We start from the raw sequence: 72,089 nt of genomic DNA, 5'->3' as shown, positions 1-72,089 counted from the left end.
TTAGCCAGCTACAGAAGCTTTGAGGAAACGAGTTCCTGGGCTGGGTCTCCATCAAAGCAGTGTCTGTGCAACATGAACAGGTTTTCCGTGCTATTTGTCCATTTTATTCCATAGTGATTAAACACATTAATTTAGGAATAGGAAATTAGAGCAACATAAGGTGCAAAACAGGGTCTCATAAACAGGGTTTGTTTAAATGAGACAAGTGCTGCTGAGAGAGGTCCGAACAAGAATGAACAGATAGATGATGAGTAACACTTTTGGATGGGACCTGAGGAGTTAGATCCCTCTTTATTTCACTGACAACTGCAAACATCTGTTTGCTTTCTCAAATAATTTTTCTTAACTCCTGAGTTTTTCTGTATTAGTGTAACCTGTTCATGTAGGCCTACTTTTTTTTTTTAATTTGAGAACTGAATAATAAAGAAAGGAAGAGAAACTGAAGAGGGTTTCCTTGTCATTTCCATATCAGATAGCCTATACCACAAATGAAACACAAGAGGGTAGGAGGTAACAAAGTGAAGCTGGTCTCCTCCAGACAAGCACATATACCTGTGGGCAAGTGGATGATGAGCTGTCTGTTTACAGTTGATTGGCTGTATACACTTTGAGGCCTCAGGGCACTTGAGATTGCCATGTAGGCTACAATTCCTTTGAAGGAATAGACCACATCATGTTTTGGCCCATTTACTTAACACGTGCACTCAATATAAACCTGAAAACATAAATCAAACTTGAATCTCCACTTTGGTCTGTCAGTGTTGGCAGTGATTTGCAGTTTCTGGTCAAGTATTCACATTTGCAGCTCATCTGACTGACTTCTCTTTATAACCTCATCAGAAGAAAAAAAAACATTAGCAGATGCTATAATCTGTCATGCTTTCTTTTTGTAAGATTATCAAAATCAACAATGAAAGAAGCAGTTCAATCTAACAACCATGGTCTTTGTCAAAAAACAAACTAAAAACAAAAAAAAACTGTTCAGTGGGGTTTCAGAGAGTTTTTCCTCAGTCGATGTGGGGGTCTAAGGGCAGCCGTGTGTTGTCATGATGCCATGTAAGCCCTTTGAGACTGTATGGGCTACAAATAAAAATGCCTTGCCTTGTTTTTTGTCTCAGTTTAATCTGCATGTGATCCTTTCCATTCCTGACACAACTAATGTGATGTCAGGGAGAAGGTGTTTCTGACTGTGGTGGAATTAGTGGTGTGACAGCCCTCCCATGTTACAACCGCACCGGTCTCCCCTACTGAAGTGACACAGTTCTGTTTTGACCAATAATAGGCTACCGACGAGTCTTTAAGGAAATCTGCTGCTGATTTTAAACAAAGTCAGGAGAAAAGTTGTAATTATTAAGTTTATCTGTCAGCTGCTTTAATGTTTTAGCCAGGAAGTGAGAAAGATAATGCGGAAGATAATAAACCCTGTAGTTGTGTAAGTGAGTGCGCCGGCGCGCGCACGCGCGTGTGCAAACCGCGTTGAAGCGCGAGCGGCGCCTCCAGCAGCAGAGAGGGGTTCCCCTCACAGCAGTAGGCTGACAGAGGCTTTCAAAGCGTGAAAAGGCTCGGACACCAACGAGGAAGTGGCACCAAGGAGCGACTCAACAGATGAACACGAAGTGCGTCTGAACTTCCAGAAAGTGAAATGACCGGATTGAGGAGCTGAACAAGTGGAAGAAGCGCTCCGCTCCGCTGTCTCTCTCTCTCTCTCTCTCTCTCTCTCTCTCTCTCTCTCTCTCTCTCTCTCTCTCTCTCTCTCTCTCTCCCCCTCTCTCTCTCTCTCTCTCTCTCACGCCGGGCGCTCCCACGACGGGCTGTTCATTTCGGGTCTCCGATGCCTAAAGAGTGCAGGAGAAGGACCTCCAAGGACTTCGGGCTCCCCGGGATAAACGAGGGGTCCCGCCTAGAGCGACGATCCGCCGGGAAGTCAGCCCAGATTTGCGATGAGCTCCTCCACAAAGCGGCTCAGATCGCCCCGTCGTCCGCACCAGCAGCAGCAGCGCCGGCTGTGATGGATGCGCGCCGGGTCCCGCAGGTGACCATCACCCCGGAGGGAGGCGGCTGCTCCCGGGAGATGCGACAGGAGGACTGGGATGACGCGGGGGTCGGTCCCCTGCGCAGGAAACTGTCCAACTCCTCCATCTCTTCCACGGGCTCCTCTGCTGTGGAGTCCGAGGACGATTTACTCAGTGACAACGAGAGCAGAAGCAAAGGCATCATAACTTTGGAGCACCTGGTGGACACTGGAGAGGTGAGTGAACTGCAGACACACAGATGTTTTGAAACGGTCTGTTGAAGTGCGTCCAAGGATTGAGTTCTCCATTATTCTCCAGTTCCACAATGTGATAAACAATTCAAACCACTCTGCCATACTGTGAGCCTACAGTAATACTGTATGCACAGTAATGTCTGATTAAATTAGCTACAGTAATAATAATAATAATAATAAAAACATCTGCTTGTATGGAACATTTCAAATTGCAACTTGACCTCCTGTTTGTCTTTGCAAATCCACATCCTTTGTAATTACTCAGTTACAGTAAACAGCTGATGTTTTGAAAAGAAGAAACAGTGAAGCATAGCAGCACATTTAAACAGCAGTCAGCAAACTACTTCCTCACAGAGGACCTCTGGGATATGTCTGACTGCAGAGAAGAGACAATTATAGAGTGATAACAGTGTTTGTTCACTGTTTGCTCATTTGACTGTTTAGTTCCACGTCTTAAAAGTGAGCTCTGCAGCAAAGATTTCCTGTGGGAAATCAGTCATTTATATGAGAGTTACCTTAGTATCTGCTCTCCTCTTGTGTGTGTGCAGTTTTGAGATCTGTGAAATTTCAGCTGTCAGATGTACCGGTCAGAGTCACGCTATGTTTCCTTTGTTATTTGAGATCATGTACAAAGAAAGACTAAACATCCTTGAGAGCCTGACCGGAGAGGAAAATCTTCAGGAAATGTAATTTTCCCTCACTGAAATCATATCATCCCACTTCATGTTTAATGGCTTATAAAAACCAGCCACATCACTTTAATGACACCAGCAAGTGTATGAAATGAAACCAGCATGAAGATGCTGCTGAAAACCAGATAACCTTTGTTGTGTGGTGAGCTGGACCGTTACTGTCAGAGCTTCTGTTACACATCATGTTGTTCATTAGTGAAAATTATCTCTGAGGCCACATGGTAGTTACTGTACATACAGGAGATGATCATTTAGCTGCTTTTACAATTTAATCTGTCAAAAACACAGCCTCTCTTATTCTCGGTGGCATCTTATGATAATTCTTTCACAGTTTTTTTGCACATTGATAGGAGTAAAAAGGTATGCATGTGTTAGACGTGTTAAATGTCAACAAGTAATTACATTTCATGTTTTTCCACTGTTCTGACCTTTAACACTGTGAGTCCCTCCTTCAGCACACAGACTGGTGTTGAGGGATCTTGTTGAGGCCTTTTCGTTCAATACACGCCGAGGGTGCTAATTTGTTTTCCTTTAACATTCTTGGCTACAGTTTGACTTGTGTCTCACGAGTCTCAGACATAGTGAACATGCTCGCACAAGCGTTAGTGTGGTGTCGTTTTAAACCTCACATGCATACATTCCAATATTTTTAGACTTTGATTTGAACTGAACAGTTTATATTTCTGCAACTGTGGATCTTTTACACAATCACCGTCCCTCCACACGAGTTGTAGGGAAGTTGAGTGTGATCATAGTGAGTCACATCAGTGTTCCAGCCTCTCGTCAACAACATAATCTGCTTTTTGTCTGAACTGTCACCACGTTTAACACCGGTTCAGACTTTCATTAGGTGTGTGTGTGTGTGTATTTGTGCACATGTCGCTGTGTGTGTGAGTGTGTGTGTGTGTGTTTATGCTGCTGCCACTTCTCTTTGCCTTACAAGGTCTGTAGCTGTCACTTTCTTTTAAACAGACTGAATACATTGCCTGTTAAGCCTGAAAGAGACAGTGCTGCTAAATATAAACGTTGTCCAATAAAGTCTCAATATGAAAGCTGGCCACGATATAACACCGCTCAATCTCGATGAACGACTCTTTTGGCCATTGAAATTTGTTTGTTGTTGTACCACCTTTGTAAACCATGACTTTTCTGCTTCTGCCCACACACAAACGCCCACACACACACACACACACACACACACACACACACACACACACACACACACACACACACACACACACACACACACACACACACACACACACACACACACACACACACACACACACACACACACACACACACACACACACACACACACAGACACGTAGTGCAGCACAGGCTGACACAACACGCCTTTGTAATAATGTTTTTTGTGGCCAGTCGCTAATTTCAGCCTTGACATTTGACATTTAGTAAAAAGCCACTTCAGGAAGTCGAAAAAAAAAAAATCGAGCATCACTACTTAGACTTTGCTAATTCACACTCAAATGCACGTGCTGGATTAATTCAGAGTCGGTGCACTGCAAAGAGCGTGTTAATGGAAGTACAACGGTGGAGATACCAGACGGAGAACAGACAGGCAGGTTCATCATTGCTATGAGATCAAGTGGATATGTCTTGCAGTGGTTTATTTTTCCACTAACAGCTTCACGTGAAAGGCCAATAATGACTGGCCTGAGTGAGTCACAGCGTCTCCGTTGTTCTGTTTAGTCCCTGGAAATACATTATTGGAAATAATGTTTTGTGGGTTAACAGAGTTAACGATGATCACTCATGGTGTTGACTTAGTGTGTCATACAGAACAGAGCCTGGTTTTTACGAAGCAAAGGGATGTCGGACGAATAAAACGTCAGACCAGTCCTTGCATCAGCTTTGTTTCAACTTTATTGTCCCTGCATGGTCTGTGTGTCTTTTTCTAAAGCAAGCGGCGGTGGAAATTAACTTAAGTACTGCACCTGTCTCTTTTGTTTCACTATTTATGTGCTAAATTTCTGAGAAAATGTAGTTGTATTTCTTACCTCCTACATATGACAGTTAAACTAACTTTTGTAAATTTATGGCAAAAAAACAAACAAATTCTTATGAATTCCAAAAACATAATTACTGTACAGGTTAAACCAGTCTTTCTTATCTTTTCCACATCAAATCCCCAAGAAGTAATATTATAGATTTAAAAATTCAGCATATTTATGTTTTTTCTTTTCTTCTTCATTCCTTGCCCATTAATAACGTCAGGTTTATCTTTGCATGTGTGATTCTATGAAGGCCTAGTCTCTATACACAGGGAGCCACTGGACAAAATGAGCAAAACTAGATCTGTTTCTACAGCAGGTAAAAGTACAGTACAGTACCTCGGGTGGTACCGTGGGTGTCGGTACAAACACACATACATAATAATATGTCATGTCATTTTACTGAGATTTTTAAAAGCAGGACTTGCAACAGATATTTTGTGTTGCTGTGTTGGTCCTTTTACTGAAATAAAGCTGCTGAAAACCGTGGGTATTAATCCAGCTTTTGAACCTTTCTTGCAACCCAGTTTACTGTAAGCAAATCTGTCATTTTAAGGTCTAACTTGAGAGTGAAACCCATATTATTCTAAGTGTTATCAGTAGGCCTACAAACAAACTCTTGTGGTTTCTGTCATCAAGGCCGGCAGGGACAGAGTAGATAGAAAAACATTAAGTTTCCAAGTCCGACTTTGTGTGGAATATAAATATTGTCCCCAGGGCTGCAGGGTCCTTATGTTTACATCAAAACTCAGGGTTCAGTTTCTATTCCCTCTCAGCCTGTGGATAGGACTCCTCTTTATCTCAGTCTAAAATGCAACCAATCAGTAACCTGCACTGTAAATCACCATATTATCTGCAAGTTTTAATTAACAAGTCAGCAGAGTTAAGACTAACAGCCACAAAGCAAATGTTTGTTTGTGTAAGTCCCAACACCTTTCAAAATGTGATATTGTCTGTAAACATTGGCGCGAAGTGAAGCATATCACTTGACATTTAAGAGAGGCTTGGCCGCCTGCTGCCGAGTTCTGCTATTCGTGAGGACTGTGAACACTCAAGCATGAGAAGTTTCACTGACAGGAGAGACCCTGTTTCATTTCCTCAATCAAAACACAGAATAAATGACCTCTTCAAGGTCTAAAGATAGGAGGAGTGTTCCAGTTTTCTCTCTCCAGCCCCTATGAGACAGTTTCTATGTTGTTGTTTTTTCCCCTTTAATGATATTGTATAGAAATATAAATTTAGTTAGAGAGTTAAAGTGTCGGGATTTGGTCAGTTTTCTTGGAGGGAGTGAAACAGGCAGTCTCCCAGAGGTGTGAAGCACTACTGTGTCTCTGTGAAATCTGCAAGCTGTCCATGTGATTTTCTATGTGTGTGTTTGTGTGTGTACTGAAAATGAAGGTGAAACTGAGGGTGGCAGGAGACGAGCTCTTAAACAAACATGAAGAAATAAACAGTTAATTATTTATTTTGAAACCAAAGCTGATAACAAATGAGTGGGAGTTGAGAGGGAGGTAATGTGGACTACTTGGTGTTTTTTCTAAAATATGACAGTTTGACCAAAGATGACAAATGCTGCACGCTTCACATAGTGTCAGCCTCTAAATCCTCCCTAAATATTAATTATTAAGAGCTGTCCTATATAATTAGAAGTTGTATAGTCATGCGTCTGATATTGCAGATTCTATAGGACATGTGAAACAAAGTAGTGAGACCATCGCCACAACAAGGTGGAGAAACTCAATAGAGATGCTGAGTGCATATATGAGTTTCCACAGAAATGGCATTTAACTGACCTAGATTGGAGGCTTTAACGCAGCGGAAAGCTAAAACCCTGGCATCAGATTTACTGCGTAGAATTGCTTACACGTTCAGATTTCTATACAGACATTATAAGGTGGACCAAGGTCAGAGACTTCACAGCACTTCCTCCTGTTATCAGGTCATTTCTGTGAGCAAGGACACACAGAAATACCTCAAAATTCGACGCAGATCTTCACGGTGATTCTCTTCTGTTCTGTTAAATTCACCTTTATGTGTTTCCTTGCGTGTCTTCTCCAGAGCAAGCCGTGGTGGAAGTTAAAGACGATCGTGCAGTGGCCCTTCAGGGCTACTCAGAGAAGGAAACTAAACTGGGTTCAGCTCGCTGGGCATAAAGGTATGACCTGTTCAGATTACATCACTGTCTGCCCACTCCATCATATTCAGTTTGTGACACTCTGACAGGGGAATCTAATGTGTTTTTCTCCTTGTCTTCACTCTCGGTATATAGTGTACAGGCGAATCATTGTGCTGTTATAGGCGCTTTGAGAAATAAGAAAAAAGGGGATGGACAGCAAATGGACAGATCTTCCCTCAGTAATTTGTCTCTATCTGATCTCAGGTAACTTCAAAGCAGCGGACGAGGGCACTATTCTGAAGAAATTCTCAGAAAACGAGATGCAGTGTTTTGAGAAGTTGAGGGATGACGCACTGCTCCCATTTGTTCCCGGTTACCATGGCGTCATGGAAAAAGATGGAGAATCATTCCTCCATATGACTGACCTGCTGGCTAACTTTGACCTTCCTAATGTCATGGATTGTAAAATGGGAGTGAGGTAAGGAAGTAAGGCATTTACTGCAATGTATTTTTACGCCATTTATTTATGGTTCATATTTATTTGTTTTCTTTGTAGCTTTTTCTACTGCATTAAGTTTCAATTTAAAAAGATAATTTCTATTCATGTGTTTACTCTTGACGTTTATTTTGGGTGCTGATGTTTTGTTGAAATGGATTAATGAGACTAGAACAGGCTGGTGACGGTGCGTGCTGCCTTACGCGTTTTTGCTCTACAAGGGAACACCTGTTGTAACTGCAGGCTATATGCTTGGCTTCCTGCCATAGCGGGCGGGGTGCCGCACTGTGTCGTGTGCACAAACACAAATACACAGGCACGTACACAAACACGAGCGCGCGCACACATGCATACACACATGATTGCACACATAAGTGTATCCATACACATATTCATGCATGCAGGGACATGCAGGTATGGACACCAAGCCCTCTGAGTGGGTTGTTTCCGGTTCAAACAAGTAAATGTTGGCGCACACTGAATCAAGCACAAACAGACACACACATGCCGACATGCACAAGCGAACAAATTATTATTATTATTTTTTTTACATGTACACATTGTCTGTGTGTGTCTGTATCTCTGAGGCTACATATACACACGCACACGTTTACACTGTCAGGGTGTCCCTGGAGACTCCCCTTTGTCAAAAACACTCTTAACCACAAAGTTGCTAAACCGCCAACTTGCACAAACACACACTCTCTCACATTTGCACACTGGAGTCTCCTCACAGCTTCCCTCTTCAGCACAGAGGAAGTGTAGCTCACAAACTGAAACTGAAATTCACATCTGTTTGCACATTATTGTGTCGTATTAAAACGGCGAGTGTGAATGTGCTGCTCTGTTTACCAGAAGCATTTGATACTCAGAGTAACTGCACAGTAAAGGAATTTAGGCCTTCGTCATCACTTCCGCATGGGAGAACATCATTACAAAGGTGCTGAGCAACAGAAAAAAAAAATAGTGTTATAGCTAAAAGATTTTCTTAACAAAGAATGATCCCAAAAAATACACAGAAAAAAAGAACAGTATGTATTCGTGAACAGTGTGTATGTATGCAATACAAACCCTAAAAGTAAATAAGCATTACCATGTATTTACATGCAGAGAACACTTTAAAAATGCCAGCAGTGTGTAAACACACAGTTCCTGCACCTGAAGGATTTATCCATCCTGCGGTTTCAGGACATACTTGGAGGAGGAGCTTGTTCGAGCACGAGAGCGGCCCAAACCGAGGGAGGACCTGTACAAGAAAATGGTGGAGGTGGACAGCGAAGGCCCCACTCCCCAGGAGCACACGCAGCAGGGCGTCACCAAGCCCCGCTACATGCAGTGGAGGGAGACCATGAGCTCCACCAACACCCTGGGCTTCAGGATAGAAGGGATCAAGGTATTACCAGCCGAAGCTGCCTTTATCCTTCAGCTTTCTGGCCTCTCCTACCAGCTTATGACTTTCTGCTCATTATAGATAATAGAAATGTATTTAGTCTTAAGTCTTTGTCTGGTTTTTCCACCTGTCTGTCACTGACCCCTGCCCAGGCTCTTCACCTGCTGTTTGCCTGCTCCTGCCTGCTGAGCTTTAATAAACATTAAAGGGATAGTTTGACATTTTGGCAAATTGGCCCATTGCCATAGTCCTATACGCTATGAGATAATAACCGAATGTTACGAGACAGAGTTATTTTCGAGGCAAATGCAGAGACTGCTTGGCGAAGGACTGCCCCCGATGGGAACACGCATCAGCAGTTTTGCATGAATTTGCCTTGAAAACAACTCGTAATGTAAAAATAAAGTCTCGTAATGTTCCGTTATTATCTCATAGCGTGGTTAATGTGCAGGTCACACCTTGTCCACGAGAGCGTTTTGGAGTTGTTGGATTGTGTATTTGATGAGTTTGATGAAGGAAACCAAGAAATCCCATTAGCCTCCGTAGCGTAGCTCTGAGCAGCTCGCGGCTCTGCTCCACCGTTCTAAAACCAGCTTGCACCGACAATTAAAGGTAACAAACCTACTGCTATGACTATAGGGATTATGGCAATGGGCTAATTTGCCAAAATGTCGAACTATCCCTTTAACTTTTTCTTTTACTTTTATCAGTGTCTCTGAACCTGATTCATTCTGCCTAAACCTGAGCCATGACAGTATGATTTGGACAGTATGGAGATTTCAGTTCACAAAGATCTTGCAGTTCATGCTTACACCATTTATTCACATGAGCAGCAGTTCACCTCACCAGCCAGTAGACTGAAGGAGTGCACCCACAAAGCAAGACTTAAACATACACAGCTCATCCTCACACCGCAGGGGCAAAAAGGGTGACTCTCCATTCAGGAATTTCCTCTTAGAGTTCAACATGAAGGTTGGCTCCAATCTCTATCTGTAAACTCCTTCCTCCATCGTCCAGCCTTCATCTTATTATGAGCATCCTGCCAGTGTGGAGAGATGTCGATCCGTCCTGTCACACCGTTATACCCTGCAATTCCTGCCTCTGCTAGATTATGTGTGCTTTTCGTGCCAAATCTTTACAGCATTTTTTTGCCTGTTTTCACCTGCCTGTTGTGGGATTGTGCCTTTGCCTGCTCCTTCTACCCCATTTATCTTCCCTGCCAGTTATCAACCGCTGCCCACGCCTTGACTTCACCTACTGTTTGCTCTTGCCTGCTTCTGCATGCTGAGTCTTAATTAAGGTGAACTGTTTTGAACTCTTACTGCCTGGTGTCTCTGAGTTTTCTGAGTTTACCTAAACCTGAGCCATGACACTAATTAGTTGTTTTCATAAGCAATTAGTTTTTATCTGGGCTCTTTTCTCTCTCTTTAGAAATGTGACGGTTCATGCAGAACTGACTTCAAGAAAACAAGATCGAAGCAGGATGTCATCCAGGTGTTCAGTGACTTTGTTGAAGGCAACTTTAGTATTATCGTAAGTGAAGACATTGAATACGCTGAAGATCTGCTCCACTGTGCACACAGAAATCTTGCCACAGGCATTACCTCAAAGACTCCAACACAGACAAACATGCAGGCTGAGTAAGCCCTCACATCTGTTTTCAGTGTTTGGACAAATATTACTTTTTTTTTTTTAAAGGTTGTGGTTCATCCAATGATAAATGAAATAAGCCTCAAAGTGTTTGACCTGTGAGAGCAAACCATAGTAATTCCATTCACACGGCACAAAGCAAATATTCACACTGTAATGCTGTTTGAGTTCTCTGCTCCGGAGGGGGCATCCCAAATATACTTTGTGTCTACACCAATGTTAATATTTTATAATACGCCCTTAACTGTTATTTTCTTCAAACACAGACATCTTACCTGAGCAGGCTGACAGAGATCCGGCAGGCCCTACAGACGTCAGAGTTCTTCAAGCGACACGAGGTGATGAGTGATCTAAAGATGAATGACAAAGAAAAAACAAACATACCTCACCTAAGTGAAGTGTTGCATCAGGAAGCTTAATTTAAACTCTGCATAAAGGACAGGGCAAAAATTATAATCACTCTATTTGTGTTGATCAGAAGTCTCTCTCTTTCATGAGATCTGACAGCTGAGAAGATCGTTGTGGTCACAGTGGTGCCTTATATTTTATACATAACACACCACATGGCCCTGCAAGATAACCTCAAGTACAAAGTCCTTTTGACTACTAACCAACTACAGTAGTTCAGCAGTTTATTCTTTCAGCTGAAATATGTAGACCTCTCTACTTACTCACTTAAAGCTAGTTTTCAGGCATTCTCAGTTATATTGCTTAGTCCTCAGTGTTATAGCCGATAATTATTTACTAAAATCAAATCATAATTGCTACTTTACAATCTACAAAATGCACCTAATCCACCCTAAACTCCAGGGAACTTCAGGATTAGCAGAGTGGGGTATCCGGCACAACTTTTGTTGTTGCAAAAAAAAAAAAAAAAAGTCATTAGACCGACACGTTTCAGCTTATAGCCTCCATCAGGGTCATCAAGCTACTTCAGAATTACCCTCATTTAAGCATTCACCACTCAATATTTATGTTTTCCCCTTGTCACCTCTTTATGGATTGATACATGATATGGAACAGCTTATACTAAATCCATCTCGTTTTTGTAGGTCATTGGGAGCTCTCTCCTCTTTATCCATGACCACACGGGCAATGCACAGGTTTGGATTATTGACTTTGGCAAGACCACGGCATTACCAGAGGGCCAGATGTTAAATCACAGCATTCCCTGGCAGGAGGGCAACCGGGAGGACGGTTACCTGTGGGGGCTGGAAAACCTCATCCACACATTGGAGTCTGTAAGCAACAATGGGACCAGTGAACAAACCTGTTGCTCACTTGCTGCACAAAATAGCCAGGCTCTAGAAGCAGATGGTCAGTGACCTTTGACTTGATGTGTGTTTGAAACTCAGACTGTTTTAATGGACACCCACAGAGTGACCCCAAAGGGACGGGGGGCTCATACTGTATACGTATGTTGATTCGCTTCGGGAGCTCAGTGAGCAATGTTAAAAAGAACACATTACTGTTTCAAGCAACACGTGACCATATTTGGCACTGAACTGTTTGGCACTTACACTGACAAAGGAAGACAGGATGGACACTGAACAGAGGAGAGCAGAGAATTTGTCACTAGTCCATGTAAAAGAACTGACACTAATTCAACTTCCTGCAAAGTGAACAGAAGTGAAAGTGTAGGCTTTCTGCATTTCAGTTTCAGGCGGGGATATTGTTGCATGCCAATCCCGATGAGATCAGGGAGAGTCAAGTCACAAACTCAGTCTCACTTCATACTGTACCATTGACTGTAACCATCAGCCTTGATGTTACAAACCTGAGTGTAATGTCAAAGCACAGTTCCTTTTCAGTATGAAACTCCGACTGGGTCACAGACCTTATAGTCGCATGACTACAACATTAAAACACATTCTCAGTATAGTACTGCATAAGTATCCAACTGTATTATCAGTGTCACTGTTTTGATAAACCATCATGTAGTGTGTAACAATTTATATCACATTCATTGATTTTATTGCTGTAATCAAACTTGTAAATATTTTCATTACTGGTGCGGTTGCACAACAACTGAGCACATTTTCATGGGTGTTGGTCTTGTCACTGCTCAGAATATGACACGTGAGAAGTGCTGTAAAAATGAATTGAATGAAAATCTGCATGGAATTAAAAGGGAATACATTTTTTTTTTAAATCTTACTAAAACACTAATTCAGCATACCTTGTATGTCTGTCACTGGGACAAAACAGAAGTGTCAGTGATCAGAGTCAGAAATGAGATAAATATATGTTGATTTATTTGGGGCACAGTTAGGTTAGATGAACGTGTGAAAGACAGTGTGTTGCATAGAATGTCTTTGCACTATTGGTTGAGGCATCACAACACCCTCAGCTACATAAAAAGTACAGAAAAAAGAATTTCAGTGAGTGTAAAATAAAATGCACTATGCCATAGAAAACGAATACCGAGCAAGACGAGGGTGTTTTTCTCTGTAAAAGTAATTCCACAGTAATCAATATTTGTAAGTTGCACAAATCTCCTGCTAAAAGGATTCTTTAGAAAACTATATGAGCCTTTTTGTAAGTTATTTTTCTTAAGATGTTATTTTCAGATGGACTGTTGAGCAACTTAGATCAACACTCACTAATATCAGCAAGCCTGAACATAAAAATACAGTAAGCCAATAGAACCCTTATGTATATAAATGTAACCTTTTTTTCATTCAAATAAACCATCAACATGTTTACGGTCAAAGTAAAGACACATATTGGAGTACAACTATTAAATCGATTAAATAAGAATAACCTGAAAAAGTAAATACCAGGATTTTCACAATTGAATCTTTGATTAATTGTGTAAGACATACCTGCAGCAGCAAGTTTGGTATTTCAAAGCTGAATACCTCCCCCTGCTGAGTAAACATAGGTACTACCAGCGCTGCATCAGTAGATGCAGTGTAGTGTATAATGGCAGTGATCAACTACAAGTTCAGATTCATCACATACAATAAATGAATAAAAATAGCAAATAAAGGCAAACAGCTACAAATGCAATACAGTAGGTTAGTCCAGTGTAAAGGGTGAGTACAAAAATAGCAAATATTTTCACAGCTGCGTGGTCATCATCAAAATCTAGGCTATATGTTTGTCTTCCAGGGAACATGGGAGACACAGGGGAAACAATCCAAAATATGCAAAGTTAAAATAAGATTTGTGTAGTTTGGGGGGGGGGGGGAGCAAAAACAAAGTTACACAACATCCGCTCAGAGATTTTAAGCCACAAAAAGGAAAAAAATATGGAAAATATAATTATTTGCTCTCTTGCAGAGAGTGAGGTGAGAAGATTGATGGCACTCCGATGGCTATACACAAAATATGAAACAACAACCAGTAGACAGTCAGCACAGTTCAGCACAAAGACTAAAAACACGGGAAGACAACTCGCCCGAATCCACCCAGAGTTAACCAAATATGCCAACCAGCATCTCTAAAACTCCCTAATTAACACATTATACCTTGTTTGTTTTGATCCATGGAAGAATCAAAAGACAAAAACCAGCAATTTGGGGTTAGAGAGTGACCACTTTATGTCTCTGTGCCTGGCTTTGAAATAGTCCCACTGACTACACTCGAAACTTGGCAGCTGCTGGTTAAAGCTTCGTATTTACAGTACAGACATGACAGTGGTTTTGATCTTCTATTGAACACAACCCATGAGACTAAATGAACAAGGTTAACAGACGTCAGCTGTCAGTGAGCACCAAGCCGATGTTACTCACATCAGCTAGGAAGGCGTCGGAGTGCTCGAACCAGGCCTCAGTCAAAAGCCAGGGAGAGAAAACGGAGCTATGTACAGACTATCCTTTAACAATTACAGGGCTTATGATCTTGTGAGTGGATGTTGTGTTGAAAGTTGTTGTTTTTTCTTCCACACTGCTGTTTCCAAGGTCGAGAATAAACCCTCAGGCACAAGATATACTCTTATCTTAAGGACACATTATTGCAGTACTTTTGGAGGACGTGTTTTCACATTATTTGGGGTAAAAGCAAATTAGAGTCACATAACAAGCACTACAAGCTGCTGATGTGCGCATGAAATTACAAATGAAACAAACTCCAAACCCCACACCAAAGAAGTTGTGATTAGCCTACAAAAGCCATTTCTGACGTAACGCCGAAATGAAAACTTGTCATAAAGCACATTCCTAGAGTTTTGCTTCCCGGTTAGCTCAGTATTTTTGGCGTGTCAGGGTCATAATGCACAATTAATACTACAAACTCCAATCTATTGTTAACAATTATGCAACACATGTTACTGCCAAAGCTGTCGTGAAATAAAACACACTCAAAAGACAAAAAAGTAGGTAAAAAGAGGAGTCCAACTACAGCAGTTATTTACGGCAGCCATCACCAACAGTGTGGACATTGGGAAAGTGCAGGGCTGCGTGTCATCCAGTGTTTCAGCTTCAGTGTTCAGCTACCAGTGTATCAGAAGCCAAGGAGAAAGTCCAGCACTGGCTCTCTGTATCACAGTGCAGAGGAGGGTTCGTGTGCATCTGAGTGTGTTTTTTCCAGCATTCCAGGAGCTCTAATGATTTGATGCGGTGGCTCTCAGACTGGTGGAGCCCTCATGGTCATGCTTTTTTGTTCCAGACATCCAGAGCTTGAAACTCAGCCTGTCAGACAAGGCGCTCATTGATATTTTCAATTTTCAATATCAATCCAAACCCCTGTCACAGTAGGCCATCTCTTAGATCGGAGTAACGCTGAGGTCTTCAGACAGAGAAAAGCCAGAGTCTCGGTCGCGTGTGGGTTTCTCAGCTTTGGTGTGTCTCCTCACGTCCTCGTGTCCGTAGCTGGCGTGGCGCTTCAGCAGCAGCTTAGGCATGCAGGATGAGGAGGTATGGAGGCCTAACGCCAGTCCCAGGGTTGTCCCTGAGGAGACGCTCGGGGCAGAGCTGGTGTTTGTTATGGCTTCTGAGCCCTTGGGCATAACCAGGGGCAGGCTCTCCGCCTCGTAGCTTTGCTCGTCGTAGGCGTAGTTGACGTTGCCACAGGGGAAATTCTGGAGCTTCGCCAGGTCCATGCCAGCTTTCGCGGTCCCACTCGCTGGGGTCTTGTGCGAGGACGTACTTGGAGTGGCTTGAGCCTGGCAGGAAGGGGATGGAGTCGTGGGAGGGCAGAGGCTGGAGGGGCTGAGGTGGGCGGTGGTGGCGCTTTCGCAGCCAGCCTCGTTGCTCTCTGAGGTTGGGTTGCAGGTCTGTGTGTTGGCGGTGGAGGATGTGGAGCTTGAAAGCGGCATGGACTGAGTGTGAGCCAGTGTCTTCTTCCCCCTGAAGTTTTCCAAAACCCAGGAGCCGTACGTGGGGTTCCACAGGTTCTTGGTCTTGTTCTTCAGCCTCTGGCTCCCTGAGGAGGAGCTGTTTCTGGAGCAAGGCCGGTGGTGCGGAGGCTCGGCGTGGAGCCAGTGGCCGCCCGCAGCTGCTGACAAACCAGGGGCGGGAACCGTCTCGGCCCAGGACGGCTCCAGCGCCTCGCGGCACGATGCCACTTCATGGTGGACAGGCTGGGTTCTCTGGAGGAGCAGTCGAGGTTTCGTGGGCTGTGGGGGGAGCGGGGTAGGACTTAGCCCGAGAGGTGAGAGCCCCAGCTGGGAGGAGGAATCCTGGGAAACAGGGTGAGACACCAGGAGTGGAGTAAGGCTGGTGGAGGTGTGATCAGAGGGACGGATTACTGTGCCACTATCGTCCTCCGTGTTGGGGCCATATTCCACAGGGAGGGGTGTGTTGATCACATCTGGGTCCTGATGAAAAGCAGTGAGATGGACAGATGATAAAAGTCAGTATTTAAATCAGAAGGAGGCAAAAGAAGACTGAAATAAGTATAAAAACATACTGTATTTGGACAATTATATTCTTGCAAAATTAACATGATATGATTCAACCTGAGTGCAGTAGTTAATTCTTTCCAGGATAGTTGAGAAGTTGGGTCGGTGCTCAGGACAGTGCTGCCAACACTGGGTCATGATCCGATAGCTGCACAGCAACACACAAACACACAGATATATTGTTTAATCTGTACAGTATGTCAGTCAAACTATATTGTAAATGTGATACTAATGGAGAAATGGTAACACAATAATAAATGTTCTTCTCTCCCACTGCTGGTTCATCATTTTGAAGAGAGAAAAGAAGCAGAGAAAACTTGTGTGTATGATAATAATGGTAACAGTGTTGCACAAAGAATGACGATCTTTAATAAATGTAGCCAATTAGAAAATTGTATGGAAATGAACATATGCTTTTCAGATTCAGAAGAGTATCATTCTGCTTTAGTGTCCTCTTATAAGCACATGGCATGTTTTTACTCACACATTCTGGTCTGTGTGATCTTTCAGTGTTGAAGTGCAGTTCAGGGCAAAAGGTCAAAGTACTCACACAGGCCCGGGGCAGCCCTTGGGAGGATCCATTCGTCCTCCACTGGTCACAAACTCCAGCACCTCTTGGTTGGTTTTACAGGGATATGGCATGTAGCCCAGAGAGAGGATCTCCCACAGCAGCACTCCAAACGACCTGCAGGGGGCGACACAGATCAACAACTGACTGGCCTGGATCATTCGAGGTGATGGAGAAGGAAGACTTCAAACCTTTCCCGCTCTCATGCTCCTCACACTGAGTACAACACTAAACACATAACAGAAGTAACACGAGATGTCAATTGTCCTCAGCGAGAGGCAAGTGTTGAATTAGGATAAATCAAAATCCATTACATTTGTTTTGAACATCAAATCTTCCTGTTGGTCTTCAGTGTGGTTTGTTCTCTACTTCTTCATCTTACTGACCAGCAGTTACAATTTGTTTTATTATGTCACAAAATCTCACAAAATCACTGTTCACTTCCACGAAACAGAAAACAAATGAAATCTTTAACTTTGTTGGTCTTGGATCATTCATTTTTTACGAATGTAAGTCAAAAAAATTATGTTGATAGAATAAAATATGACACACAACACTAACTTTGTTTGTCTCATATCAGTTCTATAACTATTTCATATTACTGTAGTGCTCTGTTTGACCCTCCCTGATGGTGAACAATGCAGTTTGTATTGTCTATTTATGCATTTCCCCACAGTTGTTCCCGGAGGTTGAGTTCTGGTAAGATGATGGAAAGCCAAACAATCTAGCGATTGTATTTCTGATTTGTTGCAGAAGAAATTCGTGATGGGAAATGATTCCTCTTCCAAACAGCTTTAAGCAAAAAGTGAACAATGTCCCTCTGCAGAACTTGGATATATATTTTTTTGTGGTTCACTTGCAGCTGATCCTGAGCATATCCCCCTCTCTCTGTTTAACTATGCCACCCACTGTCTCCACATTAAATTTCTGGTTCCAACTAAAAAAATTCAGATTTGTTCAGACTTTATCTTGAAACAAACCTTTGTTTGGCCTGTGTGAAATATTTTGCTTGTTTCATCATTGGAGAAGTGGTTTGGACACTGCTCAGCTGGCTCTGTGTTTTGAATAAAGACACTGTTGAAGCTGAAGATGCCCAGTTGATATACAGCTTTTTAAACCTTGAACTCTCAGTAGGTCTATCTGGTTTTACTTAGCTGTAAAATTACTCGGTTTGTGAAAATTGGTTTGTGGTAATTAGGAGATGCCATACTTTTCATCACCCAGCTCTCTCACGTCATTGGAAAAAAAGAGATAAAAATAGATATCAGTGCAAGCCTTCTCCGAATAGTTTGCAGTCAGGAAAATTTGCACTAGCGCGGTAGTGAACTTTGAATAATATGCTAATTACATTATGATATTCAGCAGTGATCAAAGACCTACAAATGTGTGTGATCTCTAAATCATGAACTCTTTAACAAGAGGTTTCAAACTGTGGTGCAAACTGCATCTGCATTTAAATTGAAAACAGTTTTTCTTTGTGAATTTACTTTGGAGCCTTTCTGTATATATATCACGTGTTTATACCATGTATCAGTCTTGCAGGTGAAGATTCCCTCCATAAAGGCCTCCGGAGGCATCCATTTGACTGGCAGCATGGCGCGGCCGCCTTTCCTGTAATAGCTGGCTCTAAGGAAACAAAAAGCAGTGCTATCAGATTTAGGAATGTCCATTTGTCATTGCTTTCGAAGGGAAGGTAAATATCACAAGGTCATGAACTCTGTAAGAACATTTTACAGACTGGCCCCAATAGTGGAAAATTAGATCACTTTTCAAGTGGTCCCCCATTTACCACATCAACCCAGTGCTGCCTGGACTCTGACTCCCATGAGACACATCATCGTAAAGCATCTGGTTTGCTTTGGACTTCAAAGGTGCAGCTCCTGTACACAAACCTGTAAATATCCCGTGCCATGCCGAAGTCTCCAATCTTAGCTACTCGGTCAGGTCCAGGACAGGTAAGCAGGCAGTTTCTAGCAGCAATGTCTCTGAAAAACACAGCAGCTGTTACAGAATGAAGCTGCACTCACACTTCAACTTATCTTTATTTAGAAACAAGATTGATTTGTATAGATTTACATTTACATACACACTGTGCACTGGCCACTATAGTGTACATTAAACATAATACTCATGCAATGACAACAGAGAATCTAGTAAATCCAAGCAAATATATACAGTATATCTAGGAAAAAAAAAGTCAACATATGATAATATCTAGTATGTGTTTTTTTTACATGTAGCTCTCTCAATTGCACAAGAGCGAGTGTAACCCTGATGCATTATATTTTTCTGTTGCTGATCCCCATGCTATTTAAATGGAGCTCTCAGCAGTAATATAATGACTGGGGCTGAATCTGAACCTGTGTATAAAGTGGTTCTCCTCCAGGTAGCGGCAGCCGCAGGCGATGTCTCTGGCCATTCGCAGCAGGTCCCGCATGGTGAGAGAGGAGGTCTGCCCCTGCGTGTGGCACACCTCAGTTTAGTGTACTCCACAAACACACATTCACATGCAGCAGCAGCACAGACAGGTGTAGTACAGACGTACAGCCCGTGGCCTGTTCAGTCTCAGAAAGCTCTTCATGTCTCCTCCGGTCATCAGCTCCAGCAGGATGAACCGTGGCAAGATGTTCAGACTGACTCCGATGCAGCGCACAATGTTGTCGTGGCCAAACTTGCTGTGGACAAACAGAAAACAGCACTTAGCACCACATTTGTGATGTGCTGTTGAGGATAGTGGGCATATTTTTATACTGGACACATGGGTAGTAGAAAAAGGGCATGGCAATACAAATAAAAGAGAGAAGCTCTGATCTTAGTAAAACTTTGAGTACTTTGTTCTGAAATATACAAACAACAAAGTTGACTTTCCAGCACAGCAATAGATGCTATAAATGGAATTTTATAATGTGTCTCTTCAAACCAATTCAGGCTGTAATTGTAGATTTGAAACTGCACAGGGACAGAACTGTCACCTGTCAAAAAACCTGAATGGGGGCATGCTTAGTTTCCCTAAATGCTTGAGCAGATTCTAAACTGAACAATTTTCCCTTGACAGGTTTTGTACATTTCTTTTTCAGAGTTGAGTTGAAACTTTTGAAAAAAAAAAAAAAAAAAAAAAAGCTGATGGGCCAAACAGTTGATGGTTGACTTGTTAACATTTTATTCTAATGTGTTGAATAACAGAATACAGATGTGAGGATCACAGCAAAACACAGATTTTACTGGATATGCCGTTTCTTCTTGCGGAGAGATGGTCTTTTAGAGACAGTCACAGACGTTTCATGTTGGCTCTTTTATTTATTATTAATTAACTCATACGTGACCTGAGTAATTTGTGTGATCTAATCTAAATTAGTAAAGTCCCTTTGATGTGGATTGATGACTGTCTGTCTCGAAACGTTATCTACAATAAAATATGGAGCTTGCTGTTACTTACCAATCAATATCACTCAGGTCTTAAAATATAACTTAATTAACTGAATCAGAATGTCTCTCTGCAGACACCATCGTCTATTTATTTTTTTAACAGATTGGCCTCTTGTGTAAGACAACAACCCGTAATTGTTATGCTTGTGGTTTGATTGCTGAGTGAGTAATCGGCCTCTGGCTGTTATCTCCCCTCACCCAGAGGAGCACGCTGAGCTAGAAAACAAAGGCAGCACATGCTGGTATGGTTTAAGGTGGCTGCATTGGCTGAATCATCGTGTGAACTAAATTATACAGCGAACAGTACGGTGTGCTGCTACAGTGTGCTGCACCTCATAATCAGCGCCTCCATTAGGAAATCCATTTCGTCTTGTTCAGAGCAGATTTCTGGAAGAGTCTGTGGAGTAGAAATGACCAGAGAAGCAGTTTGAGGCGTTTGTGTGCTGTCGTTAACAAGAACACAAATCTATAATCAGATGACTATTGAAAAGCAGGTAAAGCCAAACGGAGATCACTAGACTCTTTCTTTTTCGATGTAATTCTCCTTTTTCAGTCAACAATCATTTTGTGCAGACATGATTATTTAGCACTATTTGATTTCATATCTGCATAAAAATGGTTAATTTAACATGAAAAAACCCCACATGATTGCGTTTTCATATTTAGTAGCAGCAAAGCAAACAATCTTTAAAAAGTGCATAAAAATAACACACACACACGTTCATGTGACCTTTAGAAGCAGCACCCCTGTGGGATGTAGTTGAGTGGATTATATGTACTGAACATGATTCTCAGTGAGGTGCTAGGAACTTGCACTTTAGTAAATTTTGTCCCCATTGTGCGAGTGACTTTACCTTTATGGCCACCTGCATGGGACCGTTATCACTGCTTATCCCCAGAACTTGTCCTTCATAGACTTCACCAAATGCACCATGGCCAAGAGCTCTGAAAAGAAACGAACACAAAAAAACATGAAGAACACGGCAATTGAACACACAAAGGCACTCTGACATACCGCATTCGCACAAAGAGACGTTGTGACCTACCTGAGAAGTGTGATGTTCTTGCGTGGTACTTCTTTCAGCTCACTGAGTGAGGTGGCCTTCCCTGCGAAACAGTAGTTGGGGTTGTAGTCCGTCATGATGGTGGAGGAGCGGATCTTGCTCAGCTTGTACTCTGGACTCTGTAGACGCCCCCTCACTGCATGCAAGTCGTTCTTCCTGCGACACCACACTAGATTCAAAGATGAGACAGAGGGACAAAGGTCTCAGGAACTTAAAAAAATACATATATACTATATAACCAAAAAAACAAAAAACAAACAATAAGAACATGACAAATACAATCATAATGCTGAATGTCACCAGGACCCCACACTTGCATGTAAGTTGTAGAAACAACTTCCTGACTATCTGCTGAAGGTAGGAGCGGTAACACAAGGAGGGGTCGAGCTGCATCTCATTGGTGGATGTTGTTCAGTGTAAAAACAACATTAACCATTTAAAAAATGACATATAAATCTAATTTTTAAATGGTTCATATGCACTAATTTTGTTCTTTAATAAAATACTCCACTGACTTGCACCCTCAAACACTGTCAGGCTCCAAACGGAAAGCAGCAGGAAAGATGGTCTTTTTAACTGCATGCTTTCTGCTTGCTTGTCTGAAACTGGTGCCTCCTTTACCCACAATGCAACTCGACAGTCAGTTTGGTTTGGAGATTTAGGTGCATTATGCTAGTGGAAGCCTTGAGCCTTCAGCTTCAAACAGAGGTCTTGTAACCTCACTTTTTGTCTAATTTCACAGTTTTAAATTTATAGTTCCCCGGCTCCAACCTTTTAAATGAGATTTCACAAAGTTCCCTCAGGAGCCACAAAAGCCTACAACCTTTTTCACATCTGCAGCAGTGGCCCCACGAAGAGTTTGATGTGTAAACATCAGTGGAGTTCCTCTTTCAGAGGGTAAATCCTTCTGCACAAAATTTGTTTTTTTGTGTGGGATGCATGTGGGATGTCCTCTCCTTGGTTACTGCTCCTAGACTGTCTGTGCCAGTGAGTTTGGACTCACCCGCCGTGGAGGCAGCCCACGTCCCCGATGCAGGTTGGTAGTCTGCCAGGGAGGGGGGCGTTGCGTGCAGGTAAGAGGTGCCGTCGAGCCATCGCCCGGTGCAGATGCTAGGGACTCGGGGGAGTTGGGATGAGGGGAGGGTTGAGACGAGGGGGGGAGGAAGTGGTGGAGGAGGAAGGGGTGGAGGAGATGGGGCGCCCAGGGAACAGACTACCTCCCTGCATGGGGGAGAGCTCAGGTGGAGAGACACCGTTAACCTGAAGGGTGTGTGTGTGAATGCGTCTTTTTTTTTTCCTTTCTCAAAGCCCCTGATAGATACAACAATCTTCCTTTCTAAAAGCAAAGCATGTCAGGTACTGCACACAGGTGACCACCATCTTTGTTTTAGTACTTGATTTATTCACTTGCAAATTCACACAATTACACACAATGCAATTAGTAAGAAGGCACGCTAAATACTTAACCCATTTTTCATAAAGAAGACGTTTGCCCCAGTATGTTGTGCCCTGTTTGCACTTTGTCTGGTAATTACAGGAGTACGATTTCATGCAGTTACACTCCACAGTTCATCTGCAATTAGTATCTGTCTGATTACGCTCTGATTACACAGAGTGAATCTATGTTTAGCTTAGCTTTCCAAACCTCAGACTGTGTGCAATGTTGTTACATACACTAACACTTTGTTTGAAAAGTTTTCTCTGTTCAGAACTTTTTTTTTTTTTTTAGAAAATAACATTTTTCCGATGACTCATATTTGGCGGTCAGGCTGGCGTTAACCTTTGCTACCTTGTCCATTCCAGTAATGCATTTCCTGTTCCCCATTCTTTTTAAACACATCTGTCCTTTCACAACACTGTTGCCCCTTTTCCTTCGATCTCTCGTGTCCTGAAAGGACAGTGCGTCCCAATAGTTTTGCCTGCATCTGCAGGAAGAACCTTTTTTTTTTTTTTTTTTTACATTTTATCAACATATTCTGATACGTCTCCTGAAAGTAGTGTTTTCCAAATGTGCATTTTATGTGTGCAGTAGCAACCACTTCCAATATCAATATTATCACAGTCTCATAATAGTCCATCATGTCAAGGGAAATGGACATAGTTTGGTTGATTTTCTTATTTATGCCATTTCAGTGCCCCAAGTGTATTTAGATGTTTTGCTTTAAGGTCGACTGGAAAACTTCAATTACCTTACTCAGGTCTCACTGCGAATGGGAAAAACAACTCCTCTAATCCATCAGCTTTACTCTAATACCACTTTCCTTAGAGGAGGTTTATTTTATATCACTGCGTCTGCCATGACTGGTTTTCTTGTCAGTCTGTGTTTGAACCCACAGAGCTGAGTGAAACTGATATTTTCAGCAGGAAGTGCTGTGCAGATTTCTCCAGCGGCCCTCACACAAAGTTTAGATCCACCAACACCGACTGTGGGAAAGAAAGAGGGAGCGACTCCTCCATGGCTTAACTTTGCTTAATATTCAGCCATTTCATTGAGGCCACGGAAAGGCTGTCATAAAGAGAGAGGGAACCTGCTATACATAACACCTTGAACTGCACGTGGTGTAGGATAAGCGGCTTGACCAGTATGTTAAGGATTTCCATCCCAGTTACCTGCAGCAGACGCAAAAAAGGTGACAAAGGTGCAAAAAGAGCATAGATAGCTGTATAATCCCTCACTGTCCTATATTACTGCAAAATAACTGCACATGTTGTTAAAACCGCAGACAAATGGTGTTTATATGAAGTGTCTGCAGTTCATAAAATAAGGTTTAGTATATAAGTCAACATCTAACAGTATATATTGCATAGCAGCTTTTTAGACCAAGTTAAATGCAACATTTAACATTAGTTATTGTACAACATGAATATTATAATTCATATTAAATAGTACATTGTGGTTGTCTCTTTATCCCTCTGTTCTCTGTCTCTTTCATGTATAGAGTGTTATTTAAACTGCATGAACTGGTTAATTCCCTGATTATTCCCATTTTAAGCACTTTACTCATCATCGGTAAAGCTTTTTACATCATGTCTGACTGTCCACTTGTCTCACATTAACCCAAATCTGCAACAACACCAGTGAGTTCTTCATTCAGATACAGATGCTCATTGCTTTTCCTCTCCTCCGTCCTGTACATCACAGTGCTTTGTGTCAATAACGTTTAGCTGCATCACAGCTGCAGTCTTTCTGCTATATCTCTTAAACTCTTATCACAGAGTCAATGCCCGGGGGTTCAGATAAACTCATGATTGTAGCTTTTTTCTTGTTTTGCTTATTTTCAGCCTGACATTTAATCTGTGCTATCTTATCTTACCAGTACACATCCACGAGAGAGAAACTTCCTCGTTAAATGTCAAAGCTTTCTGCTTGTACTTGTCATATCCAGTCGTGTTTGTACATTAGTCATACGTTGAGATGGGCTTACAGTACATCTCGACTGTTTCATGCTTCCATGGGAGCAATCGTTCTCCTGTAGGCACTAAATAGAAGATATAAACAATATGCCGTTTGACCTCACCTCCATTATCTAAATTTTCACTTGCAGAATAATTTTGTTTCACACTCTTTGAGCTTATTTCTACCACATTTACAGCCAGAGAAAGAAGAGCATCACCTCAAACAAGTGCTTGCAACAAAAAAAGTGTTCGTATGTGGACCCATATCTTTCCTATGGCTCCTTTAATCATCCAGCACACAGCCAGTGGAGGGCACTTGTGTTAGCTTTTTACTGCCATCTATGGTGTTTCGGGTCAGTTTTGACCCGTATTTTAAATCAGCTGTAAAATACACTAAATACATTTTTTTTTCAGCCAATTTGTTTTTCTTCTCTTGATTACATTGTTGGGCTTCCTTATCCATGAAAATATTGGTTTTAATATTTTTGGGTGTGGGCCCCTGGGCCTTTTTTGTCAGTATGACCCTTGGCTTCAATTGAACCTTCCTCTTGTCAGCTTTCTGCTACCATCTGTGGTGTTCGGGTCAGTTTTGACCCGAGTCTTCAATCAGCTGTAAAACACACTAAAAACAATTATTTATCATCTCATTTGTTTCTCATCTCTTGGTTATGTTGTTAGGGTTCCTTATCCATGAAAAGGTTTGTTTTGCACTTATGATTTCAGTTTTAACTGTAATTATTGTTCTTATCGTTATAACCGGGTCAAAATTGACCCTAACACCACAAATGTAACAATTTTCACCAGAGCATTTTAGAACTTTGTGAAAAAAAAAAATGTTTTATTTTGTTTAAATAGAGGTTCCTGACAAAGTCAAAAAGTCTTGATTCTATAAACAAATTTATGTGGTACTTCTATGCATTTAAAACTTGAAAACGGGTCACTGGTGACCTGAACACCAGAGGAAGGTTAAACCAACACTTATCAAAGGTACTCCTGTTTCTCTTGTCAGTAACATCTGGAAGCATCAGTGAACCAGCTGCGCTCACAGCCGGTGGAAGGTGGAAGGCACAGATTGTACACAGAACTGGAGGAGTCTCTTACTCAGGATGACGCCGGCGCAGACGAGCGCGATGCCGCTTGCAATGGTGGAGACCACAACTGCCAGGATCAGTGACGTCGATATCGGGTCCTGCGTTGCTAGGTCTCGAGGAGAAGCTGCTGGGTGAGAGAGAAGAAGAAGAAGGGGTTCAATTAACAGCCCCACAAAAAGACGTTTAATCTGTGGTCTCGAATTAAAATGATTTGAGATAACAGTAACTATTACCTAGTCCTATTACTTGGGGTTAACTACATACCTACAATACCGATACATGTCACATTGTCGCTGGCCAGGACTTCATCTTCGTCGCAGAGACAGAGGATGAGGTGAGTGTCTTCATCGCGCTTGCAGCTCTGCGTCTGGCAGTGGGTGCAGGTCAGCTCCACCTTGATCAGACAGTCCCCATGACTCTCCATCGCTGGAGGGAACAATGCACACAGACATTTACAGCAGGTCATACAATAGCTGACATGTTTGTTTATTGCACAGAACATGGACTCTGTGGTTTATTCAAGTCAGCCTCACATACATCATCCTGCAGTTAAAAGCAGTCTGCCAACAAATGAAAACAATGTTTATTCCTGTTTGAATAATGTTTGCTAAAAATGACAATGCCTTGCTGCATGTCAATTCAAAATTAAGTAGGCTAAATAGGTTTAAATGGGAGAGAAACTCAGAGCCAAAGAGAAGCTGGACATGTCAGGCAGTAATAGTTGATAGAGTTCTGATAATGTTGGTTTTGGTCTTTCCATGACATTTACTGACGGGAAGAGAAATCATCCGTCATCACACTAATTTTTTAGACTCTGAACACATTACACACCGTGTTCTGCTATATGGGATCAATCATGTGTGAAAAATACAACAATATGATTGCGCTGCGAACATCTTGGTCTAGATTTTACATGAAGTTGTAATTTGATACGTCTTCTCGTTATTAGGTTACTCTACATTCTGGACTTAACAGTGCTCCATTGTTTGTAGATACAAATTATGAATAGGAGGCTTGTGCCACGTGTGTTGAATATTAAACGTCGGTCTACAGTCAGAGATGAAGAGATGTTTTAACCACATAATGGAAAAAAACCTATTTGGCTTTCAAACTCAATCGCGATAACATCTCTCTTTCTCTGATCTCTCTATCAATGTGTTTCATGTCGCTGGGGCCGTCATTGTGTTTGCGAGCGATGACTGGCAGCACACGCAGCAACAACAACAGCGTCTTTCACATGAGAATGGAAGTCTGTCTATTGGCGCCGAAGGCAACAGACTCCATGAGGCTGTGAATTAGTCAACTGTCTTCCTGTTCCTCCTGCTGAATAATTAGAATCAGATGGTAGTCTCACCAAAAACAAAAAGAGAGAAGGGAAGTGGGGGGGGGGGGCACCATCACTTAGTCCTATGTGTGGTGGTGTAAGTGCTCAGACAGATAGTTTGGCACAAACCTAAGTGTAGAGACACACACCGACACACACACCGACACACACCCCCACACCCCCACACCCCCACACACACCCCCACACACACCCCCACACACACCCCCACACACACACACACACACACACACACACACACACACACACACACACACACACACACACACACACACACACACACACACACACACACACACACACACACACACACACACACACACACACACACACACACACACACACACACACACACACACACACACACACACACACACACACACACACACACACACACACACACACACACACACACACACTGGATCAATAGCTGGGTGAGTTAAGTGAACAGAAGCCCTGGAGTTCAGGCTTTGATCTTCACACTGACTGTGTCTCGGTGCTGTGGGATCAGCCATGTTTAATGCCGTCTTTTTGAGAAAGACCCAAAGCTACGTTGCAAATATATGTTACATAACTTGAAATATGTCTTTGAATTGTGCAAAAATAAAATACAGGGTGGCGTCTTACTTTATAGTCCATTGGATCACCAAAAGAAATCCTCACTCACCACTCATCCACTCACTTGATTTTCTATCTTTATTTCACTGTCTTCAACTCTGGAGTATGCTTTCTGGTACTTACCATTCCACAAAAAAAAAAAAAAAAACTAACTCTCTTCACTTCACTGAGGAAGAAATAAAAATGTACTTTGTGTTCACTTCCCAACCCTTTCCTGTCCTTTCAGCTGCATCTCTCAGTCTTCATCTGCAACAATGTTTTATGTCTTTGTTCTCCATTTATTTAATTCTAGTTTGACCCAATAAATATCAAACCCAACTAGAGCTTACAGCCTTCATCAAATCAATTATATCAATTCTATTTCATTTTAGCTCCACAGAACAAACACACAGACAATTTACTAATACAAACTAACAAAGACCCCAAGGTCTCGTCTCCTTTCCTATTGGGCTTTTAGCTATCAACAACATGGAGCATTAGACTGGACTCTACTTTCATTTGTACTAGTCCTTTGTCACCATTGTTGTCTTTACATAATCGTGACATCATGTGGTGCATTAGACTGAATCTCACCAGCCAGAGGTTGCAGGAAAATCTCTCCCATTGGATGAATGAACGAGACTCCGTTCTGACCGTCGGCTGTGATCTCGTCCATCAGCGCGGCGTCTCCTCCTGTCACACATTTAATGACGTCAAGTCACCTGTCTCCCAGCATTACAGCAACACCTTTTTGATCCTGTTATGATGGTTTTAACTCGTCAGTATGTTCGTTACATACTTCTCAGTCAGTTTGCCACCACTCTCAACTGTTTTCTGTCTACTACATTTTAATTTCGATGACAGAAGATTGAAAGATACAATGCTGTGATTAGACTGCAGTCATCTTACAGTAAAGCTGCTCCATCCTGCAGGCTATGGCAACCATCTAAATTTACTCGAGGATTAAACCGTAGAAATAAAGAATAGGAATATGTGGAATTAGTCTGTGTGACAATCATAGCAAAGGACTGGAATCTGTGACATTACATTATGCCATTACATTTTCTGTAAGAAGTCACAGACAAAGACAAGTCATTATTTTAGGACAGAAATGCAACAAAAATTATGAGCGGTCTTCTTTGATTCAGGGGGTGTCCATTGAGATGGCATGAAATAATGAGACAGATGAAAAGAACAGGCATGAAAGTGATTTGGGCTTTTCAGTGCAGGGGTAGGAAATGGTACAGCAGTGTGAAATATAAATATATACTTTTTATATACTGTAGTGCAATACAGGGTGAGGACACATAACCAAATGATAAAAGTGCAACATAGATCAACAAACACACAAAAAAAAAACTGTCAGTGTGAAATATTGTTACCTCTGTACCCTCCTCCGCCACCTCCGGCTGTGCAGGCCCCACCGCCACCTCCAAAACCCCCGAAGGTGGACCAGCCCAGCTTGGACTGGGCCAGTGGACATGATGACCCCCCCTCTGCACCCTCCACCAGAGGCTTGCCAGCTCTCGGGTAAGGACTAAGATTGTCTTTCCACCCTCCACCTCCACCTTTAGAAAATCAAACAGAGACACAAAATGAAACCTTATTACAATCCAATATAAGTAGCCTGTGGAGGCAGAAACAACACAGACAGACTGAGATCATCACAGACTGCTGTGTTCGACAGCTACAGAACGGTATGGGGTGAAAAGCAAGCCTGAGTTCCCACTGACTAATGTCTTTAATAGTTTTTAAAATCAAACAAAAATGCTCCAATCTCCCTTACAAAGAACAAAGCAACAAAGCAAGAACAAATTTTCTCTTGTAAATTCAACAATGTTGTTTGTTGTTACTTCAGCGATTTCATCAAAGACATTATACAACTATTTTCAGAGACTGATTATCACACCAAATCACTACAAAACAGATTTCAATCAATGTGTGCGTGTCTGAGGAGTTCTTGTCAGTCTTAGGCAGCTCTGCTCACAGGATCATCATCTTTGCCATTTCTGCCATATGTTCATCTGTATTGGCTCCACTCAGCTCTTACTGGCGTCCACTGAACTGACTGAGCACGCACGATAAATTAGCAGCAGAGGCCGGTGCAAAAGGCCATTCAGTGAGAGAGAGCTGTCAGACCGGGTGTTCAGGCAGCAAATCTCAAGAAGGCGAGCCGTTCCAGGGAGAGAGCTCGAGGTGGGAAGGTGTCCAGCTGGAGATGTGACCGCAAAGACACACTCCACAGAAGTACTGTACTGTAAGTCTGAGATTTTCTTTCTGGTCACAATTGAGCAGACAAGAGGGGCTCTACAGCAAAGCTTCTCGCATTTTGTCAACAATTTGTGAAAGCTGTGTTGAAAAATGATTCAATGTAGAGAAAAGCGAGTTGCCAGGAATGGCTCTATAGTCACCACAATGGGTGATGAAGAGTCGACATGTTCAGTCATCAACGGATCAAATTAACTTGTAAATGCTAATGAGCAGAATCTCACATTTATCCAGCATGTCTTCCTAAGCTTAAGTAACTATCACAAAAAAAACTGAATCCCATCCTGTGATCCATGGTAATGACATGTATCTCCTGCAGCTCCATTCTCATGTGACAGCAGGACGACCAGTTAAAATACCTTCACCAGCAGCACACAGGCACACACACACACACATCTCTCATGCACACTACTGAGAGCTGCATATTTTCTCTGACGGCCTGATCTTTATCTAAACAATCCCACTGAAGTTTCAATAAGATGAGCCGATAGACGGTCTCTGTTGAGGCTTTACTGGTCAGGGGGGATTTACTGAGTACGTTCCAGCAGACATTTCCAGGAGCAGAGAGAGACATGTCTGCCGTATATGTCCCACTTCAAAGGTCAAGACCTGTCATGAAAAGGAGAAATAGGATCCAGATAGCACCCATTATTCACAGGCCAAACATATGTTGTTGTGTGAGAGCACTCATCATGCATGCCGCCATGTGCTTCAAGTGTGTTTACAAAAAAAAGTTTTTTAAAGCCACCTTTTGGAGAGATGAAAAATGTGCTTTTAATTTCACACATTCATTTGAATCGACTCAGTTTTAAGGAGCAATGTCTGCAGTCATCTGAGGCTCATAGCTCTTGATACAGCACTTGATGAGAACACCATGGACATTTACCTGCTGTGATAATTGAACATAAACCTGGTCACAAGGCATATTCCATGACAGAGCCCAGTTAAATGTCATGAAAAAGGTAACTAAATGCAGAATTTATATATTTTTACAAGCCATTAAAAGGCACTGGGAGCCTGGGATGCCCTGCTGGCCTTAGGGTTTATGGTAAGAACTTAAAACCCCAATATCCCTGCTTCAAAATCAGCTGGGACTCATACTGCGTGTTTACAATGCCTTTGCCTTCATCTTCTGTTATGTCTTCACTGTTGACTACCTAATAAAGCCCCCCAAATCGCTGTTGAACAAAACAGAGTTTCCTTTATTCCAAATTACTTACAGACCTCTCTGTAAACAGGTTTTAGTACTTTTGACTGAAGAAGTAGTCTCTATGGGGACGGCTGACCAAATGTTGTATGTATTACTCAGAGTAAGAGAAGAGCTGCAGTGTAATTTTTTGATCGTTAGACAATGACACAAATAAATATCTCAAAATCATCCTGTAATATCCTGGGACGGTATTGCTGGTATAATTGATATAAACGGACCTGCAGCGCCAGTACGACCGCTGTCACTGGGGCGTAGCGTGCTGTTTTCGTACTGCTCCAGTGGAATCTGGTCTGGACTGGACTCCGGGTCCTCGAGGTAGGCATTTCCACCTCCACCAGCTGCGATCAGCAAAGGAATCAGCTCACCATTCTCCATCTGACAGGACAGCAGCACAGAAATTATCATTGCTTTGAGTCCTCTTCAAACGTGGACAAGTTAAGTGCTCCATATGGATATACGTGTTTGGCATCTAACCATTTCACAGCAAATGGAAAATGACTTAAGTTTTGACAAAGTATCAGTTTCAGTGGGAAAAAAACTGAACGTGATTCAGGAGACGTCCATTTCTATGACAGATGGGAGCATTCAAGTGTGTGTTCAATCTATATTAAAACTGGATTAGAGCGTGAGACTCTGATTCGTCTCGGTATGTCTGCAGACATTTTTGATGCCTATCAGCACACACATTTAATCTGTACGGTACTGAGGCAAGACAAAGTTTCCTCTGTCACCTTAAAGATGTAGGTAGCTCCCCCTCCTCCGCCTCCTCCTCCAGCCCACTCGGCGCCAGTCTCTCCCCTGAAATCATCTTCAATCACTGACCACTCTCCAAGGCAGATCTTCTCGGTTTGGGGATTTCTCTGCACCAAGGGTCAGAGGGAGATTCAGGTTTCAGGAAAAGGAGCCTTCTCCACAAAAGAATAAATGAGGCAGGCGAGATTTTTTTTAAAATATAGGTCACTCTCCCTCTGGCAGAAGGAAATCCCACTGGGAGATCACACACGTCAGTGAGTCCTCCAAGCCTTACTTCACTCTCACCCCACTCACCCCTGGGCATGCATCCTCTCCCTGGTGGCCCACCAATATGTAAAGTAGATCCCCTTTCTCCAGAGGAAATATGGCAGAGATGAAGACCCCGTGGTTGGGTCTGTTGTGGTTTTTGGCTCCTTTCCCTCCTGCAGCTCCATAGGCAGAAATCCTGAGGGAGATTAATGTGCCACAAGGGAATGAAAGGGTGTGAATGAAATCATCTGTCTCATGCTTTGTACTATACATCATACCAGACAGAGGGACTGGAGTACACCTGAGAAAACTGATATCCATTTCTGACACAACACCAATCAATACACAGTCATCTGTGGCTTTACCATGATTTCAACAAACACACACTCTGTATTGATACTAGCAAAAAAAAAAAACCCCATCTGTGTTTAATTTAGCTTTAGTAATTCAACACCCTGTAAATCCTGTGATTAATCCTGCCATTTCGCTGTTGCCTCATTTCATGTTGTGAGTGTGATATTACGATCTCATGACCAGCTGTGCAAAGACAATCAAACAGCTTGAAGTCTTGATCTGGCAGGACAACAATCAGTTACACTGAGCGGTCAGAACAATTTAGTTCCTTAGCATGCAGTCACACCTCTAAAGTGTCATTTAGTCCAGATCTCTGAGTCACACAACGCTGTCAACACATGTGGATGTCTACTCTCTCCTCAGCAACGAAGCCATACATCAGCGAACTATGTACTGTAAAGAAGCGTAAGCTCCTACTCTCTGGATTTAAGGAATCGTTGATTTTGCAGAACAAGTCTGGCTATATTTCATATTTTAATTATTGTCAACAAATATTGTGAAGTGATATCTCAGTAATTTAACTTCCCATCCCTGTGTATGTTCAAAAGCTCTCAAGACAGTGTGAGCACACGGGCTCAAAACAAGCCAGAGGAACATGTCACACATTGCAATGTTGTGCGTCATTTCATGCATTTTTATACAGAAACTTTCATCTTGGTGCTCAGATAGATTCCCTACAGTATAACTTACTGGTATCTGTTGGTAGCAGGCACCCTCCAAATTTGCACTCCTTTCAATGGACCCTCCTTCCCCACAGTAACACTGACATTTTTGTTTTTGTAGGTGCTGTCACACTGGGCCTGTGTTGGACCGTGGGGACCACTGGCGCCACATGAGGTAAACCACCATGTCATCAGAGAAACCTCTGGAAAAATTGGAGACGAAGATAAGAAAAACACTGTCATGAGCTGGTGGGAGATTTAAAGGTTATCGAGGGAGTCAGAAAATGTTGGTAGCATACTGTACATGTATATTCACCTTGAAAAACCAAAGGAAAAACATGAAAATGCCTGATATTAAAGCAGAAGTAAGCGGAATGTTTGTGTTAATATAAGTCTTAAATAGTTATATCTTCCGACGGCAATCACTTATATAGAGTGTTTGGTCTGAAACACGGGTCTGTCAGTCACTCTGCTCTGCTGTAAGCCGAGGAGAAAACTTTCCTTGTATCCTACAACCTTTATCCAATGAGGAGAGAGAACGGCATAAAGGGGTAGTCCTCTCTGTGTGTGCAGCCAAGGGATGTGTGTGAATGTGGTGACGTAGGGACGAGGGCGGGGACTGCTAACTCCATCGGCTGACAAGAAGTTAGCCAAAACGACCGGATCGCTTACTTCTGCTTTAAGATAAAGATAAACTGTTGAACACTAAAGAACAGAAGTGAGATTTCTTCTTGTTTGTTAATTGTGTTTGCATAATGGATTAAAAATGGTATCCATGGTGATACCGCATACTACCTGAGGCGGAGGGCTCTGGAAGGGGACTCAAGATATCCTCCAAGTCCATCATGGACAGTAGAGCATTGATATCTGAGGGGGGGGGGGATACAGGATAGAGGAAAAACGGGAGGAAAAAGAAAGAGGAAAAAAGAGTCACAGTCCTACATCTGCATTTCACTAGAATTAATATTACAGATCAAAGGAAATGAGAACAATTCAAGGAAAAGTATGATGGATGAACAGACAGATTAATATGCAGGAAGAATTCATACAGGGACACATCATGAATACGTTTCTCTCCTACACCTCACCATCCCCCAAACTCATCAGAACAGAGTTTGTCCACTCATTGGTGATTTCACTCAGCGTAGTTTCCGTAACACTTTGACATTTTTACAGGACAGTGTTGTATTGTATTTTGCCCAACCCCTCCGAGTCCCGACCAGTGGTCCAGTGCACTGTCAGGCCCTTCCCTGAAACCAATCCGATATACTGTAGATGAACTTGCTTAAACAAGCCACCAGGCTCAGCATTGACATAAAACAGCAAGCAAGTGTCTCCAGCACTACGACATCCCAGCACAGAGGGAGGTCATGAATGTGACAGAGAGAAACAATAAGCTAAGCTGTGTTCGGCTAACATTACCCTGGGATCCTAAATCTACCCTGATGTCAGAAAGAAAATGCTTTAGTCTTTCAAAACTGCAGTTAAACATCATTGTGCCTCCCTTGAGGTTTTAAACCATTTCTCCCTTAAATCATGCCCAAACAAAAACTGCCTTCTCCCTTTAACTGAATTACTCCCTCAATTTTGTATTCACTCTAATACCATGCAAAATGGTAAAAAACCATCCTGGACCATTTAAACGGAGCAGAGAGCGAGTGCCCTCACATGACTGTGAGAGTTTAAAAAAACAGCACTAACAAGTGAATGCAGGCACACACACACTTTTCCTCTCACATTGTGGTATTGCATTTGCAGCAAAGAATTAAATGCTGGTTACCCACATGTCACAACCAATCATAGAAATGGGGCATCCAACATAAAACTAAAGACCACTGGAGCTCAGAGCGAAAGACAGCAAACATCAGTCTCGACAACAGTCAGTCCCAACAGTTGGGAGGACGCCATGTTCTCCTCTGCTCCCCATTTAATCCAGCAGGAGTTCGATTCCATCTGGTTTACAGATCATCTTAAAAGTAAGGAGATGAGAGAAACCAGGTCTACACTACAGTACATACTACACACTGATAAACACAGACAACTTTAGCTGTTGCCATTGGGCTGAACCATTTCGACAAACAAGCACAGGAACAACTTTGAGACTTTATTTAGCATCCAAATGTAAAATCCTTATAAGTTAAAGTTCAAATTCTACAGTAGTAACCAATATAGTTCAAAATGACTTGGCTGCAATGGTTCGGATGCAACCCCAAAGGATTTCTCTTGTAAGTATAGAACCACACTTTTTAATTTTAGTTGCTATCATTTGGGTTCAGAGTTACGCAGACAAATACTGGTAGACATGGAAAGTCCCACTCCGGCTCATGGAAAGACATGATACTACAGTTACAGTACATCCCTGCTCTTAAATATCCTTGCAGACCTACGAGCATGGCTTTAATTAAAAAATATAATTGACACTGTTAGCTAATATTAATCACTGGTGCTACCAAACAAAATAAGACTAGAGGCGCAGCTAAGAAATTACTGATAATTCAGTTTGTACAAATCAGTTTTGTCATCATTGTAATTGCATTATCACAGTAATAACTAGCATATGATTGACCATAGTTAAAAAACCATTGCTGTTACAGTCTCTTAGACATCGTTTCATGTTTGCATGACAGTGACAGCTCACCTGTACTGAAGCAGGCTGCTCCAATTGCAATTTCATCAAGCGCAATATCAGCATTGGAGCCATGTTCCCACAGAGCTGTCACTTTCACATGGAACCTGGAGCAAAGCAAAAAACATTTTGTTATTTATTTATTCTTTAAAGTCCAAAAACAGCTTGTATGAAAGTAAAACTTTTACAAATCTAATCAAGTGTAAGTAATCAAAGAAGCTGTTTTTCAATGACAGTGGGGAAAAAGAAGTTTACTGTAGCGTTTCATCTATTCTGCTATCTGTTCTATCTATTACAGACCCATGATGGAGGCCAGTCAGCTGCAGGGTAATGTCTTCCCAGTCGTCTGCCCGCTGATCTGGCTGAGCTTTCCTCTCCCAGACCAGTGGGGCAGCCGAGGTCCCATTCTCCTCTATAGCCACCATCAGTGAACCATTAAAGTATCCATGTATATACAGAGAGAAGTGCAGCTGCACAGACAGAAAAACAGACCGAAAATCAGAAGATTAGTCCAGATTCAGCCGAGTTCTTTTTTTTAATTTATTTTTTTTATGATTTGAGCCAACAACAACCACAGAGGGAAAAAACACTTGAGTTGAATCATTTAATCAGTGTGTCAGTCTAATAACCAACCTGGCAGGCAGTGGTGGAGACTGGTGGGGGGAAAGAAGCGCTCTGAAGGGACGCCTCTCGAAGGGAATTACTCTCTCGTACTGGCAGAAACAAGAAGTGCCCTGGGGTCGCACAACAAATGTGACACAGCAGAACATTTAACAGGTCATTAAAACAAATGAGCCTCAAAATAATGAACATCAGAGTAACAGTAATAGTTTTAAAATATTATGTTGCGTCTTTTAAAGCCATACATGTTTTATTGCTGGCTGAGAAAGAGCAGCCTATAAAAAAACTACTTGGGAGATTGAAAGTGAGTGGCACTGTGTTACATATGAAGGCATTTTGCTTTGTTATTGTAAATATGCTCTGCAGCTGGATTTAAGCGATCCATATGATCTCTAACCCAAGTTCATATGGTAGCAATCTCACAAGACATTCCTATCAATAGCTGGATTTAGAAGGAACAATAAGTGAAAAGCCTGTTTGAGACAAAGGAAAAAGTGTTTACACTAAGCAACGTGAGATTTGTGAGCAGATGTGAGGGCCGATATTAAATGTTTAATTTCCATCTCTCCAGAACAGTGATCCACCTTAATGAGAAGAGATTCAGCAGAGGAAAAGTAATACAGCAAGAGAGCCTACCCGTTTCACACATACCACACACACACACACACACACACACACACACGCTGCCAACCTGGTGTGCTCTGCAGAGTAACACCCTGCATGTCTTCTCTCTCCAGAAGCTCGTCTCCCGCCATCCTGCTCCAGGCTGAGTGCTGGCTGGACACAGACCAACCACAGGTATCCTGTTCAAATGAACAGTATGAGCCAAATGGAAGAGCACCTGTGGAGAAGACAGACTGTTAGCATTTTTCACTAAAAGCAGACTGCACAGCTGCTAGTCAGTCCATATCCCACTCCCTCCTCAGTCTGTCCTCTTCTCCCAAAACACCAATCACATTAGGGGGAATTAGCTTCCAACAAGTATGTAGGCTAATAAGCTTGAAGGCTGGTCATAATAATACCCTGAGGTGAAAATAAAAGTTAGTCTGTGCATTTGTGTATGGTTCCTACACAGAGAGGCACATCAAACTTCTCATCTCACTTTCCCAAAACAAACACACATTCTTTCATCACTTTTTTTTTTTTAAGGCCTGTTCTGGTAATCTGCACACCAAATGGACAACAAGCTTTGTGCAGGAATTTATTTTCATTAAGTAAGGAAAAAGTTATTACTTAAAAAGGTCTGGCCAGTTTAAACAACATATTTCCGCTTTGTTTTCTTTTCTTTATAATCATTCACCTATTCTGATGTTTTTTGTGCTTAATTGCAGTTTTACTTGTCTGCATACTTTTTACACATACTGTACTGGTATATACGCTAAGCCTATCCTTTGTTCTGTTTTATCTTATTACTTTTTTGATTGGGTTTGACACATTTTCAAAACAGAAAAAATACAATGGGATAAAAAAAAAATCCTTTTATCACACAATGTAAATAAAAATGTGTTTCCCGTCTTTGTCCTTAGCTAGACTAAACATGTCACTGATCTCTCCTCTATACTATAATATCCCTTCATTTGATCTTGAGTAAGATGATGAAAAAATATAAATATTTTGTAAACATTCATAAAATGTCAGAGAGTCCCTTTAACAACACAGAGACTATTTTCTCTTAGTCTCATATGGGATGGATTTTACTGGTGGGCCATTACAGAAATTGCACGACTACTACCGTGACCTCGCTCCTTTTCCCTGGGGCTCCACAACTCAAGGCCTCTAAATAGCCCAGACTACATTGATTTTATTACTGACTAAAGCCAGGCCTTTTCACTCAGCATGGTGAAGTGTTTTTCTTTGTGCTAAATGATTGATGTTTTCAAAGAAAAAGGAGGAAGTTTGTTATATTTCAGACTGTGACATGGGAGAAGATATCGGCTATTGATTGACTGTTGGAAAATACAATTTTTCCTGCAGCTTGCTTTTCAAATCTATGATTTCAAAACATATAAAAGATCCACCAAGTGCATATCATATTATGACATTTTAAAGGCATGATTACAAAGTGATTAAAAAAAGGAGCAACACAGCAAAAATGATCTCCAGCTGAAGAAGTTAGTTCTTCAAGGACAATGCTGTATTCACAATCAAGTCTTCATATAAAAGCAACTCTCTGCACTTAAAATATGTTGTATAGAAGCCCTTAGCACGGAATCATCTATTGCCTCCAGTCGAGGGATTAACAATTTATCATAGATTTAAACTTTCACACACCTAATGCAAATGGCTGCCTGCCAATAGCCCCACTCTCTGCTTTAGGACTGCTGTATTAACTTTCCACCTACAATCTCACAAAGTAAAAGCACCCACACATACAAATCTTTTGCTTTCATACCCCAACAGTCATAATCAATCCAAATTTTTCAGCTCAAATTAAATGAAAAATTATTCATTGTCATTCAAGGGGAAAGTTTTGAAGCCAAATATAAAAGTGCATTTTCATACATTAAACATAAAGATTTTTCACAGCGGTTTCACTCAAAGCAACATCATCTTCTGCATCCTCTAACTTTACGAAGACTCACCACAGATGAAACCCTCGTCCTCTCCAAATGGACAGTCGGTGTGGAAGTTACACACTTGGCTCGGATCGATGCAGACGTCTGAGTTTACACAGTGGAAAGATTCTCCACAAACTGCGACGTCGTGCTCTGCATCACAGAAACCACACAGTTATACAATACTTGTAATCACATATTGTCTATAAACCAATGATTCCACACTTTTTCCCGTGTGACCCTGTATTTACCCAGTTAAGTTAGAGCAGTTTAATAGTAACAAACTTTTCCTTCTGAGATTGATTTGGTAAAACTTTAACGGTTTTCATTTGTAATATTTAAAGAAGAGTCTGACACAAAACCATATATGTGCTTGGATGAAGGGATCTCTTATCTGTGTGACTGCTCAAATTAATCTTGTGACCTCATGTGGTGGTCCCAGTCCCCAGGTAGGGAACCACCGGTACTGTATACTATATCTGAGAAATGCAAAACCACTACGAAAAAGATCTAAAGCCATGTAACTGTGGAGCTCAACACATGAAGCAGCAATGAAGAAACTGCAAAGAAAACAACAGCCATTTATTTGTCATAATTAGTTGATCATTGAAGTCATTTTTTCAAGTGAAAATGCCAGAAATCTGATTGTTCCACATATCATATGTGAGAAATTGATGCTTACAGTATATTGGTCTCACATTATAGTACATTTCTTTTTATCCCCCTGCTGGTCACACAAAACAAAAACCTTGTGATATACTGTACATGTATCAGTTTGTGGATGTTTTAAAGAGCAAATGATGAATGGATTAACCAAGAAAAGAATGGGCTTTGGGCACATTTACATTATATTCAGGAAATCGTTATAATTCATGTTTCTCTTCTCAACTTGTGTGGACCCTTTAAAACAGATATTTCTAGCCAGCTGATCAGCTTCATCCAAAGGTGATTATCAGAAGAAAATAAATGCTGAAACACCTCTGTAGGACAATGGGGACTCACCAGATTCACAGTTGATAAGCTCTAGAGAGTCCAGAGCCACAGTGATGCCGTCTTCCCCCAAACAGGAAGTATAGAGGAGGGTCACCTCAAACGGCTCTTCCACCTGGCCAATCACGCTCTCCAGAACCTCCCACTCAGCTCTGTATCAACCAGTCATCGAAAAGTGAATTTTAAAGTACAGTAGTAGTAAATCTGTACTAATCACAGCTTTGGCATTATACACATACTGCATTTATAAAACAACGACACAAGACAGTGTTTTCTCTACCGCCTCCAATATGGGTCATGTTGTTGTAGAAGCCTGTGCGGTCAGACATACTAGCAACAGCACGTTCAAAGCAACAGCAGTCATCTGCTGTCAATAACTGAGCTAAAATGGTTAATAACTTTAGCTAATGTCATTAGCAAATTGAAAAAGAAAAAGTTTACGATCCATGTCAGTTGCAGTTGTGTAAACCCGATGATGTTTATCATGATATTTTACTGTCATTGTTATGTTTTTTCGCAAAAGATCTAAGAAAAAAAAATCTTTATCTGCCTGAAAAGCTGAGAGAAGCCGTAGTTATCTGGGGGAGTGTCTGCTTAGATTTGAATATTTTCAAACTTCCTTTAAATCCACTGGAACGAATTAGACAAAGGCAGCTCTCAGGGCCAAAAAATTTGGAGTATCTGAAGTGGAAAAGCTGCAGATTTATGCCTTTAGAAAATAGTAGAGCTATTCTTGTCAATAACTCTTCTTGGAAGGTCTATACAGTAAAGGTATTATAAATAGGATAAGATAAATAAGAAAATACATTCAAACATGCATTAAAAGCATATAAACCTGACATAACCAATATAAACTGTAACATATAATCATCAGTATGAAAGTTTTTGCTACTTGAGACCTCTGCTGCCCTCGAGAGTTCTTGTCAGACCTGTAATCTACCTCAACTTGAAGTTGATATTAAAACAAACACTGTGGTACTGCAGGTTTGGATCATAGTTACCACCAAGACCTTTTAGTGTAATCAAACATATTGTTTACATAATTCTCATTTTTCACCAGAATATTTCCCAAAGGCCTTAGAAACATGTGGAATATGTTTTCTTCCTCATAAAAGGTTTTTTGGCTTGTTTTGAAACCTGAATTCTTAACTACATTCTTGTGGTCTTCATCTTTTGCTCTTGAACTGGCACATTACTACCACCACTGTCCATGTGCAGTAAACAGCACTCCTATGGCTGTGGCATGTGCATCCTCACGCTGACCACAACATACAGACAAAAGCTCATCGGAAACTCCTCTGCACTACAGCCAAAAGCTCCACAGGCAAAGTTTTAACCCAGTTTATTCACTCTGTCTCCTTGTGATGTTATTTTTTGGTTTCTCCAAGCCCCAACTGACACATCTGATTTTTCATGCCTCAACAACTTGCCAAACCTGGGCCACATACAGCAGCTCTGCCTTTGCAATAATATGATTGCAGCCCCCCATCTCAGAGTACAGTCGCCTTAAAGATGGCCTAAAGTTAATCTCAGAGAGCCACCTTGAACATGTGATGGCACCTTCACTAAGCCTGACTTCACATTACGAACAGAACCCACCACCCTTAGTCCATCTCTAAAAGAAAAATAGGTTGATGCTACCATAGCCTCAAACATACTGAACATATAATGGAGTGGGTGATAGTGTATTCCTCTACTCATCATACAGTGAAATGAAGACAATCTATCCCAATCAATTTATCAATTAATCTATCTACTGTATCTATTTTGCTCAGTTGCTGACTTGTGAGAATATGAGTGAAATGTCACACACATAAACAACTACAGAAAAACATGTTTACCACCAGATGAGGGGCTGTGATATAAATGGTGAGCTCACACAGAAATGACTGGTTCTAATGTACAGCAGAGTAAGCTGAATAAATGAAACCACTGTCTGCGTGCATCCCATAATGGGATTGCTCAGTCCATTACTGCACTAACAAAGCCTAACAAAGCCGATGTACAAACTTATTGCATATGCCCATCCATCCCTCTTCTGTCCTAACCAATTATATATAAATTCATTTCCAGAGTCTGCATCTACAAACTCGAATGCTTTTAGCTGCTCTAAAGAGGGCTGTGCTTCAGCATTAGATCAATAGGAAATACCTGTCCCCATTTCCCAAACAATACACAGGGGACCACTGTCCCCACACAGTCACAAATCTACAGTTTGGTCCCACGTGGCAGGTAAGAAAATGTTTCTTTATGTAACTTTAGTACCCCACATGGAAAATGTATTAGTTTTACGTGCCCTTGCTGTGTCTGGAGATGTGTGTCTCCTTTCATTGAAGTAAACCTAAGGCCTGCTTTATTCTTTTTACAAGCTGAACCTCAATTTGACAAGCACTTCAATCAGAGAAGAGGCAGGGTTTTGCTTCTTGACACTAATTAAATGGACACTCTGTGCTGCATACATCATGAGGATCTGGATAAATAAACATTCTGCACAAACATCACTGCAGAAGCATGGACAGCTCTCTGACCTGTGGCCGACTCGCCTCCTGCGGTTCAGGGCCACAGAGTGAACAGCTGAATCTGAGAGAACCGGTTTGATCAGGAGTGTGAGGTTTCCCAAAGCTGGACTGGACTTGTACAGCGCCACCTGCAACATGCAGTGCTCGTCGCTTCCTGGCATGATTGGGCTGGTTAAGTGGTACTCACAACTCCCAGAGGCCTCAGCGGCAGGAGATGATTTTAGGAGAAGGAAGTGCCCTAAGATAAGAAAAATGAAAGTTAAATGTGTGACTTTTTCATATACTGTCACTCATATAAAGAATTTGATAAATGTTTTAGGTAATGACTTCAGACTTTGCATTAGGATACACCAAACACAGTTCATAATGAATATTAAAGGCAAAGAATTAATTTTAAAAAGTAAGTCCAAAGATCCATTATTGGATTTTCTACCAGAGAAATTTGTGTCAGAGAAGAAAAAAGCATATGCAGCATTATCAAGCCCATTTAGTTTTTCCTCAGTGAGTCACTGCACCCTTACCATCAGAGCTTCCTTCTGAGTGGTCGATCACAGGCATCATGCCAACGTATGCGCTTCCTGGTTGCTGTGGCGACACCACTGACCAGTCACTTTGGTCACTATGATTTGATGAAGTCCAGAGGCACAGTGACTCAAAATCACAGGAGGTAACTGTTAAGACAGAAAGACAATTGAGTAGCTTTTAAACCAGCGTTTGACTGAGAAAAGCTGTGAAAATAAGGCATAACATGTTTTTTGGATAAATATGCCTGCTGTAAAACATTTTCATGTACGAAAACGCAATTAAGGACAATTTTTAGAAACCAAATAGTTAGCAAAACTTTGCCGGGAACAAACAGCATCTGTGATTCCCCCAGAATGAGCCAATGCTGATGTTTACGAGTGTGAGGGTGGCTGAAGATGAGGCTTTCAGTCACCCCCACCCACCCCCCACCCTCCCTTTTCTGGGATCACGAGAAATACATTTAATCATCTCAACACAACAAGCTGTTTTCTTGAGAAAAAAAACAACAAGAAAAAACTTAAAAATAAGTATACAAAAGCACTAACCAAGACTACAAAACCCTCTAAATTCACAATTATTGTCGTCAAAAAAATTCACCAAACATTTTCCAGATGCAGATCTGCATTGAAATAAACATTATGGGATTCATACTTTCCATACATGAATATGTGGTAATTCATATTTTATTATTATTATTAGTGAGGAAAAACATGATAAATGCTTAATATACAGAGACAATGCTGAGTAATGGAAGTTCCTGGAGTAGTAGACTAATCACTTTCTTGGTTAATGGGCTAAATTTCCACTAAATTTAATCGCCATCCAAATTGTTTTTGGGAAGCAAACAGACTGACTCTTTGTAAATTTTGAGTGATTGTATGTCTGTCTGTGTTGCGGGTTGATGAACAGGAGGCGAGTGAGACGTCATGTGATGCTGAGGGGAAGCTGCCACTACAGCTAATGTGGCAAACAGCCATAGGAATCCCTCTGGGGATAAACGACAGAAATAGGCGCATTATTAATTTGTCATTTCTTTGAAACCCATTTTCAATTCTTTCTGTTGTGAATCAACCCAAAATAAGCTCCCTTTGATCACAGCCGACCTAAAAATGTGGTGGGTTGGCTTTTTTTGTTTTTTACTGCCAAACTATTTTCCTGGTGTCAGCATGCTGCATGTGTGCTGCTTTGTTCTTCAGAATACATGATTTAACAGAGCTATGCTCTTACACCTCGAGCCAACCTGCACCTGAAATTCATAATAAGTGGTTTTCTGGTGCTTAAAAAAGGCCAGCTTCATCGCAAAAGATAATTGGTGATATGGTCCCTGTTGACCTTTAAACAGATTTCAAGTTTCAGGAGCTGTATGTGAACTATGCGGCTAGAGTTTCCTCATTAATTGTGCTTTCCAGTCACAAAAAGGCAGAGCTGCACTTACATAGATGAAGGTAATCATATAGCAGATTTAATAATGATAACACAGGAAATCACAGGAATACTTATGTGATGTTTAGGTGCGTCAGTGCTTCAGGAAGTGTGCATGTACGTAGCTCTTACTTTGGCTGTCATCTTCTGAGACGAGGTGACGATGAAACATATGATCTGAGTCCTCTTCCTGAAATCTGTCCAAAAGGGCATGACAGGCACTGATAACTGGGGAGAGACAAAAACACACAGACGAGGTGGTAAGTACTTAATTTGCTTATGAGGACAAAAATACATACGTAGAGTATTTCAAGCAATGTACAAAGCTGCTATTTGGGTTATAACTGGTGCCAGATTCATTTTTCAAAAAGTGACAATATTGTTTTTATAGGAAAAGATCTGAGGCACTCAAGAGGGTAATGATTAAAACGCCTTTATTTGTACATGGCTAGTCTAATAAAAACATGCCGACGCGTTTCAGTCAAAAAGGCCTTCTTCATGGAAAGACCAAAATGTTTGTCAGTCAGCTCTGCTCATTGTTAAATAGGTAATCAGAAACATGTCCGTATGGTCACTTTTATATTGGGAGAACAAAGCGTAAAATGAAGGCAAGACTGTCTGAGCAGAAGTATGCAATAATGGCAATCCCCAATATCCCATGGTTGTTCATTATAAAGATGTAAATCATGGCAGTTGTCATTCTTTAAAGTTATCAATTATAGCGCATATTGAAAACTCAATCAGGGGTGGAGACAGGCTCAAAAGTGTAAAGTGAGTCATTTTGGATTTATGGACATTGAAAGCTACATATTACCCAGGTTTGAATAGAGAACTGGATTTCTCTCCCTTTTTGTAATTGTTTTTCTCTTGTAACTGATAGTTCTGTTGTCTCTTAGACGGGTCCTTGGAGAGAGAAAAAAGTAATTTCTTAGTCTTCTGCCAAGTTCATTATTCATTACATGAATGCATATAATATGTATGTATGTTTTTTGATATGATGTTAAATTGTGTTGTGCAGATTTCCCTTCTGTTGTACACAGTCTGCCATATCTTTGACCTTTTTTTCTGTCATCAGCAGGTCATGGTGATCATGTGACCGCCTACCTGCTGAACAGCTGTTTCTGATGATTACCTATTTAACAATGAGCAAAGTTGACTGACAAACATTTTGCCCTTGGCCTGACGAAGGTCTTTTTGGCTGAAGCATGTTTTTATTAGACTAGGCATGTACAAATAAAGGCGTTTTAGTGATTACCCTCTTGAGTGCCTCAGATCTTTTCCTATAAGTTCTACTTGGATCCCTAAACTGAAGAGCACCAGAGGGACACCCTTTTCTACAGCCAAGCAGCACTCCATGCATTTTTGTTTTTTTGACTGATAGCTTTGTTTGTTGAAGAAAATAATAGGTTCAGATCCAGCGAGAGCAACGTGCTCCCATTGCACAGCCTGCACAAACCCAACTCTTACCTTACCTGTTAGCCCAAACCTTACCAAAACCTAAATCAAAGAATTTGGTTCCTAAAGCCAAGACACCATTTGGCCATTTGCCCTTACTACTGTATATGCTTAACTACATGTTTTTACCATACTGTTCTCTGCTCTGTATGGTTGTTTTGATAGGGGGAATTATTGACTGTTGACTACAATGTACTCTGTGAGGGAACTGGGATGGCATCATCTGTTGGAGATTTTTTGATGTTGTCCGAACAGTGACACTGCTGTTCTCTGATGCCTGTAAGGCAAGGTCGAACAGGTCAAGCAGGACAAATCAAATTATTAAATGGACAGTTTATTAAAAGTAGTTAGGGAGGGGGCGGTGCGTGGCGCAGTGGGTAGAGCGGCCGCCCCATGTAGAGGCTACAGTCCTCGCCGCAGGCGTCCCCGGTTCGAATCCCGCGTCGGGCAGACCTTTCCTGCGTGTCATTTCCCCTCTCTCTGCCTCCCCATTTCCTGTCTATCTCTACTGTCATCACTATCAAATAAAGGCAAAAACCTGAAAAATATACTTAAAAAAAAAAAAAGTAGTTAGGGAGGATAATGATGGAACAGCAAGAGGGGCATGTAGCTGAATGTAATTATGGAATAAAGGCAGCTATGGATAGATTTCCTACACAGAAACTGGGAAAATTTAACAGTCCAAAAAAAGAGGGGGATTCACCCCCCCCAAAAAATATTGACAGACTATTATTAACATAAAATAGTTAACAGTTTTTGGGGGATTCCCGCTGAAGCTGACATTTTCTTTCTACTGCCTTGTTCAATTTGTGTCTTGTCCAGTTTGGATTTCAGACAATGAGGGGACAAATAAGTCAGAAAAACATGAATACATTCTGTTTCATGAAAAAGAGGGAATGATAAAAGAGTGACTGATCTGAATCATTTGCCTAATCATTAGCCAGAAAAACAATTATTTGCTTTGATGACGGTCCAGGACACTGGCATTGAACCTACACAGTCGAACTTTTGAGTGCTGTCCATTCTGTATGGTAAAAGCCTGTCTTGCAGACTGTATCAAGGTATGCACCAATTTGATAGCATCATCTGTTGGAGATTGTAAATGCCTAAATTACAACAACAACTCAGACCATTAGCACTCACCATCTTCTTCACAAACCTGAATAAAAAAGTGGAAGTCTGAATAAAACCAGGGGAAATACTTCAAATATAGAGCAATTTGCAGTAAGCTTTGAATATACATTTTGAATTAGGTTTAATGTTAACAAAACAGAAATCTTTCTGTTGTGTAAGACACTCACAGTACAATTCTGTGACCAGCCTCCCAGTGCATTAGCTGTAGATGAGGCAAAGTGGAAGCAATTTATCATTTCCGTTGTCATTCCGCATTGGTGCCTTTATCTGAGCAGTTTGGTGAATTTGTGAGTGGAAGTGAATGTGCTTCTGGAGCATGGACTTTGCTCTGACGTACAGTACACGCTACTCTAAATGCTTGTAAATACTCTAATTGGTCTGACTGAGAGGAGGAAGATCTGCAGAAAACTATTCAGGACTAGATTGTGACTAGAGTCTACAGCCGTGCTTGTTGGAAGTGCACGCAGCACACAATGCTCGCTCGTGATGACAATGCTAAGACCCTGACGTTTGGCAGATATACTGTTTACCATGTTCACCAGTTTAGTGCTGATGATTAACAAATATCAAGCTAAACTAAAGAAAGTGCAACTGAAGCTGATTGGCATGTGATTAGTTTTGCAGGTGTAGCAGGGCAAAGTGTTCCCATACTTATCTATACTCAGCAAAACTAAGACGACACTGAATATTAAATTGATGGGGAGATCACCAAAGATACAATAATGACTAGAATTTAGCAAGAGATGAATTTACAGATGGACATTATTTTTTAATGATGAGCAACCTTCTATTATATATATATAAAAAAAGATTTTACCGAAATTTTAGTTTTCATCTAAAAAGACACTAGAACTGAACATTAGTCATTGATGACGGCAGTAAAAGATTAAAGATGCAGAACAACATTATCTGTCATAAAATATCAGGTCTCTGCATGACTCATGCACATCACATGGCACCCAGCAAGTTCCCATGACAGAAAAAACAATCCAACACTCTTGATTTCTGAAGCTGCATGGTGACAGACTAGTAATCTGTCCGATGTACATCCTGCCTGAGCCCAGTGCATGCTGGGACTTGCCGTTCCATAGCTGTGAAAGTGACAAGGGATACTGAGAATGGATAGATGGATGTACAAACCACAGAGCTGATCCACAAATGGGGACACGATCACAAAAACAACTAACCGTCCTATTTTGGACAAAGTCTCTAGACATGGTGTGTAAAAGACGTCTGAGACTTTACACGTGACATTGCATTCAACATGCTAACCAGCATGACCAATAGACAATAAAAGAGATGTCATAACTCAGCGGGTCATTGCGACTTAACCCCTGTGATGTTGTCCGAACAGTGACTCTGCTGTTCTCTGATGCCTGTAAGGCAAGGTCAAACAGGTCAAGCAGGACAAATCAAATTATTAAATGGACAGTTTATTAAAAGTAGTTAGGGAGGATAATGATGGAACGACAAGAGGGTCATGTAGCTGAATAGCAGCTTTGCTATCCATCAGCAATTATGAAATAAAAGCAGCTTTGGATAGATTCACGGAAACTGGGAAAATTTAACAGTCCAAAAAAAGAGGGGGATTCACCCCCCCAACAAATATTAACAGACAATTATTAACATAAAATAGTTAACAGTTTTTGGGGGATTCCCACTAAAGCTCACATTTCCTTTTTACTGCCTTCTTCCATTTGTGTCTTGTCCAGTTTGGATTTCAGACAATGAGGGGACAAATAAGTCAGAAAAACATGAAAACATTCTGTTTCATGAAAAAGAGGGAATGATAAAAGAGTGACTGATCTGAATCATTTGCCTATTAGCCAGAAAAACAATGATTTGCTTTGATAACGGTCCAGGACACTGGCATTGAACCTCACCCTTTGAACACAGTCAAACGTTTGAGGGCTGTCCATTCTGTACAGTAAAAGCTGCTGTACTGTACTATTGATTGTAGGTAAATTAAGTTCAGGGCCGTGGATCCTTAGCTGCTCTGGAGAGTCATCTCAGTGAATACTCTCAAATAGAAAATAGTCTGGGCCAATTTGCCGCTGGGAGACCCGACCAATCTTCTCTCCTTCTCCCACTGTCTCATCTTTCCGCCCTGAGTTCACACCGCAGTGAAATGTGCGGCAACAAAAAAATCTGGATCTGTTTACAAAGCTGACTGGAAAATATGCAAGTACGCTTGTCAGGTCAAATAACCCTGAAACAACTGCAGCTTCACCAGGTCTCAGATCTGTATTCTGATGACAAGACCATGCATTTTACATTTTCATCTGTCAGACCATCTGCTATCCGCTATTTCTGCATCGCTTTTCAGCACTCTCTGCAAATCATGTCATCTGCTCATGGAAGTACAGTAGCATATACCCTGATTAATTAGAGCATAGCCTCACAATGACAATGCTAACAAGCTGATGTTTGGTACTGTATAATGTTTTCTGTCTACATTGGTTCAATTTTGATTGCTCTTGTTGTCAGAGATATAATACATTTTTTATTCCATGTATACGCCTTGCATAACCTGGTACCACTACCTACATTACCACAGTGCAACTTGACCAGTTTTATTTGTTGTGCCTGCTAAGCCGCTATCATATATTTCACCTCATGGCTTGGTGAATCTAACACTTGTAAATTTGGGGGAGTTACTCCTTAAAGGATCAGCAAAGTGATTACATTTCATCCCGAGGGAAACCAAATGTCATTGCAATTCCACTGAAAAACACAAAATATCACCCTCATTAACTAACCCTAACCCTAACCCTGGCACAACAAGGAAAAAAATGACCAAACTCCTTAGAATGAAAACCAAGTGGAAAGATCAAAAGACCCACATCTGTGAAACCAGGCTACTAAAAACAAGAATGAAACCACTGCAGGCCACAATTAACACTCAATGAAGTTAAATCTGTCTTTCTTACAACAGCACCACAGCTCACCTCTGGAAACATTTTACGTAACATGATATGGAAAGATGTTGGCTTTTTGTGTGACACGCAATAAAACGTGGTAGAGTAATAATTCTCCATTTCCAAGTTCTGTCGTCATGTGCCGAGAGTGAGAGTGAGGCTTCATTCTTAACAAAGCCCTGATCCCTTCAAATCCCTCATTCCCTTCCAGGTCTTACCCTTTTTTCCCCACTGGGAAATCGCATGAAGACAGCTCAAGTGATATACACAGAGACCCAAGATCTAAAACATCCAATGATTCTTTATTTTATTTTATTTGTTTATTTAACAGGGACAGTGCACATGCCATACCAAGTTGGCTATAGCTAATTTTCATCTGTAGTCCCTGAGCAGGAACAGAAAACATGAAGTGTTAAAAAATCTAACACTATAGTACAAAACAAATAAACACATATGAATACAAACAAATTTAAAAACAGCCTTTTCAGACAACAACAAACAAAGTTTCACACTCTTAAAATACAACAGCAACAATAAAATCACAATGTTAAGACACGACACTAACAAGTGTGATTGAGTTGATTCAAGCCATGATTTTGTCTTGGATTTAAAACCAGTAAAAGGTGCTAATCTCTTAAAGGTGCTAATCTCTAAACCAGTAAAAGGTGCTAATCTCTTAGCACCTTTGGCAGCATCAAGATGATTAATGGGAGATTCTACGGAGGCTCTGAGATCTCAGTGCACCGCAAATTAAGAAAACACATGCAAATACGCCAAATATAGTCCTACTACACAACAAACACTACAAAGTAGGGGGGTTGGGGGTGCCATGAGGGGCATAATCCTAACCTTATGTGTTCTCTTTTGCATATATGCAATATCTTAAAGCAGAAGTAAGCGGAATATTTGTGTTAATATAAATCTTAAATAGTTATATCTTCTGACGGCAATCACTTACACAGAGTGTTTGGTCTGAAACACGGGTCTGTCAGTCACTCTGCTCTGCTGTAAACCGAGGAGAAAACTTTCCTTGTATCCTACAACCTTTATCCAATGAGGAGAGAGAACGGCATAAAGGGGCGGTCCTCTCTGTGCGTGCAGCCAAGGGATGCGTGTGAATGTGGTGACGTAGGGACGAGGGCGGGGACTGCTAACTCCAAGTTAGCCAAAACGCACAAGGAACACAAGGAAAATGGTGGTTGTTAGGTTCAGTCAAGCATCTTTAAATTTTACATTAAAATGATATAATCTGTTGTGATTGGATGAGTTGTCGTGACATTAGCTCACCAGGGAGTGTGCCCTGTGCTGAACCCACCCTAATAAAAATGAACTAAGACTTACATTATTTGTTTACACTTATGTTTAACGTAGCAATTGGGCGTGTTTGAGCCTTTACTGTAATTGCTTGCAAATGTTTAATTATGAGGAATTTAAGTGTGTCTCCGAGCCTCCTTTACATTAATGAGGGTGTCTGAATGAGGAAAAAAAAAGAGCAATACACGCTGAGATAAAACAAATCCACTAAACATTCGTTCTCCACTGAGAACTACAGTAGCATCAACTTCTCAGTAGAGTGTATGGCGTGATCAAAGCACCATTTTAGACATGAAAGGTGGCTCTTAATGGTGTGTCTGTCACTAAACTAAATCCAAAGCAAAGCTTTCAGAGACATTTAGTCAATCAGATGTCTGAAAATTGGCTGGGGGAAAGCTTCTAACTCAACAGCAACTGGTTAGAGCAGTGTTTTCTTGGGAAATAGCTGGTATGACCCAGGTGACACACAACTGACTGTAAAATTACAGCATCAGCCAGTGCTCCCATCCATCATTGTCATTTCCTGGAGCTACTGAGGTAGGGGCAGTAAATACATGGGTAGATGATGCACTTTTATATGTAGTCAATCATTCACAAATTGTTTCCAATGCAGCACTTTGTAAAGAGAGACAGGCACAGAGAAAGCAACTAGAGAGATAAACACAGAGATTCAGTGACCCTGTTAGCCAGGGGGACATACATTAGCTAAACAGGCCACTGCAAACACAAGCTCGACACAGCACATGGCAATTTGAACATGGTTATTGTCATGGATAGTTGGTCCTCCAGGGTGGAATATAAATAGTACCTTTGACAATATGCAGAGTATAATCGATTAGTTACGAGTCATGTCGCAGCTGAGATTTATGAGTCATGTCGCAGCTGAGATTATGGTATTTCAGACAACTATTTGTCTGGCGGTATGTCAGAAAATCGTCGGAGAGATCAGAGAGCCCAAAGGAAAACATCATTAAGGGTCTGAGGGAAGTTAGAACAAACACAAGGAGAGCTGGGAAGTTGTACATTTTGTGAAATATGCACATTTGCAGGTGAAGTAGAGCCCATAGAGATGCAAGAAAATGGATTAGTCTGGATAATCAAACCCAAGATCCAGACTGCTGCTGCTGAATTGTGCAAATCTAACTTAGATTACTGTATAAATCAGGTCTTTAGAGGAAATCTGGAATAAATGTTTTTTTCCCCACTAGAGTAGATGCAGTAGTTAGAACTTAGCCTATACAAGGGTGATATTGATCACTTGTACGTTACTTTTGATAAAAGCAAGAAGAGTCAATATAAATGTAGATATACACATCTGGACCTCTGTCCTTCCACAAAGAACTGAAGCACATAGGCACTTATTTTGACTTGATTGTTTGTTGCACATGAAAGCCACAAAACGCTAAATCTGCTTATTTCATCTGAGCTACGGTCCAGCAGCAGTTGGCTTCTCTTAGCTGCGGCTGTAAGGAGCAGCAGAGCAGCTTCTCTGCCATCAGCAGCAGAGCTGAAGGCATCCTCACCACTGTTGCCATATTGACTGCATTTAAGAAACACTGATATTTTGGCTTGACTTTCAGATGTTTGCGGCGAAACATAAGAGTTGTAAACTGGTCTCTTCTCTCCTCTGCACACACCCAGTGAAAAAGAAGAGACACACCACAGTAAATAACATAACACATAACACAAGTGAAGTTCTCCCACTGAGCTGAAACAACTGAAACTGCACATAATTAGTAATAACATATATGAAGTATAATTGTCTTGATTTTTTTTTTCCTTTGTTGGTTTCTTGGGGGGATGCCCCTGAATTGCAGGGGAAACACTGTGCAGCTGTGTTTGAATATTCATTCAACATGTGCTTTGTCACAAATCACATTACCCCATAAGCTACTGGGAGTGAAAACATACTATAATCCATGATCATTTTCTCAGTTGCTTTGCGGTCAATTATGGCTCTCTAGTCCGTTTCTGCCTTAAAACATATAAACATATGTCTTCTATGTTTTAATGATAATATAATCTAAATTAAATTTTCTTTTTGGGATCAATGAAGTTCACAATGCTCTAATTCAATTCTTGTCCATGCATACTGCAAGTTATTTGGTTTAAGTGAGTTAGTTCTTATTGGATTATTGCCAGATGTTACAAAAAGACAAAGAATGAAAAATGAAAGAAAAAAAAATCTTAAAGGGACATAAGCACTTTGGTACTTTTTCAGTTTTCTACTTTTGCTTTATGTGAACGATTGATTCAAATATAGAGATGCTACTCAAATGCAGCATTCAAAAAGATTACCTATGTACAGTAAAGGCTTTACCGTCTGTACAACATGCAACAGTTTCTCAAGACTGGGTTCAGGACACCAGGGCCACCTGGTGAGCTGGGTGCTGGAATATTTATAAATGGCAAAAAAGTTGTTTTTTTTCTCCCTCCTTTTTTAAATGCAAGGGACTAAAATCTCTAATCACATATGTACTGGTCACCTCCTGCTGGCTGTCCTTTTAAATCCTCTTCTTGTGTGTGTTTGTTTTATCTTGTCTATTCATTGATTGCACTTGATTGCACTGAAGAACAGTTGAACAGATTGTCATTGTATTTCTTTACAATAAAAAATGAAGGGCTATCAAAACTTTGATTGCTGAGTTTCTGCTAATTTTGGGGCCAAAACAGACTGACAGGCCAATAAAGGTTGAGAAACTGTGCTTCAAACCCCTGATTTGGATTTGAAATAAAACTATAAAACCTGTTTAACAGAAAAAGTACAGAACTGTGTCCAACCTGCTAGTATTTCAAAATTCTGATAAAGTCAGACACACAATGTGCAGCTCAAAGCACATTAATCTTCATCCCAGAAGGGAACAGCTTGTTTATTTTGGTGTTTGATTTTCAGGCAGAAATGACTCTTATGAAGGCGCTTCAACAGTAAAAACATTAGTGTAATCAGTTTAGTTTGAGGTTTATTTTTTCAAATGCAGTGTGTACCCATTTAAAGTAAAACTAAACCCCCAGCCTAAACTTTAAACATATTGTTATTCCATTTCATGTTCCATCTCTCATCTGCCTGTCAAACACCACAAAACACATTTGTGCTCTTGTATGTGCTCAGAGGCTTGTCCAAAAAAAGCAAACACTGCTATCACCTCCAAAAACCTCAGCGACTAAGTTCCAGATGCACACATATTTGGAAACAATTTGTACATACCAGCATGTCTCTGAACCATAAATCTACTTTCTACTCTAATTTTATGTCAATCATCTGCAAGGTCATTAGACAGTAGAGGTATTAGGCATGTAGAGGCAAACTCAAAACTCTCTCAAGACCTTCAATTTAGCCTTAATGTGCTCAAGAGGTTTAATATGGACAGATAAAAGAATAAACATTTAGGCAACTTGGGAACAATTGCCGACAGAATTCATTACTACTGGAAATTGAAACAAATCCTCAGCCTTTGCTCAAGGTTATGATCACAGTTGATTCAATTGTGTTAATACAAAAACTTCAAGATAAGATATGATTGTGAAAGACATAATGACAGACCTAGCAAGCCAAAACTAGCTCTACAACATCACAACACTGTTGTCAACCTGTCGCCACTCAATGACAGTGTAGGAAAAAAAACAGCACAATGTATAATTTTCAATAACCAATCATCTTTCCAAACGTAGAGTTTAAGCAGAAATCTGTTTACAGGTTATTTAAGGCCTTTGAACAACATAACCACAGGACTGTGTGAGGACAGTCCCAGAAACCCAAGATTAACAGACAAATTATGAACGCACAAAAGGTTCACAGCCCTAGTGCTGTCATAAATCTGCACTCTAAGTTACAGAGTGAAAATATTACATGACAAGAACATTTTATCAGGAACCCTTAGAGAGTCCTCCTTTCTGACTGTCAAGTTTTATGCTTCTTTGCTCATCTCCCATAGGGCTGCTCTTACAGCCCTTATACTTTCCTGCACACACTCAGCCAGGCTGGTTGAAGTACAGAATAGTACAGAACTTTTTATATGGCACCTAACTGAATAACAATGTGTTCAAGTGAAGACTGATGACATTGGCTAACTAATGGTGCAAAAATACAAGAAAAAAAGTTTATAAGGGTGGTGAAAACCTAGCAGCTGCATAAAGAAACAATAGCAAATCGAGTTACATTACTCACATCTTGTTGGGAAAACACTTGTTACAGGATATTTCAAAACACTGTTCTAAAACCACTCCCTTGTTCTAAGACGATGAAAAATGAAAAATGATTGATGATTTTCAGGCAAGATATTTCTTTTTTCATTGAGGGATTTTATGAGTGTGCCAGACCAGAAAAGTACAACCGGGAAAAAACATATATACTGTGTGTATATATATATAGCCTTAAAATACATTAATGCAGTTAAACAACAGTATATGCCTCTAATAACCTCACAGGTACTGGCACACAATTTGGTACATGATGTGAATAAGCAGTACTGCAGTACTTTCCCCCCCTCTCATCCATAATCCATTAAGTCACACTCTATCCATTAAGCTATAGCAAGCAGAGAAATTAGTAGTTTTGTAGTCCTCATGCAAAAGAAAACTAAGGTACTTCTTATCTATTCAGTCCCACAGCTCTTTGTCTCTGTAAACCGAGGACAAGAGGTTCATTTTGATTGAGAAAATGGCTCCATTATACAGTATCAGAGGATTTATAACAACTACATTACAACTGTACAGCACCATACTATGTCCATCTTTGTTGAGATGCAAACGTCTCTGCACCAGACACACTTCTGAAGACCCATTCATGTGCAGTGAATCAGGCTTTTGGTATTTCCAAAAGAATTAAGTCCAATAACTCAATTTATGATTTAATTGGTTGCAGCTTGGCTCCACTTAGCTGGTATATGGTACCGGTATGCAGCTTTTCCTCAGTCGTTCCTCTTTCAACAAAAACACACTGACTTTCAGACACTTCATGTCTGTTTCCCTCCCTTCCTCTGACAGCCAGATATGGATTTAAGCATTTTAATTCAAGGTGACTTGGGACAACTTAGCTAACATGGGAACAGAGCATGTGATCTGACTAAAAGCTTGCAGTGATAGTGATGGTGAAAAGCTTTCACTGCATTAACATGATGTGCTTTTGCCAGACATTTTTCATCTGTCAGAGGCAGGCTACACGCTTGTCATGAAACTGTGTACTGTATGTTTGTAATGTCAAGCACAGGCAGAAATAAAGTTACCAGCACATTTACAGTAACAAGTACTCATCTGATGCTTTTTTCAAAAGTGACCTACAGTGAGGGATAACACAAACATACCTAAGCACTTATATAGCACATTACTAAATACTAAACTAAATATTAAACATGTTTGATAATGCAAAAAGAAAGGAGATGAGTACATTTAAAGGTTTTAAAGGGATTCTTGAGAGAGCTGGAGCCCAATAACCACAAAGTCTATGTTGGAATTGCTGTCTAATTTGTAATGCTATACACAGCAGTTGACACGAGTAATACTCAAAAATAATATAATGCTAAAATTTGAGTCATCTGGGACATTAATTAAAAAGGATTTGTGACAAAGGTGTATCCAGATATTAACTCAGGAAACAGAGCCACAGAGTGAAAGTGATATAAAATGCGTTAGGTTAAAGTTTTAACACACTCTTAGCATCATTAGCACAAGTTATAATAGCACAATAGAAAGAAAACCAAACCTTTAAGGGAAAGTTTGACATATGATTATTGGCGGCCACATCTGTACACCAGATTTGAATCTACCTTATCATTTTTTATCTCACAGAATCTGGGGACATGGGGACACAGCTAACCTAATGTCATGGAAAGAAAACAAAGTCTTAGCCAAATTGCCATATTTACACTTAGGACATACAGTATTTGCCATACATATCATTGGTAAGATGAAGGTGCTGCTAGTCAGACATCAGATGTGTAGTAAGAGGCCAGATATTATCTCCAAAAGGAGCTGATGGAGACCAGAACAAAGCTAAAAGGACATTGCATGCTTTACGTACATTCAACAACTGGCACATAACACTCTACATGAATCCTAATGTCGCACTGTGTCTGCTGGATGTGTAAATAAGCAAAGGCTTGCTAATGTTACACCACTACAACACAACGACGTGGTGTGGGAAACGTTACTTTTATTTTCACGGCGGAACTGGCAAAAACACATATCAACATGTCGGGAAGTCACCGTGCGCGCTCTCTTTTTCTTTCTCTTTCCCAGAATGCAACACACAAAATACACTTCCTCTTTGCCCTAACCTGGCAGTATTCTGCTACTAACACACTCATACTGCCACCTACTGGCTACAATATAACAGGGTGCTACAATCCTCCCCTGCTAAATAAATGTTGTCCTCAACATTAGCATTTACAGTGGAAACTGATAACTACATCTGAAGATAACATTTTCAATTCAACATGTTACACAATGACAATACCTTTCTATTGAAAGTTAGAAATAAATAAATGGATTAAAGTGCATTTAAATGGTTTTACCATAAGTGTACAGTACAATCATATACTATGTGATGTCTTCACACTTTACTCTTACGAAAACACGACAGTGTACTCTAGACTAGATGATAGTCTGCTTCTGAGTAGTTGTAACAAAAGTACAGTACCATATTTATGCTTTGAGACAAAAATAATTTCCCTCTTCTTACTATTTACTCCATGGAGACTTTTGACTTAAACTTGTCTACTGAAACTATTCCATTTACATATTTTCAATGCCATAACTAATTTTTACTGTATGGGTTATGAATAGAACTTCTGTTCATTAACATCAACAATGTAGTAATAACACTTCAATAATACTGTGTTACTTACATCTTGAAAAAAAACCTTTTGTATGTTCACCTTATTTCAGTCCGTTTTGTCCTGTGGCACACATATTGACAGTCAGAACTCAGTTCACAAACTCATGTTCTCATGTGTCCATTTTTCAAATATTGACCACAGTCCATAATAAACAAAAAAAACTCTTCTTTTCAGTAGTATCCTGTAGGAACAAAAGTAGGACAAACCAGGTGTGTTCCAAACATCTGTGGGAGGAGCCAGGGCACACTACATTGTCCGTACATGGGTGCCAGTGTATCAACATACATGGAGTTAGTGTGAGGCCCCACCACACGATGAGTGGGTCGGCCTAATGAGTCATATGTAAGTGTCTCTCTAGGTCTTCTCTCTCTCTGTGACCTGCGTGGTAGAGTGCCAGGGGACTCTGGCTCCTGTGTGCTGGGCAGGTCTACAGAAGGAACAGTTTGTGTGATCTCAAGAGTGTCATGTCCAGTGGTGACATTTTCAGTCACGTCATTGTCCACAAGCATTTCCATACTGAACTCCTCTTCTTCAGCATTAAGTTCAGGCTGAGGTTCTGGTTCAGGAGTGATAGGAGGTGCAACACTTTGCTTCCTATGCTCCTCATGGTGATGATGATGCCTCAGTTTGTGAGCCCAGTAACAAGCCTCCTCATCTGAACTCTCTGTGTCCTCTGACGTTTCCTTTGGTTTACTGTGCTTGTGTTTCTTCTCTTTTTGAATCTGAGGATTTTGTCTTTTCACAGTGCTTTGAGCTGATTCCTGAAGTGGCAAAGCATTGCATGGCATCAGCATGTTACGATGGAGGACTCTGCCCCTCCCTGTGCCACGTTCAGGTTTTACCTCATAGACTGGGCTGTCTTCCCCCTTACGAGAGACAACTATGTGTATCTGACCCTCCCAGTATGAACGCAATTTTCCTGGTCCTCCTCGCTCTGACATGTTCCTAACGAGGACTCTGTCACCTGGGGAAAGCACGGAACTCAGTCTTTTTTTATCATAATATGTTTTTCCTCTCATATTAGTCTTTTTGATGGTTTTGGATGCTATGTCGTATGCTTCTTTCATCTGCTGTTGCCATTTTTGAGCATATTCCTGATGTGAAATAAATCCTTCCTCTTCATTTATTCCAAATATCAAGTCAATGGGCAAACGAGGATTTCTACCGAAGAGCAGGTAAAAAGGAGAATATCCAGTTGCCTCGCTTGTGGTACAGTTGTAGGCGTGCACAACTTTACCAACATAGTCACTCCAATTTCCCTTTTTTTCCTCGTCCAGGGTCCGCAGCATCGACAACAACGTGCGATTAAATCTTTCAGCTGGGTTCCCTTGTGGATGATAGGGAGTTGTCTTTGAGTTTGTCATGTCCGTGTATTTTTGCAGCTGTCTGAACAAGTGGTTCTCAAATTCTTTACCTTGATCATGATGTATTTTTGCAGGAAAACCAAATTTGAGGGAAAAGTCATTAAAGATCTTTTCTGCTGCTGTCTTGCCTGACTTGTTACGGGTTGGATAAGCCTGAGCAAATTTAGTGAAGTTGTCAATGATCACTAAAATATATTCATACCCTCCCCTGCTTTTTTCAAGGTGAAGATAGTCAATGGAAACCATTTCAAAAGGAGCTGTTGCAGGTACGTGACACATGGGGGCTCTGCTATACACGGTAGGTTTTTTCTGGATGTTGCATTTACAGACTTTTGTTATGAAAAACTCAATGTCTTTTTGCATCCCAGGCCAATAAAACCTTTGCCTAGCAAGGTTCACCACCCGATCTACCCCTAAGTGTCCCATCTCACAGTGAAGGTACTTGTAAACAAAGTCTTTGTACTCTTCTGGAAGCACGATTTGAGTGAAAGACGTCGTTTTACGTTGTAACAGACCCTCTTGGGAAACATGCAGTCTCCTCCATTCATGAAGCAACTGTTTAGTTTTCATTGTTTCTCTGTTCATGACACTTTTGTCTGGTTTTTGACCAGATGCCTTCCACTGAAGTACACGGGATATGACAGAGTCTCGTAACTGTGCTTGCAGTAACTCTTGCTGTGTTACCTTCACATCTGGCTGATGTACAGCAGTTAACTCTTGGACATGTGGACTGCAGGTAATGACTGAAATCCAGTCCACTTCCTGTTGTTTTACTGTTTCACTTGTGCTGAATATTACACTCAAAGCTTCAGGGGAGCACTGCTCTGTGCACTCGCTCATATAAGAGTCCATATTCACAGGTGCGCGAGATAGGAAATCTGCGTCCACGTTTGCTTTCCCTGGGCGATACTTTAGTGTTATGTTAAAGTCAGCAAGCTCGGACACCCAGCGATGTCCGGTGGCATTTAATTTAGCTGTACTCAAAACATATGTAACTGGATTGTTGTCACTGTATATTGTTACAGAAGGAGCGTAAAACAAATAGTCTCTAAATCTATCTGTAACAGCCCATTTGAGCACTAAAAACTCAAGCTTACCTGAATGTAAGCGATAGTTTTTTTCTGCTGGTGTCAATGTCCGTGAACCGTACCCAATAACTCTGAGCCTGCCTTCCTGCCTCTGATACAAGACCGCCCCCAGTCCCTGTTCCGATGCATCGATGTGAAGAATGAAGGGATCTTCAAACCTCGGATAAGCCATAACAGGTGGGTTAGTTAAAACATCGATTAAATAGTTCAAGGCTGTTTGATGAGTGTCAGTCCATACTATTTTGTGATGTGGGGGGAGCTGTCCTGCCCCTGCTGACCGAAAGGTGAGTTTTGACTCAGTAGTTTGGGCTCCGCCTCCTGAGAGAAGGTCGTACAAGCATTTAGCATGACGAGAGAAATCCTGCACATAACTCCTATAATAACCAAGGAAACCAAGAAGTTTGCGCAGCTCTTTGATGTTAGTTGGGGGTTTTGTCTTTAGTGCTTGTACAGCTTCTATTTCTTTATTGTCCATTTTATAGCCTTCAGCCGAGATCACTTTACCAACATAACGAACTTCGTTTTTGAACAGGTCACACTTGTCTGGCCTCAATTTTATTCCACAAGCTCGCTGTTGTTTGAGGACAGATCTCACATCTTCTACATGCTGTATGAAAGTTTTGCTATAGACCAGCACGTCATCTAAGTATGGAATACATATTTTGTCTCTGATACCTTCCAGGCTCTCTTCCATACTGCGCTGAAAAGCCGAGGGTGCATTTGTGAGACCAAATGGGATCCTGTTCCATTCGTACAGTCCCCACGGGGTGGTGAAGGCTGTGAATTTCTTTGAACTCTCACTGACATTACCTTGATGGTAAGCTTTACCTTGGTCCAACACACTGAACCAAGCATTCCCGCCCAGACCATCAAGTATCTCCTGGATCCGTGGTATGGGATGTCTGTCTGGGATTGTCTTTTTATTAAGCCCCCTATAGTCAATACAAAGTCTTAGACTCCCATCTCTCTTTCTCACGCAAACTACTGCAGCTGCATATGGGGAAGTAGATTTGCGGATGAAACCTTTATTCAGCAAGTCCTGGATGTGATGCTTGACCTCCTCATACAATGGACGAGGTATGGCATTGTATGTTTTGGCTACTGGGACCTCATCAGTTAAATTAATGTCCATTTTCAGGTTTTCAATGTATCCAATATCATCCTTGTTCCTAGCAAACGTTCCTGATTCCTCCCTGAGCATCTGCTTGACCACTGCTTGCTGCTCACTGGTCAGGTGATCCAGACTGACAGGTGGATCAAACAGTTTTTCATTGGGATCGCCCTGAGGTGGGTCTGTGGTGGAGCATGATGGAGTCTGAGGAGTTTCAACAGCTACTGAATTAACCTGCTGTTCCTCTGGCTGCACAAGGTAACTGTCTGTTATTCTCTGTATGTTCCCTATCACAGTTTTGCCTGGCATTATGATGTCATGTTGTGTGGCATTTCTCACAAAAATGTTGACTTTACGTGTGGAACAGGAAACATTTAACAGCTGACAGTTAATTGTGAGTCCCTCGTCTACTGACAGATTTACCTCAGGTTCAAATAACATTTCAGCTTTCACTTTCAGATCTGTTTTGCAAGGACAGGTGATACACCTCATTTGTCCTGCTGGAACTACAGTAGCTGTGCGCCCTGTACTGACAAGGTAAGGAACATTCTCATTTGTAGCTCCCTGAATGACATTTAGTAGTGCTTCTACCTTTCCTGATCCTAACCTCAGTGAGTTCCTTAGCACTGCAATGTTGTCACAAAGCTGAACCTGATCATTTTTGCTTGATAACATCTCGACAATGGCATTAAATCCTATAATGGGTCTCTGAACTATGTCCCTACTCACTAGCACTGGAACTAGTATATTGTCGGACACTGCTCCTTTAAGTTTTGGATCACACAGACTGAAACTAACTGGTACCCAGCCCTGAAAAGGGATTTCTGAGCCATTTGCAGCTCTTACATCCAGTAGTTCATCATCACTTAACAGTTCACTGATGGGACGGATTTCTGCATCAGGTAAGTTTTGAGACTTCCATGCCTCACTCATGATGGACACTTGTGCTCCTGTGTCCCACAAGGCTTGAGTCTTCACAGTGTTCATTCTGCACCAAACGAGACATTTTTTTCCTATAAGCTGTGCAACTCGTTTGCGTTTTGTAATGAGATTGTATGGGCCGGAGGGTTTCTCTCCTTTAAGCTCCACATGTGACTTTGAAGGTGCTGCGGGGTGGTGAGTGGGCAATGTCTTTCTTAACCCCTTCATGGTGTCCAAATTCACAGGTTCTGCTTGAGGGTTCAGTTTTGGGTCATGCTGGGACTTTAACTCTGAGGTCATGCCATGTCCCGCTGCCACAACCTCTGCGAGTTTTCCGACGGCTTCTGTCTGCCCCCAACTCTGCACCCTTTAGCCCAATGTGTGTCACTACCACACCTAAAACAATGGTTGCAGTCCTTTTTGTCCTGCTGACATGCTACACATTGTCTCTTAGGTCTCTTAAAAGCATTGGCTGGAGCTTTGGTCTGACTGACATCACTGTTTTGCCTCCCACATTGGACAGTTTGCACAAGGGATGCTACTTGGCCTGTGAGTTCTCTTATTGCTGTGTTGCTCTCTTCTATTTTTGCAAATAAAGAATTTTCTCGAATTGGTTTGTTCGGTTTAGCTGTTGCTGTTGTTGTGAAAGAGTCATTGTCATCACCACTTTGCTCTACTGTACTCAGACTTGCTCTATGAGTGGCTTTATTATTTATTTTAATCTTTTGGATCCTCTCACTTTCATTATGCTGAGCGATTTGCATTTTTTGTAGCAGCACCTCATCACTACTGAGCTCATCCTGCAGATACATTCTCATTTCTGCTCTTATGTTGTCGTTTGATAAGCCTGTCATGATGGACTGGAAACACTGGCTTTGTACAAGTTCTCTGTTATATTTCAGGCCAGACTGGGCTCGCTCAGATGCAAATAGAACTTTTTGCCGCAGATCCAGTACTCTGACCAGAAAGTCAAGTGCAGTTTCGCCAGAGCCCTGTACAGCTTTTGTCAGTTGTTGGTACAGTACAGTTGCATCCTTTTCAGCATAATGTGTTCTTAAGATTTGTCTGAGTGTGGCTAACGTGAGATCTCTTTTTCCTTCCAGGTAACTTCTCAATTTCAAGCCAGGATTTACAGCACGAATCACAGCCTCCATTATCTCCATTTCCGTGTAGCCCTTCTTTAAACCCCCTTCAATCTGGTGTTCAAGACTGCTAAAGCTTAAGGTGTCCCTTGATGTGGACTCACCAACATGTCCATTTATCCGGAAGTCCTTTCTGAAGCCGCTGGAAGCACAGCAGCTGTTACCGATGGAGTTTCTACCTCTGCCTGGAGTCACCTCCTCCCGCGCTGTCTGCGGAGCGATGTGGGTCTCCAGCGTCGGCACGGGCAGTGTGCGGTCTCCCCGCTGTCCTTCCGACGTGGGCTGAGCTGGACGAGCCGCCTCTACCTCTCTCTCCCCCGCAGCCGCAGGTGCCAGGACGAATGGCGGTGCTCCCCCGTCGTCGGTCTCCACCGGGCTCTCGCGCAGAGCGTCGAGTGTGTCGTTCAGCTCCAAAAGCACCGACATGCCTTCGTCCTCTCTCTCCAGAAAGTCCTCACGTTCACAAAACTTTGTGATGTGCTTAACCAAAGCACGGCGAGTCTTATTTTTAATGTCTTCCGCTATTTTACAGAGCTCACAGACTCGGTGCAGTTCTTTCACAGTCAGTCCGAGCAGCTTAGCTTCTATCTCCAACAGGAGCTCTTCTCTGCATTCCGACATATTGCGTAGCGTTTTATTTACTGTCAACACTATGGAAAAACAACAAAACGGGACGTGTCGACCTAGCTAGACTTCAACTGTTACCTTAAGCTACCGCTTCCTCAGTTGACTTGTTGCTCTCACACATGTCCGACGTTTTCCGTTTTTTTCCGCAGTTGAAAAAGTCGTCCGCCGCAAAACAATAGTCTTTCAAAAATCTCGGTGGGACCTCCAAATTGTTACACCACTACAACACAACGACGTGGTGTGGGAAACGTTACTTTTATTTTCACGGCGGAACTGGCAAAAACACATATCAACATGTCGGGAAGTCACCGTGCGCGCTCTCTTTTTCTTTCTCTTTCCCAGAATGCAACACACAAAATACACTTCCTCTTTGCCCTAACCTGGCAGTATTCTGCTACTAACACACTCATACTGCCACCTACTGGCTACAATATAACAGGGTGCTACACTAACACAGAAAAAACTGCTGACCACTGTTTTGTTGATTTTTTTAAGTACTTAAAGCTGTTAACACGAGTAGCAAAATCTCATGAAGTTTTGTTTATTATTTTGGCGGACCAGTCCCTTCAAATTAAGACATGTATGGATGTACAGGGTTACTCAAATAGCACTAATTTAATACATCAAGTGGAAACATTAATAAGAAAAATAGCACATGTATCATTCAAAGCCTTGATTAGTGCAGTGAGCCAGAGCACAGCTGCACTGCAGGCATTAATTCCACAAACTGACAGTGTCTGTACTGTGGCTGACTGTCCTGACATCTGTCTAGATAACATCCTGAGGTGGTGGAGTCTGAAGGGACTAAATCAGCTCAACTCATCTCCAACTCCCACTCAGTCTGAACAGGATGGTGAGCTAACCTTCCTCCACTGAGATCAAACAGCGGTGTCTATGAAAAGTGTGCACATACTTCATTCATAAGCTGTGTCTTTCAGTTCAGCATTGAGGCATAAATTAAGCCAGAACATCACTGTGACCAATCAGAGCCAGAACTGTCCTCTGTATGACTCACTGCTTTGCTTTATTGGACTTAAATGACTATCTGATGCCTCCTGATTTAGGACTGATTCTCTCTGGATGTGCTACAGCAATATTTCCGAAATATGGAAAAGTTTAAAACACAGGTCAAATATCTTAAATTGTTTCCTGGTAACAAAATGTTGATTGTCTGTTGGAGCTGAACAACTGCTAAGCCAATATGAGAACCACAATAGCCTAAAAGTCGCTCTGTGATTTCCTTCACAGACCAGTGGCATTTAGAGGTGAGCTTACAGTTTGAATACCGCTCCCCTCACCTTTATAAGCATGTAAGCATGAACCCATGAAAAATGTGGCCCTCTCCAGGGCCGGTATTAAGTTTGTCTACTTTGGGCTACAGTAGAAACATGGCAGTGCAGCAAGGCAGGAGGCCAACTTCCTGGTTGTGTCCAATGTTACTAACTCATTCAGTCACGCACTATTGAGGGAGATCAATATGGACTATGGAGTGAGCTCAGTGGTATAATGAAAAAAATACTTTCGGACACTATTTGGCTTATGAAAATATTATGGATAGATTCTTTATTGTCTTTGCATGTAAATACACAGCAACAGTATGAATCGTAAATTTCATATTCCAGAAAATCCTAAATACTTGCCTTTTAAAATAGATAACATCCATTTTTCCTTTACCACAGACTTAAAAATATGTTCTGTGTCATTCATCTTCTTAGCTTTGAATTCAACAGTCCCTCTAAAGTTATTCCCCACCACATGGAAGTTTAAAGACTGTGTAAAGTAAAATCTGAGGTTTGATTGGAAATATATTAAATAAGTTAGAATATGGTTGCTGAAAACAGGTGAAGAAATTTGTAAATATACAGTGCTGAATTGTGGAGATTGAGGGCAAAACTGTTTCTGAGGACACAGATTTCTCAGTTTTTTTGGGCGGGACTAAAAGGACGCCTGATGATGTAATTAATTGTCCTGCTAGCTATTACCCCGCCCCTAACGGCTCGACTCCAGAATGTGTGCACATAGAAAAGTTAGCAGTGGATACAAACTTACAGCAGTAGGGGAAATGACACACAGTCCAGGCGAGGAGCTGGAGTGTCAGGCCCCGCCACTGGCAACGGGAGCCTTTAGGGTTATGCATTAACACCGTTTGGTGGTATTTGATTGACACAAATGTGACAAAGCTCAGCGAGTGGACGGGACTGCTGCAGCAGACACACCCCCAGCTTCCAGAGCTGAGAGAACTGCTTCATTTTGTCATGATTTTAAAACCTTATTTCACCTACTAAACACATTTTTCTAGCATTCAAATTTGGCAGGATGGTTAATAAGACATCTGTCTGTGATGTGACTAACTCAGAAAACAAATCTAGTTTCATTTTACACGGGCTTTAATGTCCGTGAAATGTGAAGCAGTCACGTCTAAAACCAAACTTCCCTCATCTCTGTGTTACTTTAAGAAAGAGAAAACTGGGGACAACAGTTGCACAGATGTTGGAAAATGAACAGGACAGAAACATTAAAAACAGCATGACCTTCACTTTCTTCTTCTGTATTTTATCTTTTATGCTGTAAATCAGAAATCCGATAGTTTAATAGAAAATAAAGTTCCCAGTGGACTTTGGGAACTATTCTGATGTGGTCATCAGTTATATCAGAGTCTCTTGAACAAATGTCAATAGACCAAATGTCCCAAAAAGGAGTTACCAGCTAGAGGGTTGATGTGTGAGGCAATATGCTTAGTCTCAAATTGATGAGATTGGGGTGTGTAATGAAGAAAGGGGAGAGTCCAGGCTGGGAGAAAAGTTAATGTCTGGCAGAGGGGAAAATATGAGACAGCTCGGTCGGTCGGAGCAGAGAGGGGTTAATTTTTCTTAGCAGAGGAGTAGTGAGGAAAAATAGGAAGATTATTTCTTGGCTGACAGTTGAGAGATATGAACAAAAGCATTTTCCTGCGTTAGAAGCCAAGAGTATCACCAAATTCAGTGAGAGGATCCAATAATACGACTCTCCAGGTAATGAACAATTAAACAAATATCACAGAAGCCAAAAGGTGAAAACCAAAGAAAAAAAAATAGAACAATCAAACCTGCTTTTGGTTTTTGGTGACAACAGTCGTCCTAGAGTCTGAAGCAGCTCAGGGATTCTTCACTTTCCTTAACATAAGCTGCGATGACTGAATATAAATGCAAATCAAAATGGATTTAAGCTTCCAAGTCATGCCTTTCTTCCCTGCAGAGTTTCTGTCCACCCTCTCTCTCTCTCTGTCTCTCTCTCAACACACACACACACACACACACACACACACACACACACACACACACACACACACACACACACACACACACACACACACACACACACACACCACTACCTCACAGGTGTCAGCAATTAACACCCTCTCCACAGCTGTGCAGCACTCACTCGTTCACAGGTGTCAGTAATCACTACCCTCGCCTTGGTTGTGCTTTAAAGGAGCAGTCTGCTGTTTTTTCTTCTTCTTCTTCTGGATAGCTACTTAAATGTCTTCATAGAATAAGTTATAATCCAGAAAATCTGAACAATGTGCTCTATGCACACTATCTTATTGTATAGTATGGCAAAAACCACCTTTCAAATGTTTTAGATCTTATCATGCTAAATAAGAGGACCTTAACTCATTGAGTGCCATTGACGTATATATACGTCAATCAAAATCCAACGCTTGAGTGCCATTGACGTATATATACGTCAAATGCAGTTTTCTGCGGCTGGTAAATGGGGACGCTGTTGCGCACACTGTGAGTAATTTTGGGGCTTCTGGGATGTGTAGAACGAAGAAGACTGTAGATCAGAGCAAGAAGTGAAGAGGAAGGAGAAGACGAGTGCGATCGGTACAGAGATAAAAAAGTTGGGAAAAGTTTCTATTTCTAGAGGAAAACGACGGGCAGAGCCTGGAATAAGTGTAACGTGGAGCTGGAGGAAAGCTTAGCCACGGTACTATTAGCATAGCTCCAGCATGAAGTGATCAGAGGAGGCAGGAAAGGTAAACATCTAGATGATCAGCACCGAAATGCCGAAGCGAAAGCGGATCGCGGAGTCAGTTTCACCAGTTGCTGTAAACCGACGTCGTGACGACGAACCGAGAGATCAGCGCGGTGCGTCGCTGCCGCGGCCGCGTCCAGCAGAGAGGCTGAAGACGCCATGACGTCTCCCTCCCTCCTCCAGAGACGAGGGGAAGCAGCAGGAGGAGAAGGAGGAGAGGGGAGGGGCAGAGAGGGGGTGAGGGGAGGGGGGAGGAGAGGGTGAGGGGGCAGCAACTGCAGGAGGAGTAGGAGAGCAGGCATCACTCTGCATAGTAGGACTCCTACTTGTTGTATTTTAGTTTTTTTTTTTTTTTGTACAATGAAAAAACATGTGAAATGAAATTTTCAGATGTCTTACATGTTTCTGAAGCCAAAATTAAAACGGATAAATCACTGTTTGTCTTGAGAGACTCTCTTTCACAAAAATGCATTTTTCTCAGCTTTCTAGAAAAAAAGTGGTCTTTTTGGTGCAACCAGGCTCTATTCAACTTAAGATAAATTAAGAATGGAACAAGGTACAAACAATGGTTTTTCCCTAGTTAAATAGAGAGTCTCCTCTTTCCTTTGAGCTATTTTGTGTTTTCAGAGTCATAATACAAAATATTCTCTTGGTCTTAAAATATTACTCAAAATGCCCCGAAACGCTGGCACATGGCACTGACCATTTTATAAAAGGGCTGGCACTCAATGAGTTAAAAGCTGCAGCAAACTTTTCTTTTTTTTCTTTTTGAATTGTTGTGTCGTACGAAAAAACAAAAAATAATAAAATTGCCAATCACAATTTCTTGATTAAATTAACATTTTAAATTAGCACAATTGTTATACACATGAATCAACAGGTCAGCTGATCATCTATCACGTTGCCTGTGAGCTGCTACTATTATTGAGCATCTCCAGTTGAAACAGTAAAGTGTTATTGTCAACCCTTGTGAACCGAGAGCAGTGATGATAAAATATTATCATCTTCCTGCTGAGGAAAGGTATAGTTGAGTTATTTCTTGGCCACAGGCTGAGATTCAAACATAAAAAAACTATTAAGTTTGACTAAACAGGAGGAACCATAAGTTGTTTTCCTGCAACCAGCCTTTGGAAAATACTGCTAGTGTTAAATAATAATTGCCACTTGTGGAAGACATTTGCTCACATGAAGACTGCCTGTTCATTAAAAACAAGCACGCGATTCTGCAGTATTATCTCACTGACTTCATCCCCAGAGACACACATTGGCATTTGTCGTTGAATAAATCACAGAAAAAAATGACCTGATGTGCTCAGTTCTCAATAAGAACAGTTCCACTTGATCTAATGGGAGCCAGCTTTGAAGAACTGACAGATTGGCATGATCTGTGCCTTAACATATTTAGGATAATTGTCTCCCAAAAGATGATTTCTACAGTTCATTGCGATCTTACTGATAGTATCCGACTGGGAGTCACGCCGCTAAATCATTTATGGTCACTTTTTGGAGTCCTACCTATTTAATCAGACAACTATCTACCAAGGTCTGGAGCTTATTATCTGTATTATTGTGGTTTCCCAGGTGCCAAAAATTAATTTGAAAAACTCAACAGCTTCGTCTTTTTCCAGAGTAAACATCCGAAGGCTTTTGGTCTGTGTTATGGGGGTTTATGAGCATACTGGGCAAGTCTGTTTTTTGTCTGTTGTTGTTCTAATTTACAAAAACAATTGCAGAAAGAGACTTGATGTAGAGCTACAGTTTAATAAAAAATCTAATCAACAGACCATCTGTGCATTCACTTTCATCACAGTGACATCATATATTTATTATATCTGTAAAACGTCCTCAAGCTTTAAACCGTTCAAAAACAGCACAATGGATGAAATAATTAGTCAATAAATAAATACTAATCTGTCCTCACAAGCAAACTATTATGATAATCAATTTATGAATAATAAAAAAAAATAACAATTAACAATTAACAATAAAATAAATTAAACTGTTGTGAGTTTGGACAGTTTTGGACATCGACATTACTGTGCACTCTTTGAAGCTGTGACAGATACTTTTCACTCTTTCATTTGACAAAGTGAAATAATACGCAAATTAATCAATAATTAAAACATTAGGTGTGGCCCTAAATGAAAACCATTATTCCTTTTTTGTTTCTTATTGCCTCAAAGTCTAACGTCTAACAAGTGTTTTGAAATTCTTGCCAGCCGTCAGCTTTATATCTTTTGTAAATGTTATTCCCTATGTCTCTCGCGCCTATTTTTTGATTAAAAGAATTAAAGAAATAAATCCTTTAACAACATCTGACTGGTTTTTGCCTCAACCCACAGTCGCCCTTCAACTCAAGAGTTGCACAGCTGGCTGCTCATCTGTCTGTTATCCAGCCAGCATAGTGATGCCTCTGAGGCAGAGCTTTGATCTGCCGCCTCTCTCTCTTTCTCTCTCTTTTACTCTGCTGTGGATAAATCATTAAACTGTAAGTACACCTGAGCAGCAGACATTAGAGTCACATCCAGCAGCATTACTACAAGGAAGCAGGAGGAAACACTCTGCTGTCTCTTTGTCTTGCAGACTGTTGCTGCATGGTTCAGGGAGGCGGAAAGCAATAAACACAAAAGAGAGACACAGTCCCAAAACATGAGATCTGTCCTGAAAGTCTGCCAGAGAAAATCTGGAAGCAGACAGACCCAAGGAAAGCAGATATTTTGCAGGGAAATTTAAAAAAAGAAATATACAGACAGAAAAGTGATGAAGTTTGCACCTCTGAGAAAAGGCTGGAATGAACAATTGTGTTCACACAACCCAGACTTCTATCTACAGAGATATTCCAGTGAAGACGCAGCTAATTCCCTGGCGTTTCAGACTCGGACTAATCAATTTACACATTAACCCGTCTGCTCTCAGGTCAAAGTGAGGTCAACCTTTGTTATTTGTTTGATCTTCAAAAATCAGATCAAGTTGGAATATATGCCAGTTACTCTCAGGGTAAATGCCCAACCTAAATTCAACTGACAGATTTAATCTAACTTAAATGACATTAAACAAAAACGTAAATGCTGGAGGTGAGTGTGAGTTTGTGTTTATATAGAAATATATCAAACCCTAAAAGCTTCCCACTGAATTAAACTTAACTAATTCAGATCTACTGACACTGGTGTGTGTGTGTGAGAGAGAGATTTATCTTAAGCACTTGCACTTCTATGATTGTGTTGCGGTTGTAGGCTATTGTAGCTTTATGCAAAGCACATTGTGTTGCCTTCGGTATGAAATGTGTTATAGAACTAAAACCTGACTTGACTTGTGCGTGTGATTTACGGTGTATGCTGCCTTGAGTAATGAGATTCATACCCTGCTGATTGAAGCTGATTCAGACTCTGTTGATAAAGTGCAGCTCAGACCTGTCTTTTTTTAACACTGATAGAAACACATGGGGACTGAGAGG

The 72,089-nt window shown here is 41.2% G+C and overlaps 2 protein-coding genes across 2 annotated transcripts; one reads left to right on the top strand and one right to left on the bottom strand.

Annotated features, from left to right (window-relative positions):
* The first annotated feature begins 1,795 nt into the window (after nt 1–1,795).
* On the top strand, nt 1,796–12,732 carry itpka (inositol-trisphosphate 3-kinase A). The gene is made up of 7 exons (XM_083998033.1): nt 1,796–2,248; nt 7,032–7,128; nt 7,354–7,567; nt 8,774–8,978; nt 10,407–10,508; nt 10,892–10,963; nt 11,678–12,732. Exons 1-7 carry the CDS (start codon nt 1,832–1,834, stop codon nt 11,948–11,950), a joined length of 1,380 nt encoding a protein of 459 aa, XP_083854159.1. The 5' UTR covers nt 1,796–1,831; the 3' UTR covers nt 11,951–12,732.
* A 2,601-nt stretch (nt 12,733–15,333) lies between these two features.
* On the bottom strand, nt 15,334–64,414 carry ltk (leukocyte receptor tyrosine kinase; the record flags this gene model as incomplete). The annotated part of the gene is made up of 30 exons (XM_083998593.1): nt 15,334–16,386; nt 16,528–16,618; nt 17,021–17,155; nt 18,563–18,658; nt 18,925–19,023; nt 19,399–19,496; nt 19,584–19,713; nt 20,797–20,861; nt 21,319–21,409; nt 21,511–21,697; nt 26,026–26,139; nt 26,280–26,441; nt 28,549–28,647; nt 29,337–29,522; nt 31,651–31,807; nt 32,164–32,292; nt 32,480–32,630; nt 33,479–33,653; nt 34,246–34,317; nt 36,089–36,183; nt 36,377–36,546; nt 36,710–36,810; nt 37,389–37,538; nt 39,280–39,405; nt 40,255–40,394; nt 42,771–42,999; nt 43,283–43,432; nt 44,841–44,936; nt 61,490–62,107; nt 64,093–64,414. The coding sequence occupies 30 exons, from the start codon at nt 64,412–64,414 to the stop codon at nt 15,334–15,336; spliced, it is 5,487 nt and encodes a 1,828-aa protein (XP_083854719.1).
* Between the last annotated feature and the right edge of the window lie 7,675 nt (nt 64,415–72,089).

The sequence above is a fragment of the Trachurus trachurus genome, assembly GCF_905171665.1.
Source record: "Trachurus trachurus genome assembly, chromosome: 22".
Classification (NCBI taxonomy): domain Eukaryota; kingdom Metazoa; phylum Chordata; class Actinopteri; order Carangiformes; family Carangidae; genus Trachurus; species Trachurus trachurus.
The sequence above is the reverse complement of the archived record's forward strand: the minus strand, read 5'-3'. Positions and strand labels throughout refer to the sequence as shown.

Excerpts from the sequence above, each read along its gene's own strand:
- itpka (XM_083998033.1), top strand. The coding sequence starts at position 1,832 with ATGCCTAAAGAGTGCAGGAGAAGGACCTCCAAGGACTTCGGGCTCCCC. Across the intron at positions 8,979-10,406 it reads TCAGGATAGAAGGGATCAAG|AAATGTGACGGTTCATGCAG; the intron begins GTATTACCAGCC and ends CTCTCTCTTTAG. Across the intron at positions 10,509-10,891 it reads AAGGCAACTTTAGTATTATC|ACATCTTACCTGAGCAGGCT; the intron begins GTAAGTGAAGAC and ends CTTCAAACACAG.